The sequence below is a fragment of the Leptodactylus fuscus genome, chromosome 6 (assembly GCF_031893055.1).
Source record: "Leptodactylus fuscus isolate aLepFus1 chromosome 6, aLepFus1.hap2, whole genome shotgun sequence".
NCBI classification, from domain to species: domain Eukaryota; kingdom Metazoa; phylum Chordata; class Amphibia; order Anura; family Leptodactylidae; genus Leptodactylus; species Leptodactylus fuscus.
In genome coordinates this window covers 148,248,411-148,306,334 of record NC_134270.1, presented here as the reverse complement: position 1 = coordinate 148,306,334, position 57,924 = coordinate 148,248,411, and the positions used below count along the sequence as shown (strand labels likewise).

The 57,924-nt window shown below is 43.0% G+C and overlaps 2 protein-coding genes across 4 annotated transcripts; one reads left to right on the top strand and one right to left on the bottom strand.

Moving 5' to 3' along the window:
* Positions 1–778: 778 nt before the first annotated feature.
* On the bottom strand, positions 779–32,433 carry GGT7 (gamma-glutamyltransferase 7). 3 transcript variants are annotated; one of them, XM_075277551.1, is made up of 15 exons: positions 32,187–32,433; positions 20,661–20,887; positions 16,439–16,590; positions 15,595–15,709; positions 14,946–15,013; positions 13,965–14,038; positions 12,395–12,588; positions 11,255–11,342; positions 10,214–10,341; positions 8,703–8,791; positions 7,099–7,251; positions 6,767–6,884; positions 5,241–5,378; positions 4,176–4,275; positions 779–1,378 (listed from the first exon to the last, which is right to left on the bottom strand). In XM_075277551.1, the coding sequence occupies exons 1-15, from the start codon at positions 32,341–32,343 to the stop codon at positions 1,215–1,217; spliced, it is 1,965 nt and encodes a 654-aa protein (XP_075133652.1). In that variant the 5' UTR covers positions 32,344–32,433; the 3' UTR covers positions 779–1,214. The 3 variants fall into 3 exon arrangements, with proteins under 3 accessions (XP_075133652.1, XP_075133653.1, XP_075133654.1); XM_075277552.1 differs by having other exon boundaries at positions 5,241–5,375; XM_075277553.1 differs by lacking the exon at positions 32,187–32,433 and adding an exon at positions 21,040–21,519.
* A 22,972-nt stretch (positions 32,434–55,405) lies between these two features.
* On the top strand, positions 55,406–57,412 carry LOC142209740 (ubiquitin carboxyl-terminal hydrolase CYLD-like). Its single transcript, XM_075278781.1, has 3 exons — positions 55,406–55,441; positions 56,125–56,317; positions 56,975–57,412. The coding sequence occupies exons 2-3, from the start codon at positions 56,143–56,145 to the stop codon at positions 57,160–57,162; spliced, it is 363 nt and encodes a 120-aa protein (XP_075134882.1). The 5' UTR covers positions 55,406–55,441; positions 56,125–56,142; the 3' UTR covers positions 57,163–57,412.
* The last annotated feature ends 512 nt before the right edge of the window (positions 57,413–57,924 follow it).

Sequence of the window (57,924 nt, the reverse complement as noted above, 5' to 3'; positions counted from 1 at the left end):
CACAGCTCCACTGATTCCAGCGCAGTTGGAATTTTTTCTCTAGCCCCCACCGTTCCTGAGCAATCAGTGCTGTTTCAGCACAACTAAACTCTCTCCTGTCAGGTGGGCGGCCCTAGGCTGCAGTTGAAAGACAGAGACTGCCCACACTAGAGAGCATCATTGTCCTGAAACAGCACTGATTGCTCAGGAACGGTGAGGGCTAGAGAAAAAATTCCAACTGTGCTGGAATCAGTGGAGCAGCAACTACTGATAGATGCAAAGAGGAGGTGAAAGGTCCTCTAAGTGCTAGTGCATATGGAGAAAAAATGAGGCCACCGTTGTCTCTGACTGAGAAGCAGCTAGCAGCAGATGAAACCTCCCCCACTCTTCTGTATGCAGGGGGGGCAAGAAAATCTAAACCATGGACTCTTTACAAAAGTTCCGGACCCTCAGCCCTTCCGCAACTTAAATGGGGAGGGAGATTAAAATGAGATTTTTGTAAGAATTCTTCAAAACTGTTGCACAACTTTCCAGAAATTCTTGCAGATTTACATTTTTGAGATTTTTGCAGGTGGATTTTTGAGGCAGAAGCGCCATGGGGGACAGAAAAAAAATGCTAAAAATTTCTCTCTATTTTTTTTTTTTTTTTTTGCCTCTCTTTCATTTCAATGGGGTAGGCTGTAAGATAACTGGCTGCAACAGGAGCCTCCCTGTTTGTTGTGCCAAGTCTGAGAGTCCCACCCCTTGGCTAAGCCCCGCCCCCTCAGTGGACACCAGCGCAAGATGGAGCAGAGAGATTAACCGTTGCAGGGACATGCCAAAAATGCTACACGGTGGTAAACAAAGAGGACATATATACGTCTGTATTACCTTTATGATTCACTTCTAGGTTTAGTGTTCCTTTAAGAGAATACCAACTCCTGCATTCTATTCGATACATTGTTACGTTCTGGTTTTTCGGGGGGGGGGGGGAGGGGGCGTTATATGAACCAAAATAATTTAGAGTCAATATATTCGTCAGAGAAATTGCAGTGACTGGTTCTCAAAGACGACTATAGATCTGATCTAGGAGACATTGTACACATGGATGTCACTAGTATAATTTGGTCCTAGGAGAGAACTACTGTCACGCGTCACTTTTGTTCATTGGTGTGTTAATGGCCGAGGTGAAAATATCCCTTAAAAACCCATTAGGAAAGTTCAGAGGGTTGTGTCATGGACGTCCAGGTGTTCTCTCATAAAATGGTGGCAGCTTCTGCGTCAGTACTTCGAGGGTCCTTAATACCTATAATAAGATCGTTACTCCTGCGCGACCCATGGACCAAGGATAGGATGTGCGTTCTGTCCAGCTGGTGTCCTCGGGATTCTAGGTCCTGAGTGTCGTTTTCAGGGAAGTCACCTGGTTAGGAAGCATTTATGTGTATTTATTACCACAGGGAAAGAGGAACTTGGGTTATAGAAACATCACATTTACCATGTTGTTCACCCATCAGATTAAGAGCAGAATAAGGTTAAAGAGGACCTTTCATCAGATTGGGCACAGGCAGTTCTATATACTGCTGGAAAGCTGACAGTGTGCTGAATTCAGCGCACTATTGGCTTTCCCGATCTGTGCCCTGGGTAAAGCGCTATCGGTCCCGGTACTGTAGCTCTTTACAGTCAGAAGGGCGTTTCTGACAGTCTGTCCTTCTCCACAGCAGCGCCTATAGCGCTGTACAGTGTGAGCGGGCAGGAACGCCCCCTCCCTCTGCTCACAGTGCTCGCCCATAGACGAGTATTATCAGGAGGGGAGGGGGCGTTCCTCCCTGGTCACACTGTACAGCGCTATAGGCGCTACTGTGAGGAAGGGTCTTCCTGACAGACTGTCAGGAACGCCCTTCTGACTATAAAGCGCTACGGTACCGGTACCGATAGCTCTTTACCCAGGGCACAGATCGGGAAATCCGATAGTGCGCTGAATTCAGCGCACTGTCTGCTTTCCAGCAGTATATAGAACTGCCTGTGCCCAAATCAGTGAAAGGTCCTCTTTAAGTAAGCAAACCAGAGCAGTGCCAGGATGGAAACTTCACCCTTAAAGTGTAGGTAACCTATAGTGCAGGTCAATGTCATATACTTCCCTGTACTCTGTACACAAGCAGTGGCAGTTTACAATAAGGTCTATGGAGAGGGGAGAAAAAGAGAGACATGAGACCATCTACAGCAGGGGTGCCCAATACGTTGATCGCGATCTACCGGTCGATCGCAATGGACATATGGGTTGATCGCGGGATGCAGCCAGGGATCCCCGGTGTCTGCTTGCTCACAGTGCAGGCTGAGAGTCGACTCTCAGCCTGCGCTGTGAACAAGCACTCCGGACACTTGCAGGCCGCTCTTAGGGATGGAGGGGTCGGGGTGCTGCTTGTTCACAGCGCAGGCTGAGTCATCTACGGACACTGGCAGGCGGGGCTGCCGCAGCCTGCCAGTATCCAGAGATAACTCTCAGCCTGCGCTGTGATCAAACAGACAGCGGGGATCCCTGGGGGGCCACAGAACGCTGCTGTCTCCTGCACAAGAAGTGGGTAGTAGATCTTTCGACTTGGTCATGTTATAAAGTAGCTCACATGCTGAAAAAGTGTGAGCACCCCTGGTCTACAGCAATAAATGAGTCATTTCTATCAGAAGGCTGGATAGATATTCCTGATAACCCAGGTGTTGTGGAAAAGAACTGTCTCTCTATAGTGTTTGATGAGCTCTAATATTCCATCCCCTCCCCTCTCCATAGACTTCTCTGGTACAGACTTGATCAGTGGCAGAAGAAGGCACTTTTCTCTACTAAACTATATTACACAGTGTGGTAACTGCACCTGCACCAAGGATTTATGGAAAAAAAAGGTTAATTATACACTCTTGACAGAGGATGATGTCCCAGATACACAATCCCTCTCGTAAAACAAACTTACCCAGCTATCTACTTATCACCACAGATATTTTATGACTGTAGATTTTTTTTATACTATCTTCTGTACATGATTATGGAGGCAGCCTTAACAAAGATTATTCTTCTTCTACCTTTAGATGTCTTCTCCGTGCCGCCGTTCCATAGATGTGCCAGTTTTCTTTGGTATGCTAATGAGTTCTCTCGCAGCACTGGGGGCGGGCCCCAGCTCTCAAACAACACTGGGGGCGTCCCCAATGCTGCGAGAGAACTCTCCAGCGACGCCTCCATCTTCGTCTGGCACGCCCTCTCTGCGAAGTCTTCTTCTGATGGCTTCTTCTGGCTTTAAATGGAAAGCATGCCTGCAGCCATTTTCTTGTGGCTGCTTGCATCGGAATAAGATGTCGCTGAGAGGGCATGCCAGAAGAAGACAGACGCCGTCGCTGGAGAGTTTTCTAAAGGTAGAAGAGTAGCCTTTCTTAAGGCTATTCCTATATGTTAGGGAGAAAAAAATTCCATTTTAATGATTGAATCCCTTTAACAGCATTTAGTGATATGCTTTACAGCATTGCCATAGGCAGCATCTGACTGGAGATAACTCACTGAGGTGTATGGGAAAGTTTTCTAGACATACCCTGTGCAGAGAGGGAGAGTAGATCAGCTGTGGAATAATCTACTATCAGTAGTATATACAGTGATGTGTCTGTGGTATTATCTATAGAGTTGTTATCTTCTATTGAATCACTCAAGCATGGCTTAAGCTGCAATAGCAGGCCATGACCAGGGGTGATGCTGTTTCTAAAAAGCAACATGCAGCAGCATTCACCTTAGACAGCTGCCAGCATGATCAACCAGCAGCTATTGCATGTGTGTACAGGGTGGTGAGAAAGTCATTGCCAGACTCCTTGGGCAGGAGGGTCTCTCTAGTGAGAGCATGTATATGCCTATTTCTATTTCCCCCAAAATCTGCGAGCATCCTAATGCACATTACAGGGTCGGGCAGTTTTGCCAGGTTTAGCTGAAGTTCATGTAATGAAGACAATTCTTCAGTGGTCACATATGGAGTCCGAGAGACCCCATTAACTATATTGAGATCCAATGGGTGTCCGTTTTTTAATAACTAAAACCACTGGACGAAAAATTCTAACTTTTTGCAAACTGTGACGGGGTCTCCAAACAGAGACTCCAGCACAAAACATAGCCTTACACATCAGGAACCCCATGTGAAAACACATATAATCTTGCCACTATTAAAAAATGAAGAGGAACAGAAAATACTCACTGTCAATCTGCAGAAAATTGGTCTCAAGATCAGGATGTAGTCGTCCTTGGGATATGCTGTCACTTAAATTTTTATTAAATGACAAGACATTCAAGAGAACCTGGATATAAAGAAATAGGGGAACAAGTAAGTGCCAGGATATGGAAGTGAAGAAGACAACAGAGAAAAGATCAATTATAATCACAATAGGGTCCTGCAGTTGCTGGTATGTGCCATCACAACCCAACACCCAAGGACAAGAGAGTCACAAGCTTCATATACGGAATAATACTGGATGAACAGCAAAAATACTAAATGCTTGTCTTGAAGGGGAGTCTGTCAGCAGGCGCCAACATATCACCCCAGCCCCGCCAGTAGATAGGCTAGGGTCCCTTAATCAAACAGTGTTTCCCCCTTGTGAATAGCTGCCTCTGTTGCTGAGATATAATGTTTTCATCAATTTGCAAATAAGTTCATTTGCATATTAACACAATCAACAATACTTTGGCAAAAGAAGCAGGGATCCACAAGGGGAAAACACTGATTGATTGAGGAACCCTAGCCTATCTACTGGCGGGGCTGGGGTGATATGCTGGGTTCTAGTGACCCTAACTTATACATCTACAGGGTTAGTTTGATATGCTGGGTTCTGGTGACCCTGACCTATCTATCTGCAGGGCTGGGGTGATATACTGGGTTCTGGTGACCCTGACCTATCTATCTGCAGGGCTGGGTTGATATATTGGGGTCTGGTGAATGTAACCTATCTATCTGTGGGGCTGGGGTGATATGCTGGGGTCTGGTGACCCTAACCTATTTATCTGCAGGGCTGGGTGATATGCTGGGCTCTGGTGACACTAACCTATCTATCTGCAGGGCTGGGGTGTTATGTTGGGACCTGGTGACTGTAACCTATCTATCTGAAGGGCTGGGGTGATATGCTGGGGTCTGGTGACCCTAACCTATCTATCTGCAGGGCTGGGCTGATATGCTGGGGTCTGGTGACACACTCCCTTTAAACCCCATAGTTTGTTGGCTTTCAAGTGGCTACCAAAAACATTAAATTATAGCTAAGAAAAATCATACCTGAGTAATGCCAGACAATGCCCGTTCTCCATTAGATCCACCGAGAGATAAGTATGTTCCACAGAGACCCTGAGCTGGCCTCACCACAGTGGGCAGCAGGAAAGAGAGCGGCCTTTTCCCCGGTTCAACAGTATTCTGCTGCAGACAAAATAAGAGCATTTAAAGGAACATCAGAGGAAACCAAAAGGTAATGCTGAAATATAATATTTATGAAAAATACTTAAAGGGGTATTCTAGGATTAAAATATTTATGACCTATCCTTAGGGCAGATTAGCAATATGCTATAGGTAGGGGTTCGATGCCCAAGACCTCCACAGATCAGCTATTCAAAGTGTCAGAGCACCTCCCATTCACAGGTATCCTGACCTCAATTTTGCACTCTGGAGCCCCCCCAAAACATCCGCTAGCTTCTGCATATCCTTATGGTGGCCAAAGGCCTGTTCTTTGTCCAGCATCTGGAGCCCCCCCTTCAGTCTCTCCACCAGAGAATTAAAGCGGCCCATAGAATGGAGTCACTGACACCCTCAATGAATAACCAAGTTGATCAACTTATGGCCATTTGGTCTTGTTGGGATTCCTAGACATGTCTTCCTTTTACTTTCAGAAATTTAAAGGGGTTGTTCAACTTATATATTTGTTATATAATACTGCTGGTAGTGGGGCCATAAACAAAACAAGTACTCACCTCTCCCAGAGCCTTAGTTTCCAGCGGTGGCAGCCCCATCTATATAAAGGTCCCCAACTGACGCCACCATGGATGTCCTGTTTGCGCGAAGAGACTGCTGCAACCAATCACAGGCCTCATTGGTAGCCCCTGAATGGCCATAGCAGTCACCTTGAACAAACAGCCCAGGAACCTGTATACAGACAAACAGAGCTGCTGCCATTGGAGAGAGGTGAGTACTGGTTTGATATGTTTATGGCCCCACTACCAACAGTATTAAATAATAATAATATGAGTTAGACAACCCCTTTAACATATAATGAAGATTTACTAAGCAAAATGTGTTAGACATAGGGTTGTGGCTTAAGATGCAGCTACCCGCACCCAAATTGTGCCACAATTGCCAACCAACAGGTGGTACTGTATAAACATAGACTAGACCGTGTAAAGATGCATCAGATTCATCACCCAGCATCAAGCACTGTGATAAATCTGCCACATTAAGGGTGCATGCACACTACGTAACGCCGGGCGTGTATGAGAGCCGTACACGCCGGCGTTACAGCAGGGCTGCCGAACACTTCCCATTCACTTCAATGGGAGCGCTCGTAAACGCCGCTGTTACGAGCGCTCCCATTGAAGTGAATGGGAAGTGTTCGGCAGTCTGCCGTAATGCCGGCGTGTACGGCTCTCATACACGCCCGGCGTTACGTAGTGTGCATGCACCCTAAGACTGTCAGGTCTACATTTGTACTAAAATTAGGATTAGTAGATTTGCTCCCCAGTCTGTTACCATCTCTATTTAGCATTGGCTTTGTAACCCCTGTATAATGTTTATGCTGGTTTTCCATGAGCACTTACTGGATTTTGAGAGGACAGGTTGGTGCTTTTATTGCTCCAGGAGAAATCCAGGATCTGGCTGTTGAGAAGGATCCCTGAAGAAGTCATAATCATACTGCCAAAGGGGCGGTTCAGAGAGCTAAGGAATATAGAAAAGTCACATAGAAATATGTCCAGCACCCCCCTATCAGTGTCATCCAGTGATGCCAGTTATACAAAAACTGGCTTTGTATATATAAGGACAGACCTAAAATAGTCCTGGCCACCAGTGTAAAAAATAAATAAATATATATATAGATATAGATAGAGGCCAGGACTATCGTAGGCCTATCCTTATATGTAACATTGCTCACCTGACAACAGCCACAATGAAGTCATCCGGACCAACCACTAAGGCTTGGCTAGCGGCCGGGCCCACATGGAGGGAATGGAAGGGCACATAGTCTCTAGGATATGCAGCATGGAATTCATTAATCTTCTTCCGGAAAAAACTTGCTTCCGCCTTACTGACAGAAGAGAAACCAAGTTATGTCTTGAACAGAAAAAAGAAGATTTCTTACACTTGATCTAACAACATGAAAGTTGTATAATGTTCCAATATACTTTCTGTATCAATTCCTTGCAGTTTTCTAGATCTCTGCTTGCTGTCATTCATTGTTTTCTTCCAGTGGGTAAAAATCTATCAATGGTCATGTGATATACGGTCCATGGTCATGTGATGTACGGTCCATGGCCATGTGATGTACGGTCCATGGTCATGTGATGTACGGTCCATGGTCATGTGATATACGGTCCATGGTCCTGTGATGTACGGTCCATGCTCATGTGATGTACGGTCCATGGCCATGTGATGTACGGTCCATGGCCATGTGATGTACGGTCCATGCTCATGTGATGTACGGTCCATGGTCATGTGATGTACGGTCCATGGCCATGTGATGTACGGTCCATGCTCATGTGATGTACGGTCCATGGCCATGTGATGTACGGTCCATGCTCATGTGATGTACGGTCTATGGCCATGTGATATACAGTGCATGGTCATGTGATGTACGGTTCATGGTCATGTGATGTACGGTCCATGGTCATGTGATGTACGGTCCATGCTCATGTGATGTACGGTCCATGGTCATGTGATGTACGGTCCATGGTCATGTGATGTACGGTCCATGGTCATGTGATGTACGGGCCATGGTCATGTGATGTACGGGCCATGGTCATGTGATGGACACACAGGTGCATTTTACATAGCATTTTGTGCCAAAAAACGCTGTGTCCAAATGTTACGTGTATGCCATTAGGGTATTATGAATCACACTACAATACTGTTTTCTACCACTTGTGTTGCCTCTTTTAGTCCTAGGCATTTATATCATATTGCGGCATGTCTTAAGGACAGTGTCTTGGATTTTCCTTATTGAGTAATTTCTTACTGACTATTCTATAGTAAAAAAAAGAATGCCTGAAAAAACATATCCATTTGTAGCTATGTAGTTCCATACATTCACCACTAGTTGTAGCTACTGTATAGCGGTTTTTGTGATCTGCACTATTGGTATAACATTGTTCATTGAGAAATAGGTCTCACTGAGTCTTAAAGGGGTTGGCCCAAGTTTTAAAGTTAACTTTATAAAACTTGCTGATGTGTTCTTATCCGATGGTTAGGACCTTTATGAGAATGTAGGTTCTGTTTCCTGGTCTTAACAGGGGCGTGGAAGGCCACGTATATAGAGTGCCACTCCGTTAACCCTTTATGGGGCTACTAAGCAATCTCATAAACCGTGAGTGTGGCGGAAATGCACATGCCCCCTCTACCACTCTGTTTAGATGGGGCAAAGGGGACGCCATTCTCTATATCTATAATGCGTCCCTCTCCAGGTATAGTGTTCAGGCACTAAACACAGCACAAACCCGGACCGGTCATGTGAACACAGTCTTAGTCTATGGCTATAGTCACCTCAGAATCTCTGTCACATATCCAGCCACCGTGTGGTCAAAGGAGGGGTCTCCTAACTTGCTGGCACATCCAAGGGCTATCTTCAGTGTCTGTAACAAAACAAAAGTGAAGACATAAGTAAATTTATGCGGGAAAATGGACTCACCGCATCTGTGAAAGACGTTGTGGTTTTCCAGAGCCTCAAGCTTTGGGACACATGCCCGGTTATTATCATAGCCGTGGGGTATTATAAAGTCATTTATTTGACTAGGAGCTACGTGGCTTGGAAACAATGAGAACACTGTCCGCACGTCCCAGAAGAAGAAGGGTTAAAATATTTATGTGCGTTCAGTATAACGCAAGTCGGACAATGATAATGATGATAATGGTGTCAGTACACTGTCTTACAGGCTGCCTTTACTGCTTAGTATGGCGTGGAAGAGATTTATAAAAGTGTATATAAAATAGCAAAAAATATACTTTTATGCTGAGCCTGAAACCTGAGGCTGCACTACTGAAATATTCTTTATAAATGATGTCATATGCAGCGCTGTTCTGGAGAATGAGCGTGCAGGGTAAAGTAAGCCAGTCTCCTCTATCACTGAATTATCACATGAGAAAACCAAGGATCAAACATATTGAGTGTATACATGTCTGACCGTTCTTTCCCCAGACAGTGGCAGTGGAGAGCCGTCACACTCCCCTACATACGAAACGCCAGTCCCATCAGAAGCGATGGATTTAAAGGGATTCAATCATTAAAGCGACATTTTTTCTCAATAACACGTAGGATAGCCTTAAGAAAGTCTATTCTTCTCCTACCTTTAGATGTCTTCTCCGTGCCGCCGTTCGGTAGAAATCCGGGTTTTCTTCAGTATGCAAATGAGTTCTCTCACAGCACTGGGGGCTGGCCCAACACTCAAACAGCACTAGGGGCGTCCCCAATGCTGCGAGAGAACTCTCCAGAGACGCCTCCATCTTCTTCTGGAACGGCCTCTCCACGCGCTTTCTTCAAACTTCTAGGCATGCGCAGTCGGCTGTGCGTCGAGCCTCGGGCAGAGCCAACTTCGCATGCCCGCCTGGTGTAATTGGCCACAAGAAACTGGCCGCGCGCATGTGCAGTCGGCTCTGCCCGAGGTCCAATGGCAGAGCTGACTGCGCATGCGTAAAAGTTTGACCCCCAGTGCCGGAAGAAGACACAGGGAGAGGGCGCTCCTGAAGAAGATAGAGGCGTTGCTGGAGAGTTCTCTCGCAGCATTGGGGACGCCCCCAGTGCTACTAGAGAACTCATTTGAATATCAAAGAAAAGGATTTATACTGAACTGCGGCGCAGAGAAGACATCTAAAGGAAGGAGAAGAATAGCTTTTCTTAAGGCTATTCTTACGTGTTAGTCAGACAAAAAAAAACATTTTAATGATAGGATCCCTTTAACAGTTTAAGCTGGAATATAGATGCGCACCTATAGGTATCTGACACCATAGAGTAAAATGTTATAATTTTTTACCTTTCACAAAAAAACACTCAAACTCACCTCTGCTATCCAATGCAGGGCACTAGCGCGAGAAGTGTGCTTGGTCAAATTTGCCCCTTCCAGAATATTGAGGGCACTTATAAGCGCGGGACCTGCATGAGGAGCAGGAGGAGCAAACACAAGATGACCTATAAAAGAGACAGATTTGGTTCCTTTGTGCAATTACCATACTTTTGGGGCGATAAGACAAGTCTGACTATGGTAAAAAAAAAAAAAAAATTATACTGTGTGGTGGGCACAAATGGAACATTACACTGTGTGGTGGGCAATGATGTGGAATTATACTCTATGGTGGGAAATAATGGAGCGTTATACTGTGTGGAGCACTAATAGAGCATTATACTATATGGTAGCACTAATGGGGCATTATACTATATGGAGGTACCAATGGGGCATTATACTATATGGAGGCACTAATGGGGCATTATACTGTATGGTGAGCACTAATGGGCCATTATACTGTATGGTAGCACTAATGGGGCATTATACTGTATGGGGGCACTAATAAGGCATAATGCTACAGACATCACAATCCTCATGAGCCCCTAGTTTACTTAAATTGCCCTTTTAGCATTAACACAAAACAACTGCATCAGCTGTAATTGGCAATTGCCCCTTCTGCCTAGCCAGGAGTAATGTGCCGGCAGCAGGGACAATTATCGATCCCTGCCACTACTGTAATGTATGGGGGCATGACTGCAGCCATTATGACAGGCCAGGAGGCCGCAGTGCAGCTTCCTCACTCCTGTCTGGCATTGATCTGATAGTACAGCTCTCTCTGTGATCAGGGAAAAGCGCTTCATCAGGTCTTCCTGCCATCATGGATTCTGGCACTGATGGTGCCCCCCCCATCCCCGGACAAACTCCAGACTAAAAGACACAGGGACTTTGCAGCAAAGGGTTTTCCTTCCTAAAATGAACACCTTATGGTCCAAAAATATGATGTATATGGTGTATTGGCTGAGCAGGAGCTATTAACACCATGATCGCATGTTAACAATGGTAGGTAGGTGTGCATCAGATGTACAGAGATGTATATACCTTGATATACAGTTTGTACAGGCTTTTCCACAGTTGCATTATAGTTAATAAAGTCTTCTTCTGTCAGTACTCCACCTTGTGCATTTACCTGAATGATAAAAAATAGACAATAATTCTAGAAAATTGTCAGAAAAATCTTTGATAGGAGGGCGTACCAATGTAATAAAGCTCAAGTGACAATGACAGAAGCAAAATAAAATATATCAATATAGATCCATACAACTGATTCATAAATGTGTCTAAAACTACAAATGGGATTCATAGGGTAAGACAGGGCAAAGTTTGACAGTACTGATAAATGTCCCCCTTTAAGCTGCGTTTCTTATGCGTTTCTTTCGCAGTATGTGGAAGGCATTTGTTTAAAGGGGTTGTCCAGGATAAACTGAAAATTAACCCCTAAACTAAACCCCCCCCCCACCTAACTTCTAATTTACTTCAATTTAAAAAAAAATAATCTATAATTACCCATATCCCTAGAGCAGTCATGTGACCACCCCAGGCACACTTTCTGATAATCCGCTGACGTTCTGTTTCACCACTTCCGAAACGAAATGTCATCATTACTCTTCCCCCTCCCCTATCCTCATCAATACTTACCAAGCTTTACTGTGTCCGGGTAACAGCTCTTCCTGTCTTCTAGCAGTGGGAGGAATAGGTTAGCTAGGGAGATGGGGGAGGGTGGGAGGGGCTAGTAATGGGCAGGATCACTAGCCTTAGTGACACAGGGAGGGTGGGAGGGGCTAGGCTTATTGAGACAGGCAGGGTGGGAGGGGCTAGGCTAGTGAGACAGGGAGGGTTTTGAGAGAGGAGGAGTGAGAGGGAACTAGTGTAGCAGCTACACAGGAAGCTGCACAGCAGAAAAGCTAGCACCTAGTAAAGGCAGAAGATACTAGTAGCTGCCAGAGACACCCAAAAATTACTCCAAACACTGCTAACGGTATACGGGTGTACTTACCCATCACTAGCACTAACAGACCTTTCAAAAAAAAAGATTTTCTGCCTGGAAAACCCCTTTAAATTCCATCCATTGCACCAGCCACTGGTGGTTCCAATGGCAGCTAACCCTCTGTGACTATACCAAAAAAGCCAGCATCAATAAGTATCTCCCCATGTAACCGCAACCTTATTGCTTTGCCTCACCTCCGTCACTATTTCTCGTGTTAAGTTGCTGGAATAGAAGGCATCCACCCCTCTTGTTGCTACATCATGCAAAATGGCTGCCAGGTCAAGTCTTCTGACAAACGTCCCCGGAGTTAAAGGTAGTCCATGCGGGAAGAAAACTTCTTGAAAAGTGTTTGATAGTTCATCTTCTTTCAAGTCACTGATGGCCTTCGCTGTAAACAATGAGACAACAAAACGTCGGGAGATGTCATTTACTAATATGGGAAGCAATACTCCAAAGGGCACCCAAAACCTGTGAGCATTTAGGGTAAATTCACACAGAGGAATTTGGAGCTGATTATTAGGTAGATTCGCCACTTTGCTGGGACTGTAAAACATTGTGGTTTTTGCTGCGGCGTTTACGCCACATGGGGCCCCGACCTGGAGGCTCCCACTAAAAGAGGTGACCTACCAGAGTCCCAGAAAAGCGGACAAATCTCCCATAGAGATTGGCAAGTTGGTTCGTAACCAACTGGATTTGACCAGAATATTATAAATTGTTGATTTTTAACTAAACCGAAAAATTTAGGATTCAAACTAAAATGGCCACCATTGGTTAGTTATTATACTCTGGGGTCTCCTGTCTCAGCAGCTTTGCCTGCTATCTCTTCTCATTTCCTGTATTCTTCAGCAAGCTGGGGGGAGGCGGCTTTGATTGATTAACAGTAAACTATGAAGTATAACAATATAGACTTTGCCTTTGCCATGCGACATTATTTATTATGATTACAAGAAATGTAATATATACGCAGCTCAAATAATATGCACAGTAAATGTATATTACATTACACAGGGTTGGAGGGAACACTTACCATGCTTCTACAGAGAAGGGACTCTTAGAGATTACTTAGAGAAATTATACACTGTCTGAGCATTTATCAGCAAACTGCACTTATCTGACTTGATTGTCCTGTTATTATCCCCCCCCCCCCCGCCCTCCAGAGAGCAATGACTTACAACATCCATCCGTAATTGGAGGAATAATCTAACATAGCAGGCAAACGAAGCAGGATAACTCTAGAATTTACATAAGCCAGCAGTATAAATGGGATCCTTGAGATGGGAATACATCTTTAATATGTCTGCACTTCACCAACTTACTGGCAGATCAACTTTTCTCAGCCATCTACATCACCCACAATAACCTTATTTATGAGAGAAAATGTGCAGAAGTCATAAAAAGTTGGGAGTCTAAGCCGAGCTTGTTCAACCAGTTCTGCCTGGCGCGGTGTGTTGACAAAATCTCAGGATCTCATTTAATTACTATGTATTTAGTTGGGTAAAATAATATCAGTCTTCAGCGGTATCAGGCTCAGGACATCCTTAAAGGAACAGGGCACCATAAGAACAACACACATCTGCTCTGATCTCCTCCATATTGTACTGGGGATCTGGTGAGGGGGGTATGTCTAAGTAAAGCGGAGGAGTTTACCTTGTCTTGCCATTGGTCACAATAGGAGGCAGATTACAGCCACAATTTGGGACCAATTCATGTCAAAATCACGTTGTGTGAACATAGCCTAGGACGGCTGCTAACACAGCTGCTTACCTAAGTCATGCGTTGTGTTGAAACCTCCACTGGCGACTTTCTCCACCATAGATATAACATCCAACCATGGCAGCCTGAGAAGAATAAGTGAGGACTGGTATTAAAGGAGGTTGTGCAGTTGGAAGTTATTTTCCCAAAAGCTTATAACAACATCAAATCAGAAATAATAAGGAATATCAGCCTTCCCAATCTACCACCGCTCCCATGCTGCTGCTTCCCAGGTCCCCTGCCAGTCTCTGTACCCCAGCCTCAAGCAACAGGGACAATTGACAATGCAGAAAGACATCATCGATGGAGGCCAGGAGACAGAGACCAGCAGGTGACCAGGAAAGTGGTAGCACAGGAGCGGCAGGAGATTGGTCAGGTATTACTCTTTTATTATGTCTAGATAGATAGATAGATAATATGTAGGTAGGTAGATAGATAATAGATAGATATAGATAGATAGGAGATAGATAGATAGATAGATAGATAGATATGAGATTGGTAGATAGATAGATAGATAGATAGATAGATAGATAGATAGATAGATAGATAGATAGGAGATAGATAGATAATAGGTAGATAGATAGATAGATAGATAGATGATAGATAGATAGATAGATAGATAGATAGATAGATAGATAGATAGATAGGAGATAGATAGGAGATAGATAGATAATAGGTAGATAGATAGATAGATAGATAGATAGATAGATAGATAGGAGATAGATAGATAGATAGATAGATAGATAGGAGATAGATAGATAATAGGTAGATAGATAGATAGATAGATAGATAGATAGATAGATAGATAGATAGATAGATAGATAGATAGATAGGAGATGATAGATAGATAGATAGATAGATAGATAGATAGATAGATAGATAGATAGGAGATGATAGATAGATAGATAGATAGATAGATAGATAGATAGATAGATAGATAGACAGACAGACAGACCACATGACTGATTGGATAGACCTTACATCTCCACTTACTTTCCATACAGATTGTGAGCTTTGGCCAACCCTTTCAGCATCCCAGGAACACCAACCAGAACACCCGGCTAATAAATAGAAAGGAACACACAAATAGACATGTACATATAGTAATAGACAGGTGCTGATGTGTATTGGTCTCTCTGCAGACATAGGTCTTGTAGTCACATTAGACTGCTGCAGACAGAGCTGTCTTTTACATCACAAACAATCTTCCATGAACATGTATGTCAGACTATGTTGATTCAGCCGTACTAAATTTTTAGTTGTTTAAAGGGAACATGTCAGACAAGGCAGTTTCTAGGGAGGTAAATGGCAGCAATTGTTTATTCCTCTCCCTTTAGTTATTTGTATAGCTCCATCATATTGTGCAGCACTCTTACAGACACTGTCAATCACTGTCCCATATAGGGCTAACAATCTAAATTCTAGTATCTATCAGTATGCTTTTTCAAGTTTGGGAGGAAATCAGAGTACCCAGAGGAAACCCACATAAACATGGGGAGAACATACAGACTCCTAGCAGATGTTGTCCTTGACAGGATTTGAACCCAGGACTCCAGTGCTGCAAGATTGCAGTGCTAACCACTGAGCCACCATGCTGATGGAAACAGCATAATGGTAGCTTGGTGTAGTCGCCATATCTTACCTTATGTTTCCAAAACTGTAGCAAGTCAGTATATATTCCAGATGGTGCCGTCTCCCGAAAATCAATGACATCTGTCAGGTTGTTTCTGATGTCATGGACCAACATCACACCCCCTCTGATACCAAAAGATAAGGAAAGGTATACATTAGGGCTGCTCCGTCATAGGGCACCTACCCTAAGAAGAATGCCACTCAACTAAGGATAAAGTCATATTTCCTATAAATTAGCTACTACATATTGCAGCACTTCAAGATATTTGGTCACTAGGTGGCACTGTTCTACATGAAAGTCTACAGCTTGCTACATAGCGCCTTAGTGTATATAGTTATTTGGATAATGTACGCTATGGCGGCAGAGAAACAATTGTTAATATGTTATGTGAACCTAACACCATGGCGTGTTAAGGGTGTTTATTCAGCTAAGTGCCTAAATCTTTAATAAATGTCTCCATTGTATTCTGGTAAAATGATCCTGATGTAAGGTAATAACCTATAAAAGTGAGACACGGCTATTGGCAGGGCGACAAGGGGATGAATGTCCTTTAGTCTCTATGATGGGACAATTCTCATAGTGACCCGCTGTGTGAGCCAAGTGAGCAAGCACATTATTAGCCGTCCACTTAAAGGACTTGTCCAGCATTAAAGGAACAACTCCATTCTTCTCCCAGGGTTATGTGAGGTAATATTGCTCCGCACCGTCACCCGGCAATACCAGACATAACCCAGGGACAGGGATGGTACTGTGTCAAAAATCATGGACAATCCCTTTAACTTCAATGGGAAATGAAAAATCTGATCTATAATGAAAGGTCAGAACATAATAGGTTAGTTGTCTCCATACTTACCCTCCAATGCCTGATGTATGTGGATTTACAATCCCAAGACATAAGGAGGTAGCAATGGCGGCGTCCACAGAGCTCCCGCGTTTTTCCAAAACTTCTATCCCCAAAGCTGTACAATGGGAAGCATCACTCACTACTGCCCCCTGGTGGAAGATCTGAAGGAGGCAAATATCAAAACATCTTTATTAGAGATGAGCGAACAGTGAAATATTCGAGATTCGATATTTGTTTCGAGTAGAGCCTCAATATTCGACTACTCGATCGAATATCGAATCCCATTATAGTCTATGGGAAAAAATGCTCGTTCCAAGGGAAACCACTATTCGACTAAAGGAGAGTCACCAAGTCCACGAGTAGCAGGAGGAGAGTGTTTAGGAGGAGCGCAGTGCAGTTAAAGCGCACGGACCCCATTATAGTCTATGGGGTCTGTGCACTTTAACTGCACAGCGCTTGCAGTTGCGCTGATAAAAAGTCAGCTCCCTCGTAACAGCAAGCTGCCAGCTCTCCTGACTAGCAAAGACGAGCCTGCGGCAAATCAACGCTGGTTTTGCAGCAGGCTCGTCTTTGCTAGTCAGGAGAGCTGGCAGCTTGCTGTTACGAGGGAGCTTACTTTTTCCTCATGGGAATGAATTGACCAGCGTTGAGTGGCCAGTGTACAGCATTCGGCCAATCAATGTTGGTTCTGCCGGAGGCTCGTCTGTGAGGAGGCAGAGTCTAAGATCGGACCACCGCAGTCTCCATTGTGGTCCGATCTTAGACTCCGCCTCCTCATAGACGAGCCTCCGGCAGAACCAGCGTTGATTGGCCGAATGCTGTACACTGGCCAATCAACGCTGGTCAATGCATTCCCATGAGGAAAAAGTAAGCTCCCTCGTAACAGCAAGCTGCCAGCTCTCCCGACTAGCAAAGACAAGCCTGCTGCAGAACAAGTGTTGATTGGCAGAATGCTATTCACTGTATAGCATTCGGCCAATCAACGCTGGTTCTGAATCGAATATTTACTGTGAATAGCTAGTAGTATTTGATCGAGTACCTACTCGATCGAATACTACTCGCTCATCTCTAATCTTTATGAAATACATGTATTCATGTATGTTTTTTACCAGTTGGGTGAAATACAGCAAAAGGGACAGAAGTGAATAAGGCAATATCAGGTACAGATCATGGATAAGGCCTCCATGTTTTTTCGGCGTTCACTGTGCAGCCAAATTTGTATAGTTTTACTTACATTTTAACCCCTTAATAAAAAATACAAAAATTTGCAAAATAACAAATTCTTGGAGCTGGCATAGTCTAACACCTGTAACTTTTTAATATATATATATATTTCTGTTTAGGAGCATACATAAGGGGTCTTTTTTTGTGGGGCCAGATGTACTCAGATGTGGGAGTGATTTTAATTTTTAATTTTTTTTTATTTTAACTGCTAAAATTTTTTTAAAGGGATCCCATCATTAAAAGGTTTTTTTTTTCTGAGTAACACGTAGGAATAACCTTAAGAAAGGCTATTCTTCTCCTACCTTTAGATGTCTTCTCCACGCCGCCGTTCAGTAGAAATCTAGCTTTTTTTCGGTGTGCAAATGAGTTCTCTCGCAGCACTAGGGGCGTTCCCAATGCTGCGAGAGAATTCTCTATCTTCGTCTGGAACGGCCTCTTCACGCGTCTTCTTCTGGCGCTGGGGGTCAAACTTTTACGCATGCGCAGTCGGCTCTGCCGTCGGGCCTCGGACAGAGCTGACTGCACATGCGTGCGGCCATTTTCTTGTGGCCGCATACAAGAAAATGGCCATTTACACCAGGCGGGCATGCGCAGTCGGCTCTGCCCGAGGCCCAACGGCAGAGCCCACTGCGCATGCCTAGAAGTTTGAACCCAGCGCCGGAAGAAGACACAGGGAGAGGCCATTCCAGAAGAAGATGGAGGTGGCGCTGGAGAGTTCTCTCGCAGCAGTGCCCCCAGTGCGGCAAGGGAACTCATATGCATACCGAAAAAACGGGACTTCTACTGAACGGTGGTGCGGAGAAGACATCTAAAGCTAGGAGAAGAATAGCCTCTCCTAAGGCAATTCATACGTGTTATTAAAACAACATTTTTTCTCAATGATAGGATCCCTTTAAGTACTGTACTGCAGTCTCTGAGTAAATTGCTACAGTTAGGGCCAGAAATATTTGGACAGTGACACAATTTTCGCGAGTTGGGCTCTGCATGCCACCACATTGGTTTGGAAATGAAACCTCTACAACAGAATTCAAGTGCAGATTGTAACGTTTAATTTGAAGGGTTGAACAAAAATATCTGATAGAAAATGTAGGAATTGTACACATTTCTTTACAAACACTCCACATTTTAGGAGCTCAAAAGTAATTGGACAAATAAACATAACCCAAACAAAATATTTTTTTTTTCAATATTTTGTTGCGAATCCTTTGGAGGCAATCACTGCCTTAAGTCTGGAACCCATGGACATCACCAAACGCTGGGTTTCCTCCTTCTTAATGCTTTGCCAGGCCTTTACAGCCGCAGCCTTCAGGTCTTGCTTGTTTGTGGGTCTTTCCGCCTTAAGTCTGGATTTGAGCAAGTGAAATGCATGCTCAATTGGGTTAAGATCTGGTGATTGACTTGGCCATTGCAGAATGTTCCACTTTTTTGCACTTATGAACTCCTGGGTAGCTTTGGCTGTATGCTTGGGGTCATTGTCCATCTGTACTATGAAGCGCCGTCCGATCAACTTGGCAGCATTTGGCTGAATCTGGGCTGAAAGTATATCCCGGTACACTTCAGAATTCATCCGGCTACTCTTGTCTGCTGTTATGTCATCAATAAACACAAGTGACCCAGTGCCATTGAAAGCCATGCATGCCCATGCTATCACGTTGCCTCCACCATGTTTTACAGAGGATGTGGTGTGCCTTGAATCATGTGCCGTTCCCTTTCTTCTCCAAACTTTTTTCTTCCCATCATTCTGGTACAGGTTGATCTTTGTCGCATCTGTCCATAGAATACTTTTCCAGAACTGAGCTGGCTTCTTGAGGTGTTTTTCAGCAAATTTAACTCTGGCCTGTCTATTTTTGGAATTGATGAATGGTTTGCATCTAGATGTGAACCCTTTGTATTTACTTTCATGGAGTCTTCTCTTTACTGTTGACTTAGAGACAGATACACCTACTTCACTGAGAGTGTTCTGGACTTCAGTTGATGTTGTAAACGGGTTCTTCTTGACCAAAGAAAGTATGCGGCGATCATCCACCACTGTTGTCATCCTTGGACGTCCAGGCCTTTTTGAGTTCCCAAGCTCACCAGTCAATTCCTTTTTTCTTAGAATGTACCTGACTGTTGATTTTGCTACTCCAAGCATGTCTGCTATCTCTCTGATGGATTTTTTCTTTTTTTTCAGCCTCAGGATGTTCTGCTTCACCTCAATTGAGAGTTCCTTTGACCGCATGTTGTCTGGTCACAGCAACAGCTTCCAAATGCAAAACCACACACCTGGAATCAACCCCAGACCTTTTAACTACTTCATTGATTACAGGTTTACGAGGGAGACGCCTTCAGAGTTAATTGCAGCCCTTAGAGTCCATTGTCCAATTACTTTTGGTCCCTTGAAAAAGAGGAGGCTATGCATTACAGAGCTATGATTCCTAAACCCTTTCTCCGATATGGATGTGGAAACTCTCATATTGCAGCTGGGAGTGTGCACTTTCAGCCCATATTATATATATAATTGTATTTCTGAACATGTTTTAGTAAACAGCTAAAATAACAAAACTTGTGTCACTGTCCAAATATTTCTGGCCCTAACTGTATATGTCTCAATAGGGATATCGTTACGACAGGCCTTGGAGTCTTCATAAGGCTCCCCTGTTTGGGGTCATAATAAAGGGGTTAACACCCATGATCGAAGCAGGCTCTGACTGCTAATATTACTGCCGGGTCTCCGCTGTATAATACATATTTAAGAGCCGACTTCCGACGTAATAGTACAGGGGATGTCACGAAAGGGTTATAGAAAAGGCGGAACGTGGGCGGACCCCATTATAGTCTACGGGATCTTCAGGTTTCCACAGGTGACTGAAGATTGGAAACCTAAACGTGGGTGTGGACCTAACGTTATAGATAATAAATAATAAATAACTAAGAAACAAATCCATAAAACATTGTAAAAAGACAAAATCGAGCAAAATAAAAAAAAAATCATATTTCTAAGAACCAATCACATCTGCTTTCTTACCTGAGGATCCCCAAAATATATCTGCATTATGAGTGCGATTGTGACCCCAAAAGCAAACGTAATGCAGGCCGTGATGATGACGGTGAGACCATCCTGCCGACAGCTGCAGTCTGAGCTGAAAGGGTCCTTGACGGTCTCTCTGAGGGGCGAGGCATCCTGGCTCCCCATTTCGGAGGACGAAGATGGGAGTCGCTGCAGGCGGGCCGATTTAAGGAAGGCGTCTGGGTCTGTGGAAATTAAGGAACATCAGCAAGTTTCACAAAGGCTTATCCATCACTACATACCAGATATGAATCTTACATGACTGTATATTTACTAATACTAGTAATTCTGTACCCAAGGCGAGGAAATGGGCGAGGAAATGAGTGTAAATGATAACCTAGGGTTCTCTGTCCTGGGTGGAGGGTAAGGAAGATGTGGTCTTTTGGGTCTCAAGGTGAGGATCTAGAGATTTCAATGTCCCGGTACAAGGTCAATGATGATTCTGTTCTCCAGGAAGTTATGGATGACAATGAGGTTATGGGGGTCCTCTTCTCATAAATATGTTATAGATATAGAGTTGGTGTTCCTCGGTGATGTTCTTGATCCTATAGAGGTTTGTGCAACAAGATGACTGTATGGATGATGTGTTTCTAGTCCAAGGAGAATGGTAGTGACAATACTGAGTCCTGCATCCTCTAACTTTACTTCTGGTGTTGTAAATTTCGGCATAACAGGGTGACGATAATGATGGAGTAGACTTTGTGTCCAAGGACAATGGTAAGTTTGATGTTCGGCTAGCAACTCTTCTTAAAGACTGAGTACATGAGCATGATGTGTTCACCCTACACCTGATGTGACATCCAGATGTCCAGCCTGTATCTAAAGAAGCATTCAGATGTCCAGCCTATATCTAATGAGGGATCTAGATGTCCAACCTATCTCTAAAGAGCAATCCAGATGTTCAACCTATATCTAAAGAAAGACCCAAATGCTCAATCAATATCTAAAGAGGATCCAGACGTCCAACCTATATCTAAAGAGAGACCCAGATGTCCAACCTATCTCTAAAGAGCAATCCAGATGTTCAACCTATATCTAAAGAGAGACCCAGATGCTTAATCAATATCTAAAGAGAGATCCAGACGTCGAACCTATATCTAAAGAGGATCCAGATGTCCAACCTATATCTAAAGAGGATCCAGACGTCCAACCTATATCTAAAGAGGATCCAGATGTCCAACCTATCTCTAAAGAGCAATCCAGATGTCCAACATATATCTAAAGAGACCCAGATGTCCAACCTATCTCTAAAGAGCAATCCAGATGTTCAACCTATATCTAAAGAGAGACCCAGATGCTTAATCAATATCTAAAGAGAGATCCAGACGTCGAACCTATATCTAAAGAGGATCCAGACGTCCAACCTATATCTAAAGAGGATCCAGATGTCCAACCTATATCTAAAGAGAGACCCAGATGTCCAACCTATATCTAAAGAGGATCCAGACGTCCAACCTATATCTAAAGAGGATCCAGATGTCCAACCTATATCTAAAGAGGATCCAGATGTCCAACCTATCTCTAAAGAGCAATCCAGATGTCCAACATATATCTAAAGAGACCCAGATGTCCAACCTATCTCTAAAGAGCAATCCAGATGTTCAACCTATATCTAAAGAGAGACCCAGATGCTCAATCAATATCTAAAGAGGATCCAGACGTCCAACCAATATCTAAAGAGAGATCCAGACGTCGAACCTATATCTAAAGAGGATCCAGACGTCCAGCCTATATCTAAAGAAGGATCTAGATGTCCAACCTATATCTAACGCGAGACCCAGATGTCCACCCTATACATAAAGTATCCTAGACTGACTGTTAACCGCAGTGGATCCTTCCCTTCCGAAACTCCTTCTGATGAAGATTAAGACCGGAGACTAATGTCCAGGGATTAGCAAATGTGCTCTAGAGCTATCAGGTTTCCGCAGTAAATCCCTAAATTTAACTCTTTACACCCGTATTGTTCTACGTACTGCTTACATGCACAGTATGTCCTATATACAGTAGATGAAATATCCAGTGGAATACGTTTTGATCCATAACTAACTCAGTCTATAATAAAAGCCTCGATGTTTCAGCACCCTGGAGTATATAGGTTCATAATAACTGGATACATCAACAGGTTGCAAACCACAGAGATAAAGGACTTGTAAAAGAAAGGGGCCATGGAAATGTGAGCAGAGCAGTATGTAAAGGGTTACACAGATCTAGGATACGGTATAACCATAGCGTGTGTGCGTGTGTGTGTATCCACAGCCTGCACAGCAGTTTTATGTACCTGTAAAGTATATGCAGAGCAATGTATATTCCTGTATGCAGGACATCATGTGGTCCTGCACAGCAGCGAGTATACATATAGTTAGGACTCTCCACCATCTTCCATGCCAATGACCATGTCACGGAGCAAAGGTATACGTCTTCCTCCGGATGGTCTTTTGAATCAACAGGGACGCAAGAGGTCGGGAGACAACAGCAATTTATTGTAATCCACAAAGTTAGTAGCCGGCGGCGGTCACATCAACCGTAATAACAATAAGTCCACAGAAGTCACAATCCAATGATAGCTTTGGTTCCTTGGTCCTGTAACTAAATTCTGGCTCTCTGCAGAGCTGTGCACAGGCCGGCTAACACATACTAACTCCAGCTACAACTATATACTAAGACTGTTACACCTATATCTGTGGGTGGGAAGGGCTGAGTCACAGATCCTTCCCCCCTCACCTATACCAAGGAGAGCAGACTCCCTGTCTACTATGGACAATGCACCATCCAACATCTTCTTGGAGACACTGATCAGATTATCTCCACCCATTGTCCTCACTGGTCCTCACTAGTTAGAGGTATTTGCATACAATGTGCTAACACACTAGACCCGAATCAGCCAACTACACACTGATTTTTACAACAGGTTAGAGAATACATTCCACATGAAATATATATTACACATTGCCTATAGTATAGACTCTAACCATCCCGTGACAACCCCTCCCCCTCTCAAAACATGTGCATGACACAATTGGCCTACACAGGTAAATTGGGGAATGCACATCAGTCTCTATAGCTCATATGTCCTCCTGCCGGGATAACCCATCCGCGTTCTGGTGTTGGTTCCCTCGGCGGTACTGAATGGTAAAGTTGTAGGGTTGAAGGGCTGGCATCTGTCAGAAAATCCGGTGGATCCATGTTGGCTTCTCCCTGAGCTTGGCTTCGGGTCACTGCTCCCACAAAGTGGCACTGTAGATTTCCAACATCGTTGCCTAACAGAACATCGGCCGGCAGCCCGCTCATCACACCAATTGTGCATCGTTTTGGTCCATAACCATAGTCGAGTTCCACGGTAGCTTTAGGAATACGTCTTTGAGTACCCCCTGCCAACTTGATAGAAATGCCAGGACCCTCCTCTAGGGCCTCGGGTCGCACAACTCGGGGGTCCGCTACCGTTAGGAAAGCTCCCGAGTCCCGGAATCCAACAACTGTTCGGCCATCCAGTAGGACCTCCTGCAAGTGCTTCCTCTGAAGGTTTGCGGGATGTGTGGCGGAAGGCTGAATCCCATAGACCCCTGGAGGTGGAACAGATGTGTCATTCATGGAGTCATCTGGAAATGGGGCCAAACTTTCTGTCCTAGGAGTGGTTCCCAGGTAGTGAATAGGCCGGGATGCCACGGTGGCCCGTGCCCCCATGTTAACAGGGCAACTAGCTTGCAAATGTCCAGGCCGCCCGCACCCAAAACATCTGCGCTCTAGCATTCTTCCAGTAGGTCGTTGTCTAGGGACAGGGTTGTTCATAGCTGGAGGCCGATGGGCTGGGGCAGGGGTAGAGGGGGAATTGTAATCCTGAGGCCGGGCCCGAAAGGTGGTTGGCTGGCTGAAGGGTGTCTGGGGGACTGTGGTAGTTTTCCGCTCCTCTGCAAACAACCTCTTCCACTGCGGCTTGATGGTCAGGCCCTCATCTGCAAGAGAAGCAGCTTGCTCAACTGTGGCTGGGTTCCGTTCCAGCACCCACTCACGGATCTCAGCGGGGCACTGGGAAAAGAACTGTTCCTTAAGTATGACTTGGAGGATCTTATCGACTGTGACAGCCTCCTCTCCTTCTAGCCAGCGCTTGCATGCTTGCTTCAACTTGTGGGCGAACATGTGGAAGGAGCTTCCCCCATTGTAAGACAAAGAGCGGAACTGAACTCGGTAGGTCTCTGGAGTGACTGCATAATACTTCTGCACCGCTCTTTTAATGGCCTCATAGTCCCGCTGATCACTAGGGTCCATGGCTCTGAGAGCTTCCGCAGCCCCATCTCGTAGGTGCCCCACCAGATACCGGACCCAATCCTTCTCTGGGACTTCCATCAGGTGGCACTGGTGTTCGAAGTCCTGAAAATATCCATCAACATCCCCAGCCGCTTCCTCAAAGGTCTTGAAGTGTTTATGGGAGACATATGGTGGTTCTCTCACTGTTGGGCTGGGGGCCGACGTTTGATTATAATTCCGCGTAGTTATCTCAGCCATTCGCATTTCATGCGCCATTCTTTCCTTTTCATGCGCCATTCTCTGTTCCTCCTTCTCCGTTTCCTGAGCCCTCTGTAATGCTCTACTCCTTTGCTCCGCAGTTGCTCCTAGCCCCAGCACTGCCAATTCCTCCTCATACAAAACAACCCATCTGCTCTTTTGGGTCTGTACCTGCCACTCCTGTATCTCTACTGTCTCCTGGGGGCAGCCCTCCTCATGGTCGCTTTGCAGGGTCATCTCCTCCAGTGCCTCGATCAGTTGCTCTTTCGTTCTTCCCTGGTAACTCAGGTTTAGTTCCCGGGCCCTTACTTGTAGACTTGCCATAGTCCAGTTCCTGTATTCTGAGGTTGTGGCTCCATTAATCGCTGGGCTGCTGTAGTCCATCTCGCTATCCGCTGTTGATCCCACCGCTGCCAACCAGTTGTCACGGAGCAAAGGTATACGTCTTCCTCCGGATGGTCTTTTGAATCAACAGGGACGCAAGAGGTCGGGAGACAACAGCAATTTATTGTAATCCACAAAGTTAGTAGCCGGCGGCGGTCACATCAACCGTAATAACAATAAGTCCACAGAAGTCACAATCCAATGATAGCTTTGGTTCCTTGGTCCTGTAACTAAATTCTGGCTCTCTGCAGAGCTGTGCACAGGCCGGCTAACACATACTAACTCCAGCTACAACTATATACTAAGACTGTTACACCTATATCTGTGGGTGGGAAGGGCTGAGTCACAGATCCTTCCCCCCTCACCTATACCAAGGAGAGCAGACTCCCTGTCTACTATGGACAATGCACCATCCAACATCTTCTTGGAGACACTGATCAGATTATCTCCACCCATTGTCCTCACTGGTCCTCACTAGTTAGAGGTATTTGCATACAATGTGCTAACACACTAGACCCGAATCAGCCAACTACACACTGATTTTTACAACAGGTTAGAGAATACATTCCACATGAAATATATATTACACATTGCCTATAGTATAGACTCTAACCATCCCGTGACAGACCAGTGTACCAGGCGGCAGGTTACAGTCATGAGGGGGCACATTCTGAACATTCCAGTCCCACATACTTTTTGCACCCATAAAATGATGGCACATTGCTTTCTCTTAAGATATGAGGATATTGGCAGGAAAGGTATGCTGAACCTCAGACTTTACATCACAGTGACGCAGGCGCCGGGGAGATGTACAGATAGAGCACAGGGGGGTGGTCAGGTGGACAAAAAAACACAGGTGCTGCTGCCACGCACTCTCAGGACTGCACCTCTGCATGACTCAGGTAGGTCCCACATCCACAAACATAACAAAGTCTTTTGGCGGTAATGTAACATACATGTAGTGGCGTGACTGCAATATTATGCTGTGTAACCGCACGTCACTGTATAGCATAGCATGTTTGTTCTCAATAGGGTTATACAAAGGACAAGATTGTTCATATGTAGTATACAGTATATGTAATGGGGAGATGGTATACACTAGTACATGTGGTGAGGGGTTGGTATACCCTGGTACGTATATTGAGGAGATAATGTACACTAGAACATGTACTGAAGTGGTATATGTACTGACGAGATGGTACCCTGGTACATGTGGTGCGGAGAAGGTATACACTGGTACATGTTGTGAGAGGATGCTATATACTGGTAAAGGTAGTGAGGAGATAATATAAACAGGTACATGTAGTGAGGAGATGATATACACTGGTACATGTAGTGAGGAGATGGTATATACAGGAACATGTGGTGATAGGATGGTATGTACTGGTAACGGTAGTGAGGAGATAATATAAACAGGTACATGTAGTAAGGAGATGGTATATACTGGAACATGTGGTGATAGGATGGTATGTACTGGTAAACGTGGTGAGGAGATGGTATACACTGGTACATATAGTAAGATGACATACCCTGGCACATGTATGTGCACTGAGTGGATGGTACACATTAGTACATGTAATAAAGAGATGATGGTATATGTACTTGAGATGATATGCAGTGAGGGGAAATATATATATACTAGTACATGCAGTAAGGAGATGGTATATACTGGTACATGTACTGAGGAGAAGGTATAAACTGATACATATATTGAGTAGATTATATACACTGGTACATATATTGAGGAGATGGTTTACACTGGTAATGTAGTGAGGAGATTATATACATTTATACATGTGGTGAGAGGATGTTATACACTGATACATGTGGGGAGGAGATGGTATATACTGGTAAATGTAGTGAGCAGATGAGGTGATATACATAGATGGTATATACATGTGGCACATGTAGTTAGGGGGTGGTATATAAATCAAATCAAATCATATGGATGTAATACACTAAAACATGCAGTGAGGGGGTTGTATTGATAGATGGTATATACTGGTCCATGTAGTGAGGGGTGGTATACATAGATGGTATATACTGGTACATGTAGTGAGGGGTGGTATACATAGATGGTATATACAGGTACATGTAGTGAGGGGTGGTATACATAGATGGTATATACAGGTACATGTAGTGAGGGGTGGTATACATAGATGGTATATAGTGGTACATGTAGTGAGGGGTGGTATACATAGATGGTATATACTGGTACATGTAGTGAGGGGTGGTATACATAGATGGTATATACAGGTACATGTAGTGAGGGGTGGTATACATAGATGGTATATACAGGTACATGTAGTGAGGGGTGGTATACATAGATGGTATATAGTGGTACATGTAGTGAGGGGTGGTATACATAGATGGTATATACTGGTACATGTAGTGAGGGGTGGTATACATAGATGGTATATAGTGGTACATGTAGTGAGGGGTGGTATACATAGATGGTATATACTCATACATGTAGTGAGGGGTGGTATACATAGATGGTATATACTCATACATGTAGTGAGGGGTGGTATACATAGATGGTATACACTGGTACATGTAGTGAGGGGTGGTATACATAGATGGTATACACTGGTACATGTAGTGAGGGGTGGTATACATAGATGGTATATACAGGTACATGTAGTGAGGGGTGGTATACATAGATGGTATATACTGGTCCATGTAGTGAGGGGTGGTATACATAGATGGTATATACTGGTACATGTAGTGAGGGGTGGTATACATAGATGGTATATACTGGTCCATGTAGTGTGAGGTGGTATACATAGATGGTATATACAGGTCCATGTAGTGAGGGGTGGTATACATAGATGGTATATAGTGGCACATGTAGTGAGGGGTGGTATACATAGATGGTATATACTCATACATGTAGTGAGGGGTGGTATACATAGATGGTATATACTCATACATGTAGTGAGGGGTGGTATACATAGACGGTATATAGTGGCACATGTAGTGAGGGGTGGTATACATAGATGGTATATACTGGTCCATGTAGTGAGGGGTGGTATACATAGATGGTATATACTGGTACATGTAGTGTGAGGTGGTATACATAGATGGTATATACAGGTCCATGTAGTGAGGGGTGGTATACATAGATGGTATATACTCATACATGTAGTGAGGGGTGGTATACATAGATGGTATATACTGGTCCATGTAGTGAGGGGTGGTATACATAGATGGTATATACTGGTACATGTAGTGAGGGGTGGTATACATAGATGGTATATACTGGTACATGTAGTGAGGGGTGGTATACATAGATGGTATACACTGGTACATGTAGTGAGGGGTGGTATACATAGATGGTATATACTGGTCCATGTAGTGAGGGGTGGTATACATAGATGGTATATACTGGTCCATGTAGTGAGGGGTGGTATACATAGATGGTATATACTGGTCCATGTAGTGAGGGGTGGTATACATAGATGGTATATACTGGTCCATGTAGTGATGGGTGGTATACATAGATGGTATATACTGGTACATGTAGTGTGAGGTGGTATACATAGATGGTATATACAGGTCCATGTAGTGAGGGGTGGTATACATAGATGGTATATACTCATACATGTAGTGAGGGGTGGTATACATAGATGGTATATACTGGTCCATGTAGTGAGGGGTGGTATACATAGATGGTATATACTGGTACATGTAGTGAGGGGTGGTATACATAGATGGTATATACTGGTACATGTAGTGAGGGGTGGTATACATAGATGGTATACACTGGTACATGTAGTGAGGGGTGGTATACATAGATGGTATATACTGGTCCATGTAGTGAGGGGTGGTATACATAGATGGTATATACTGGTCCATGTAGTGAGGGGTGGTATACATAGATGGTATATACTGGTCCATGTAGTGAGGGGTGGTATACATAGATGGTATATACTGGTCCATGTAGTGAGGGGTGGTATACATAGATGGTATACACTGGTACATGTAGTGAGGGGTGGTATACATAGATGGTATATACTCATACATGTAGTGAGGGGTGGTATACATAGATGGTATATACTGGTCCATGTAGTGAGGGGTGGTATACATAGATGGTATATACTGGTACATGTAGTGAGGGGTGGTATACATAGATGGTATATACTGGTCCATGTAGTGAGGGGTGGTATACATAGATGGTATACACTGGTACATGTAGTGAGGGGTGGTATACATAGATGGTATATACTGGTCCATGTAGTGAGGGGTGGTATACATAGATGGTATATACTGGTCCATGTAGTGAGGGGTGGTATACATAGATGGTATATACTGGTCCATGTAGTGAGGGGTGGTATACATAGATGGTATATACTGGTACATGTAGTGAGGGGTGGTATACATAGATGGTATATACTCATACATGTAGTGAGGGGTGGTATACATAGATGTTATATACTGGTCCATGTAGTGAGGGGTGGTATACATAGATGGTATATACTGGTCCATGTAGTGAGGGGTGGTATACATAGATGGTATATACTCATACATGTAGTGAGGGGTGGTATACATAGATGGTATATACAGGTACATGTAGTGAGGGGTGGTATACATAGATGGTATATACTGGTCCATGTAGTGAGGGGTGGTATACATAGATGGTATACACTGGTCCATGTAGTGGGGGTGGTATACATAGATGGTATATACTCATACATGTAGTGAGGGGTGGTATACATAGATGGTATATACTGGTCCATGTAGTGAGGGGTGGTATACATAGATGGTATATACAGGTCCATGTAGTGAGGGGTGGTATACATAGATGGTATATACAGGTACATGTAGTGAGGGGTGGTATACATAGATGGTATATAGTGGTACATGTAGTGAGGGGTGGTATACATAGATGGTATATACAGGTCCATGTAGTGAGGGGTGGTATACATAGATGGTATACACTGGTACATGTAGTGAGGGGTGGTATACATAGATGGTATATACAGGTACATGTAGTGAGGGGTGGTATACATAGATGGTATATACTGGTCCATGTAGTGAGGGGTGGTATACATAGATGGTATATACTGGTCCATGTAGTGAGGGGTGGTATACATAGATGGTATATACTGGTCCATGTAGTGAGGGGTGGTATACATAGATGGTATATACAGGTACATGTAGTGAGGGGTGGTATACATAGATGGTATATACTGGTCCATGTAGTGAGGGGTGGTATACATAGATGGTATATACTGGTCCATGTAGTGAGGGGTGGTATACATAGATGGTATATACAGGTACATGTAGTGAGGGGTGGTATACATAGATGGTATATACTGGTCCATGTAGTGAGGGGTGGTATACATAGATGGTATACACTGGTCCATGTAGTGGGGGTGGTATACATAGATGGTATATACTGGTCCATGTAGTGAGGGGTGGTATACATAGATGGTATATACAGGTACATGTAGTGAGGGGTGGTATACATAGATGGTATATACAGGTCCATGTAGTGAGGGGTGGTATACATAGATGGTATATACAGGTACATGTAGTGAGGGGTGGTATACATAGATGGTATATACAGGTACATGTATTGAGGGGTGGTATACATAGATGGTATATACAGGTACATGTAGTGAGGGGTGGTATACATAGATGGTATATACTGGTCCATGTAGTGAGGGGTGGTATACATAGATGGTATATACTGGTCCATGTAGTGAGGGGTGGTATACATAGATGGTATATACTGGTCCATGTAGTGAGGGGTGGTATACATAGATGGTATATACAGGTACATGTAGTGAGGGGTGGTATACATAGATGGTATATACAGGTACATGTAGTGAGGGGTGGTATACATAGATGGTATATAGTGGTACATGTAGTGAGGGGTGGTATACATAGATGGTATATACAGGTACATGTAGTGAGGGGTGGTATACATAGATGGTATATACTGGTCCATGTAGTGAGGGGTGGTATACATAGATGGTATATACAGGTCCATGTAGTGAGGGGTGGTATACATAGATGGTATATACAGGTACATGTAGTGAGGGGTGGTATACATAGATGGTATATACTGGTCCATGTAGTGAGGGGTGGTATACATAGATGGTATATACAGGTACATGTAGTGAGGGGTGGTATACATAGATGGTATATACAGGTACATGTAGTGAGGGGTGGTATACATAGATGGTATATACTGGTCCATGTAGTGAGGGGTGGTATACATAGATGGTATATACAGGTACATGTAGTGAGGGGTGGTATACATAGATGGTATATACAGGTACATGTAGTGAGGGGTGGTATACATAGATGGTATATACTGGTCCATGTAGTGAGGGGTGGTATACATAGATGGTATATACTGGTCCATGTAGTGAGGGGTGGTATACATAGATGGTATATAGTGGCACATGAGATGTATAGGGTGTGATGAAGCTACAGCTGTGTGCAGCACATGATGCTATAACATGGAGGCCATATTCACACTGCATGCGCTGCTATTACACGGATATCACAGTACACTGCAGATAACGCATGCACACCTGCACCATGTACACATTATTTATTACTCCGAGCAAGACAACAGCGGATTACCGGAGTCATGCTCCCCCAGGAAGGTGTCATCCTCCCCGGCTCTCGGCACAGGCTCTCCCCCGGCTTCCTCTTCTGGCAGACGGGGAAAGCTGGTGATGCTCATGTAGTCTACAGGGGAATACGAGCCCAGAGATCGCCCGGGGCCCGGCTCAGCCATCTCCACTAGCCCGTGACGTCACCACTACTGTGGAGGGAGGGCTGCACCACTGGAGAGACACCACTAGATGGCGCTGGCTGTAAGAACCATCAGTGGTGACAGGTGATGGCAGATGGCAGCCGTCCAATATACAGGGTCTGTGGGCAGCGCAGAGGGCAGTCACTGGGGTCTCATAGACACGGTGTGCATGAGGGCAGGACAACCATGGGATGCTGGGGGTTTGCAGCACTGACAACTGCATCCTCTAATAAACCCAGGGATACTTGTGTTTGTCCTGCATCTTGGTTCTATTCATCCTTTGTAGGGAGTGGGAGGGGGAGGAGGGGGATGGAACTGCCTGTGTAATACACAATTCATATGGCATGTATATCTAATACTGTATCATATATATATATATATATATATATATATATATATATATATATATATACGCTCACAACACAAGTATACAATCTAAATACATTGATGTGAACAAGCTGTATTTTTAATAGAACAATTTTAAGGTATATTCTGGTTAAAGGTATCGCCTCTGTTTGGGGAGTCCGCATGGGGACCCTCTGAATGCAATACCGAACGCATTAGCAAACGGCGAGCTTATGAAAGCACACGGACCCCATAGGCTATAATGGTCCATTCACATGGAAGAAAATGGTGAGGAATTTGGTGTGGAATTTCAGCGCGGAAAAAAAGCCTCCCATTGACTGCAGTGGGTTCCTTTCTCACTTTATTTTAGCAAATGACAAAAAATAAGTTATTACATTTCTGTTGCTACACCTGCATAAAAATGTTACCCAGTACTGTATCTCCTACCCTGTGCATAGGTGGTAGCTGGAAATAACCACAATACTCGTGTAGAGAAACTCTCAACTTTTTAACTCTGCCATTGTTTTTCTGGTGTTAATTTTACATTCTTTCCTGTGCCATAAAAATGACATGTATGAACTGCAGGTCAATTTTGAGTTTTAGGTCTAGGTCTCCACAGGCTGCCCTGGCAGTAAGCAGTTCTGTTCACAGAGTCGTCACTACACGTCCATCTGATGTCATGTCCTGGAGGGTCAACTCATCCAGTCGTCCATACATCAAATGTATGCTATAATGTAATCATGCTCCCTGTTGTGCACTCTAAAGCCACAGCCCATAAGTAATATATCACTAATATATACCCTAACTGTATTGCTATTCCTGATAACCCAACTGTGTGTGAAAAAGAACTGTCCCTCCAGGAGTGTAAGTTGTGGTTGTGCAGAGGGTGCCCAGGAGCCCATAAGCACTGGTATTGGTATGAGATTGCAGCTTCCATCAGGCCCGTAAGCCAAGGAGACCCCCAGATCCCCCTAACCACACTAAGGTGGATTAAACTCCTTAACACCCGTAACCTATGAAGAATTCACTGTAGGGATGAGGTAGTGAGTCCCGGACAAAAGATTGCAGCAGGGCTACAAGACTTTAGTTACGCCACTGTGTCCCACTGTAGTGCAGATGTCTTTTTACTTTGTAGAGCCTTCCCCCATTTGTCTCTCCATAGACTTCTATTGTGCAGATTTGATGAGTGACAGAAAGAGACAAATAAATGAAGAAACAGGCACTTTTATTATATAAAGTATCTTCATCTGCACTATGGATTTATGAAAAAAAATAAAGATTTAGTTACACTTTAAACTTGTGTGAAATTGACCTAAGGATAAAGCGTCCTAGTATTATTCTGCTTGCTATTATATATATAACTTGTAATTTAAGGATTCCTGTGTAAGCTAAAGCTAGATGACGACTGCTGTTGTGCCCTTGCTCGAGATGGATATTGTTACATGATGGCTAGTGCCTGTTGAAATACATTGTAGGGGCAGCATGGTGACGCTGAGTCCTGGGTTTGAATCCTGCCAAGGACATCTGCAAGGAGTTTGTATGTCCTCCCTGTGTTTGCATGGATCTCCTCCCATAGTCCAAAGACATACTGATAGGGAAAAATGGAGATTGAGAGCCCCATATGGGGCTCACAATCTGCATAATAAAAGAAATATATTGTAAAACAATTATTAATATTCCATACCGTGTTTGTGGCATAAAATTATTGTCACAAGTGCTGCCCTCACCACTTTCTCCTATGAGCTGACGTATTGTTTGCTCCAGACCTGCAACATCTTCATCATGCTTACGATTTTGGCCTGGATTATAGTGCATGTGCACAAACCCGCTGAAGGCCGCTCCTGATTTATGACAAAGCATGCGGCCCATCATAAATGGGGCTCTTCCTCTGGTGGAACAGGATTCCGGGCGTAAAAAATGACAGTCTTGATAAATCCTCCCACTTAGCACATTTCATACAGTGTTGGCCAAAAGTATTGGCACCCCTGCAATTCTGTCAGATAATACTTGTTTTCTTCCACAAAATGATTGCAATCACAAATTCTTTGGTATTATTATCTTCATTTAATTTGTCTTCAATGGACAACCACAAAAAGAATTGTCAAAAAGCCAAATTGGATATAATTCAACACCAAACATAAAAAAGGGGGTGGACAAAAGTATTGGCACTGTTTGAAAAATCATGTGATGCTTCTCTAATTTGTGTAATTAATAGCACCTAACAGGTGGTGGCAATAACTAAATCTCACTTGCAGCCAGTTGAAATGGAGTAAAGTTGACTCAACCTCTGTCCTGTGTCCTTGTGTGTACCACATTGAGCATGGAGAAAAGAAAGAAGACCAAAGAACTGTCTGAGGACTTGAGAAGCAAAATTGTGAGGAAGCATGAGCAATCTCAAGGCTACAAGTCCATCTCCAAAGACCTGAATGTTCCTGTGTCTACCGTGCGCAGTGTCATCAAGAAGTTTAAAGCCAGGGGCCACACGGTGGCTCAGTGGTTAGCACTGCAGCCTTGCAGCACTGGAGTCCTGGTGTTCAAATCCCGCCAAGGGCAAAAAACCATCTGCAAGGAGTTTGTATGTTCTCTCCGTGTTTGCATGGATTTCCATCCCATATTCCAAAAAAAAAGACATACTGATAGGGAAAAATGTACATTGTGAGCTCTATATGGGGCTCACTATCTACATTTAAAAAAAGAAAAAAAAAAAAAAAAAAAGAAGTTTAAAGCCCATGGCACTGTGGCTAACCTCCCTAGATGTGGACGGAAAAGAAAAATTGACGAGAGATTTCAACGCAAGATTGTGCGGATGGTGGATAAAGAACCTCGACTAACATCCAAACAAGTTCAAGCTGCCCTGCAGTCCGAGGGTACAACAGTGTCACCCCGTACTATCCGTCGGCGTCTGAATGAGAAGGGACTGTATGGTAGGAGACCCAGGAAGACCCCACTTATTACCCAGAGACATAAAAAAGCCAGACTGGAGTTTGCCAAAACTTACCTGAGAAAGCCAAAAACGTTTTGGAAGAATGTTCTCTGGTCAGATGAGACAAAAGTAGGAAAAGGCATCAACATAGAGTTCACAGGGAAAAAAAAGAGGCCTTCAAAGAAAAGAACACGGTCCCTACAGTCAGACATGGCGGAGGTTCCCTGATGTTTTGGGGTTGCTTTGCTGCCTCTGGCACTGGACTGCTTGGCCGTGTGCATGGCATTATGAAGTCTGAACGCTACCAACACATTGTGCAGCATAATGTAGGGCCCAGTGTGAGAAAGCTGGGTCTCCCTCAGAGGTCAGGGGTCTTCCAGCAGGACAATGACCCAAAACACACTTCAGGTCAGCACTAGAAAATGGTTTGAGAGAAAGCCCTGGAGACTTGTAAAGTGGCAGCAATGAGTCCAGACCTGAATCCCATAGGACACCTGTGGGGGAGGAGAGATCTCTTGATGGCAGTTTGGAGAAGGCCCCCTTCACATCTCAGGGACCTGGAGCAGTTTGCCAAAGAAGAATGGTCTAAAATTCCAGCAGAGCCTTGTAAGAAACTCATTGCTGGTTACCGGAAGCGGTTGTGCGCAGTTATTGTGTCTAAAGGTTGTGCTACCAAGTATTAGGCTGAGGGGGCCAATACTTTTGTCCGGCCCATTTTTGGAATTTTGTGTAAAATGATCAATGATTTCACTTTTTTTTCATTCTCTTTTGTGTTTTTTCATTGCAAGAAAAATAAATGAAGATATTAATACCAAAGAGTTTTTGCTTGTAATCATTTTCTGGAAGAACATGAGTATTATCTGACAGGATTGCATGGGGTGCCAATACTTTTGGCCAAAACTGTATATAATAGTGCGCCATATGGCGAACCATATGTGAATGACATAGGCATATGAAACAAGTGCGACATTTTGCTTGAAACTCTACAAGCACATACAAAAATGGCATCAATGACCTTGAGTGTCAATTTTTTAGTGTCACAATTGCAACCAAAAACAGAGTGTAAACATATGTATGTCCCCAACCAGTCTTGACTTGACACTAGACGTGTATACATATGAAGCGTGTATTTATGGACCTTTATGGACGTCATATCCAAGAGGAATCTACTACCTACAATAATTATTCATAGCTATGCCAACAAATTACATAGTAATTACCAGACCGGTTATTAGAACATCCAATAAAAATCACGAAGGCAATATATAACAAGAACCTCAAGGAGATACCTACGTGTATGTAAGGATATTGCAAGACTGGAAACAAGGCCAATGGAAGAGCAATGACGAATAACGAAGCCTATGGTCCTCAATGTAAAATGTCTGCTAGGGCCCCCATTTACCATATGCTACTTATAGTACTGATGGGGTCTTTGAACCTACTCAGGCACCAGGGCCTTGGTGTAATTGTTACCTCTGAGCCCCTATAGGTTCACTACTAGTACTATGGGGTAGGTGGTGAGAGGAGAACCTCCTGGCTGGTCCCAGTGTCTTTCCCTTTACAGAAGTCCAATTTCTGATCAAGTTTCCTGTTAGAAGCTGGGTAACCAGTAATCATGGAACCCCTACCAAAACTTATAATGGACTTCTACTCTAACATGACCACCTTAACCCCTTCCCGCCACCGGCTTTTTTCAATTTTCGTTTTTGACTCCCCCCTTCCAAACCCCATAAATTTTTTTTTATTTTTTCACTCTCAGAGCCATATGAGGTCTTAATGTTTGGGGGACAAATTGTTCTTCATGATGCTACCATTAATTATTCTGTGCAATGTGCTGGGAAGCTAGAAAAAAATTCAGAATAGGGTGGAATTGAAGAAAAAGTGCATTTGTGCAAATTTATTACAGGCTTAGTTTTTACGGTGTTCACTGTGCAGCCGAAATGACATGTCACCTGTATTCTATGTTTCGGTACGATTCCGAGGATACCAAATTTATACGGTTTTATTTACATTTTAACCCCTTAACAAAAATGTTTTTTTTCTAAAAGTCGCCATATTCTGACACCTGTAACTTTTTATACTTCAGTGTACGGGGATGCATAGGGCGTCTTTTTTTTCTGCAGTGTCAGGTGTACTTTTTAGTTCTACCATTTTGGGGAATGTCTATTGCTTTGATAACTTCTTATTAAAATTTTTATCAGAGGCAAAACAGTGAAAAAATAGCAGTTTGTCATTTAGATTTTTTTTTCCAGCAGTGGCGTTTACCATACAGGAAAAATATTATTATAGATTTGTAGAACGGGCATTTTTGGACACAGGGATACCTAATGTGTAAGTGTGTCACAGTATTTAAGTACTTTTATATGTGTTCTAGGGAAAGGGGGTGAGGTGAACGTTTATTTTATTTTTATAACTTTAAAAAAAAAATGTATACATTTATTAAACCCCCCCCCTAGGGGGTCTGAACACTAATATGATGGATTGCATAAAATCGTCACATAAAACCGTCAGTTCTATTGCAGGCTACATAGAGCAGCCTGCATTAGAAAGTATAGAATGACAGGACGGAAAGCCTTCTAAAGGTTCTCGGCTGTCATGACAACTGGATGCCAGACCCAGAGCTAGCTCCGCACACCGGCGATCCACAGGAAAATGACAGCGCCCACGTGCCTCCGGTAAAATGGCACCTTGGTCGGCTTTCACCGAGGTGCCCGGGGGTTTAATGTCCGTGATCAGTGCGGACTATGGTGCCGCCCGGCTCCTGGGTGACCGCCATCTTTACACACCCGGCATCTTTGAATATGTTTGGGGAGGAGGTAGACTCATTATAAGCAGCAAATACAAATTGACAGTTTGGTTATTTTGGTCTCCTTCACACAGAGAGATAATACACACAGTGATGTCACAGTACAGGGATAATACACACAGTGATGTCACAGTACAGGGATAATACACACAGTGATGTCACAGTACAGGGATAATACACACAGTGATGTCACAGTACAGGGATAATACACACAGTGATGTCACAGTACAGGGATAATACACACAGTGATGTCACAGTACAGGGATAATACACACAGTGATGTCACAGTACAGGGATAATACACACAGTGATGTCACAGTACAGGGATAATACACACAGTGATGTCACAGTACAGGGATAATACACACAGTGATGTCACAGTACAGGGATAATACACACAGTGATGTCACAGTACAGGGATAATACACACAGTGATGTCACAGTACAGGGATAATACACACAGTGATGTCACAGTACAGGGATAATACACACAGTGATGTCACAGTACAGGGATAATACACACAGTGATGTCACAGTACAGGGATAATACACACAGTGATGTCACAGTACAGGGATAATACACACAGTGATGTCACAGTACAGGGATAATACACACAGTGATGTCACAGTACAGGGATAATACACACAGTGATGTCACAGTACAGGGATAATACACACAGTGATGTCACAGTACAGGGATAATACACACAGTGATGTCACAGTACAGGGATAATACACACAGTGATGTCACAGTACAGGGATAATACACACAGTGATGTCACAGTACAGGGATAATACACACAGTGATGTCACAGTACAGGGATAATACACACAGTGATGTCACAGTACAGGGATAATACACACAGTGATGTCACAGTACAGGGATAATGCACACAGTGATGTCACAGTACAGGGATAATGCACACAGTGATGTCACAGTACAGGGATAATACACACAGTGATGTCACAGTACAGGATAATGCACACAGTGATGTCACAGTACAGAGATAATACACACAGTGATGTCACAGTAAAGGATAATACACACAGTGATGTCACAGTACAGGGATAATACACACAGTGATGTCACAGTACAGGGATAATACACACAGTGATGTCACAGTACAGGGATAATATACACAGTGATGTCACAGTACAGGGATAATACACACAGTGATGTCACAGTACAGAGATAATACACACAGTGATGTCACAGTACAGGGATAATACACACAGTGATGTCACAGTACAGGGATAATACACACAGTGATGTCACAGTACAGGGATAATACACACAGTGATGTCACAGTACAGGGATAATACACACAGTGATGTCACAGTACAGAGATAATACACACAGTGATGTCACAGTACAGGGATAATACACACAATGATGTCACAGTACAGGGATATACAGTATATACACAGTGATGTCACAGTACAGGGATAATACACACAGTGATGTCACAGTACAGGGATAATACACACAGTGATGTCACAGTACAGGAATAATACACACAGTGATGTCACAGTACAGGGATAATACACACTGGTGTTACAGTACAGGGATAATACACACAGTGATGTCACAGTACAGGGATAATACACACAGTGATGTCACAGTACAGGGATAATACACACAGTGATGTCACAGTACAGGGATAATACACACAGTGATGTCACAGTACAGGGATAATACACACAGTGATGTCACAGTACAGGGATAATACACACAGTGATGTCACAGTACAGGATAATACACACAGTGATGTCACAGTACAGGGATAATACACACAATGATGTCACAGTACAGGGATAATATACACAGTGATGTCACAGTACAGGGATAATACACACAGTGATGACCCTAACCCATCTATCTGCAGGGATGGGTGGCAATGCCATAACTAAATCCTTGTATAGGTGGTTTATAAGAGATCTTGGTGTTGATAGACTCCCTTTAACCCTACTACCCTGGTAGTTATACTCATACCTCATGGGATCTTTTCACATCGCGCCCCCTTATTTCCCGTACAGGTGCTACATATGTTTAAAAAAAGAGGGGGGAGGGAGAAAGAAAAAATTGGTTAAATTACCCTTTTGTATATAAGATATCAAGTAATCTAATATCACTTCATGCTATACAGTATATCTGCATAAAAGCAGGCCGGAATATATTTTCTGCTACAATATAAATAGTATGTAAATGTATAAGTCAAGCGAAAAAGAGCAGCTTGTTCCAAAATAGGCATCAGCTACATAGACTGAAAATAGAAGCACACAGCTTTAATATCTACTTATCTACGACAAAGCTACATCAAAGGCAAACGCAGAAGTGATGAGACTCCAGCAAAATACAGAATGAGCCCCAATCCCAATAACCACCAATGTGCCATCACTCTATCAATGGCGCCAAGTCTATGGTAATATGGCTGTCGGTGCAGTTGGCACCTCACTCCGCCATGACCAACGCTCTACTACTCATTATGCCCAGAGGTGCAACTTAAATCTCAATATGTAAATGAGATAAGTGGTAAGGCCTTCATTGCTCTAAGGACCTAATTTGCATATTGACAAAAACAGCAATATCTTGGCAGCAGAGGCTTTCAAGGGAAAAACACTGTTTTATTCGGTGACCCTAACCTATGTATCTGCAGGGATGGGTGGCAGTGGCATAACTAAAATCTTGTATAGGTGGTTTATAAGGGATCTTGGTATTGGTAGACTCCCTTTAACCCATCCTATAATATAATAATAGAAATAGCCTGCGCACCACCCTCATCAGTGGTTGCTAAGTATATAGTGTATGATATAATAATAGAGGTAAATAGAAGAAGTAAGAAGCAGATTTAGTAACAGCCTTATAGGAAGAATGGAAATTTACTGCTATGTGAATGATAATATTCATATGCGGAGCCATGTCTATACGATAACATTAACCATGTCTGGAATATCTAAGCTGCTGATAGTCCTCATACCTAATAAACAGGTAAATCCAGTACCAAGATTTTACTGGAGGATTACTAGTCACAGAATACTGAAATAACCTGTGACTCCAGGGGCAGAGGAAGGGGCCTGGGCTGTTAAAGGGGTTGTCTACAATTAAACACAGTAAGAGACTCTGTTGTAGATTCCACCGAAAATCGCCAGAGAGAAAAATCCTTTAAAAAGGGCTTCAGTACAAAACCGGCGGACCCCATTATAGTCTGTGGGATCCGAGGGTGGCCGCGGGTCACTGCTGTATTAGCGGGTGGGCTCTCCATCGTTCACATCCCACAATGGATACAAACAACGGAGAGTACGGCGAAAATGTGAATCTAGCCTTACTTCTAGTGGATAAAAATCAGTCCATGGTCATGTGATATACAGTCCACAGTCATGTGATATACAGTCCATGGTCATGTGATATATAGTCCACAGTCATGTGATATACAGTCCATGGTCATGTGATATATAGTCCACAGTCATGTGATATACAGTCCATGGTCATGTGATGAACACACAGGTGCACTGCTTGTTACCAGGAAGTCTTCAGATTACTGTGCTGTGACTATGACGAGCTGTGCGCTTGTGTGTTCATCACATGACTATGGACTTGTATCACATGACCATGGACTGTGTATCACATGACCATGGACTGTGTATCACATGACCATGGACTGTGTATCACATTACCATGGACTGTGTATCACATGACCATGGACTGTGTATCACAAAAAAAACGTGATTTATCCAAGCAGAATGAATGACAAATAGGGTTGAGCGATCGGGATCGGAAAAGATCGTATCCCGATTGGTGATTGAGCAAATTTCACGATTGGGATCGGGATCGGCTGGAAAATGATCGATAATCGGATCTTGAAATCTCAAGATCAGCTCAACCCTACTGTATATACAGTATATAATATACAATCGGTGTTGAGTGATTGGGATCGGAAAAGATCAGATCCCGATCAGCGATCGAGCAAATTTCACGATCGGGATCGGCTGGAAAATGATCGGAAATCGGATTTTAATAACGATCCTGAAATCTCAAGATCGGCTCAACCCTATAGACAACAAACAGCGAACTTGAAAAATGCAAATAATTGATACAGAACGTACAATATTTGTCTGAAACTGTAAAAGCCCTTTAAGTACCCTTTGACGGAAGAGAAATGTCGAGCTGAACAAGACAAGCAGATACGGGACTCATTGCGTGTATTTGAAGTCTTCCCACTAACTTCATAGCAATATTTTCTAGTATCAGGCCTTACAACTCAAACTAGGTTTTATCCAATGGAAGACAGTGACCAAGACCTACCAAAGTAGCAAATATGTCAAATAATGTGTAACTTTCTTCAAACTGCCTCATCTTTGACTTGGCCTGTAGTGATAATGTGCCCACTAAAGGCAGTCACTGGCCATGGGCTAGGTCAGTATGACACCTGACAAGCCTCTCATTGGCTACATTGGTCATGTGGAAGTACGTGATGTCATCGCTGTAGATCAAATAAACTAATCTGGCGGAGAACTATAGAGTGCTAATGATTATTTTTTTTACTTCTTTACAGTTTTAGGGATTTTTTTAATCTTTTTTAAATCCTGGACCATCCCTTTTAACAAATTGTGGGCCAGCAATTTTAAGTCAGTAAGTCTTTGCCTGCTGTAATAGGGGTTGTTCACACATAGGAATTTGATGCTGAACTTGTCAAGTATAAAATTTCTGTTTTAGGAATTTAAAGTATATTTTTTTTCTGTTGATAAAAACTGACCCAGATTTTGACGCTGAATTTGAAACAGATTTTGACACAGGGATAACCCCTTTATAGAACATCTTCAGGTGCCCACATGTATGTAATATGTGTACTGCCCCCAATTTCATGTTCCCCTTATGTTATCAATATTTCAACATTTACTGGGAAAGAGTACAAGAAACATGATGGCGGCATAATGGCCCTCAATGCAACCTGCAGAGAGGTTATATAACTAAAATGGTATCATCAGCATGAATGTGACCGACAATAATACCATACAAATCCTTTGTCATGGATCTGAGTCACCAGTCGTGATCAGAATAGAAATTGCCTTTAATTAGTCAATTATCCAAAGTGAGTCGTGCCAGGAGAGGCTCACCAAGGTGCCAGCCATGCCTATGCAGAGGAGTAAGTGATTTATGGCTCATGTCAGTGAAGACTGGCACACGCCAATGAGTGCAATATAATACCAGAGCAGTTTGCGGTACTTGACTCATCTTCACAAGGAACCAGTTCTGAACCAAAAACTACACAACATATAAAGGACGGAACGTGATGTGAGTTATTTTAAGGGATTGCATCAGAGTTGCTTGTCCCTATCATTACATAAGAAGACATTCACAAACAGATGCCCAATGTCGTGACTATGGAAAGTGCGCTGTTATTACCTCTTTCTTCACCTTAACCTCAACTTTGTAAGGAACAAGATCCGGAAAGAGTTGATTGTACCTCTAAATGTAGGCTATAAGGTGGAGCTCCATGAATATACGTAAGCACTGAGTATATGAACCTACATAAGCACTCAATATATGAACCTACGTAAGCACTGATGCTGGTTTAAGACAGGATTCAGCATCTCCATATAACTTATAATAGTCTTTGGTGACTCATTGGGCTACAAAAAAGGAGCATCAAAGTTCAACTCTCAATTTCTCTGGGATATATTGATATTACTATTGCTATAGACCCTACAATAGACCAATCACCACTCCCTACATGCACCAATGAGCCTGGGTAGTCCTAATGTCCTTCCTTGGGCCAGTTTTGGTAGTTATTAACCATTGTAACATTCTATAAAACCTACCATTGTAGATATGCTCTCATCCATTCGTCTAGCCATCAGAATTTGACACTTATCGTTAAAGAGGACTTTTCACCAACTTCAGATCTTAGAATTTATTAAAAGCTACTGTTCCACTGATTCCGGCACAGTTGGAATTTTTTCTCTAGCCCCCACCATTCCTGAGCTATCAGTGCTGTTAGTATTGGTGCCTGATATGCTATTTAGTTTCTGTACTGTCAGGAGGGTGGTGTCAGGCAGGAACAGACAGGGGGTGTGATTCTGAGCTCTGACACTGGCTGCCTCTGATTGGAGCTCTGAATCACACCCCCTGCCTGACACCGCCCACCTAACAGTACACAGCCTAAACAGGATGTTAGACATCAAAACTAACTGCACTGATTGCTCGGGGATGGTGGGGACTAGAGAGAAAATTCCAACTGTGCTGGAATCACTGAAGCAGAGACTATTAACAGAAGCTGAGAACTGGTGGAGGAGGTGAACGTTCCTCTTTAAGAATTCACTGTTCTCCTTCCACTTAATATACTACCACTTCATAGGTACCATTGTCACAAGATAATGTGTTCACTGTACCTGTAACACATACTATATATCTAGAAGTTTATGAAGACCCCATCTAATAATCAAGTGTCATGATATAATAATGTAATTTGATTTAGCAGTGTTAATGTTGTGATTGATGGAAACTTCTATACCAGATAAAAAAAAAAACCTATAGAGTGATGGCTGATGTGTCTATCTAACCTGTATACGGTGAAACTTCTTTAAGACCAACCAAATTTGAATAGACAAACAAATGGTCTTTTGCAGGGGTGACTTGTGGACAGTAAAGTGTCACTCCACCCCACACTCACAACCATAATGGGCCACAAATCTTTCTTGGCTACTTGGTGACCTGCATATTTCCTAGTCCAAGATAGCACCATCATTCTTGGTCCTCAGCGAGACTTTCCAGCCATTCCTAGTGGCCTGCATGGCTCCCTATTTCATTCCTAGTTCCCATCTCCCATAGGTCCTGATCCTATGGTCAGCAGTATGAATAATGCATTTGGGGCTGGAAAAATAAGGTACTGGATATTGGATATGTAGTATATAAATAGATCTATATCTATACATCTGTATATATTTATATTAATATATTATCTATCTATCTATCTATCCATCCATCCATCCATCCATCCATCCATCCATCTATCTACAGTCCTATGAAAAAGTTTGGGCACCCCTATTAATCTTAATCATTTTTAGTTCTAAATATTTTGGTATTTGCAGCAGCCATTTCAGTTTGATATATCTAATAACTGATGGACACAGTAATATTTCAGGATTGAAATGAGGTTTATTGTACTAACAGAAAATGCGCAATATGCATTAAACCAAAATTTGACTGGTGCAAAAGTATGGGCACCTCAACAGAAAAGTGACATTAATATTTAGTACATCCTCCTTTTGCAAAGATAACAGCCTCTAGTCGCTTCCTGTAGCTTTTAATCAGTTCCTGGATCCTGGATAAAGGTATTTTGGACAAACAATTCAAGTTCAGTTAAGTTAGATGGTCGCCGAGCATGGACAGCCCGCTTCAAATCATCCCACAGATGTTCAATGATATTCAGGTCTGGGGACTGGGATGGCCATTCCAGAACATTGTAATTGTTCCTCTGCATGAATGCCTGAGGATTTGGAGCGGTGTTTTGGATCATTGTCTTGCTGAAATATCCATCCCCGGCGTAACTTCAACTTCGTCACTGATTCTTGAACATTATTCTCAAGAATCTGCTGATACTGAGTGGAATCCATGCGACCCTCAACTTTAACAAGATTCCCGATGCCGGCATTGGCCACACAGCCCCAAAGCATGATGGAACCTCCACCAAATTTTACAGTGGGTAGCATGTGTTTTTCTTGGAATGCTGTTTCTTTTTGGACGCCATGCATAACGCCTTTTTTTATAACCAAACAACTCAATTTTTGTTTCCAAAATGAAGCTGCCTTGTCCAAATGTGCTTTTTCATACCTCAGGCAACTCTATTTGTGGCGTACGTGCAGAAACGGCTTCTTTCTCATCACTCTCCCATACAGCTTCTATTTGTGCAAAGTGGGCTGTATAGTTGACCGATGCACAGTGACACCATCTGCAGCAAGATGATGCTACAGCTCTTTGGAGGTGGTCTGTGGATTGTCCTTGACTGTTCTCACCATTCTTCTTCTCTGCCTTTCTGATATTTTTCTTGGCCTGCCACTTCTGGGCTTAATAAGAACTGTCCCTGTGGTCTTCCATTTCCTTACTATGTTCCTCACAGTGGAAACTGACAGGTTAAATCTCTGAGACAGCTTTTTGTATCCTTCCGCTGAACAACTATGTTGAACAATCTTTGTTTTCAGATCATTTGAGAGTTGTTTTGAGTAGCCCATGATGCCACTCTTCAGAGGAGATTCAAATAGTAGAACAACTTGCAATTGGCCACCTTAAATACCTTTTCTCATGATTGGATACACCTGGCTATGAAGTTCAAAGCTCACTGAGGTTACAAAACCAATTTTGTGCTTCAGTAAGTCAGTAAAAAGTAGTTAGGAGTATTCAAATCAATAAAATGATAAGGGTGCCCATACTTTTGCACCGGTCAAATTTTGGTTTAATGCATATTGCGCATTTTCTGTTAGTACAATAAACCTCATTTTAATCCTGAAATATTACTGTGTCCATCAGTTATTAGATATATCAAACTGAAATGGCTGTTGCAAACACCAAAATATTTAGAACTAAAAATGATTAAGATTAATAGGGGTGCCCAAACTTTTTCATAGGACTGTATCTAGTATATACATATCTATCCTCATACCTATCCAGCTGGTTATTATACATCTGACCAATCCATCCTGTAGATACCGGCCATGCTGCCAAGTTTAGATGGGTGGATCTCACTTGCTGATCCCTGTCGTCTCTGTCAGTATAAATAGTGCTTTTGCACAACATTGGTAACAGAGAGTGAGCGCCTCGCCAGGTGAGTTACAGTGCCCGGGTATCCATGATAAGAAGGGGGTTATTAATGTTGTACAACATGTAGCATAGATTGTAAGCTTCTGGGTTACAGGAAATTATGTAAATTATTATTTCCAACTTTCATCAAGATTTTTTGCTATTATTTTGTTCGCCCATACACTGAATATATGTGGACATATTACATAGTGTAATGATAATGGGAATATATTGATTTACTATATGAGTACAGTTCCTGGCAGGTACAGCTTTCTGTTGTTTCCAGCTTCTTGCTTCAATGATGGAGAAGAAAACCATAAATGACCTTTCAGATGTGAGCCCATTCACACGGAGTAAACGCGCATGTATTTTAGCAAAATACACGTGTAAAAATAAGACTCCCATTGACTTCAATGACATTTTACACGTGTATTTTGATGTGTATTTTGATGTGTATATAAAAAAATGTCATTGAAGTCAATGGGAGTCTTATTTTTACACATGTATTTTGCCAAAATACACACGCGTTTACTCCATGTGAACGGGTCTGGTGCTCTGCTGGGATGTCATGCTCCCATTGAACCATGTGATTGGGCTCCCGAGAGGTTCACCCATCTCTATCCTGACCCGATGTCCTTTGACATTTGCTTCTGTTTGGCAGGCATAGGCTTCAGTATTTGAAGATGGTGGGTGGTTTGGGTCCCCCAGGAGCCTCAGAACCTGAGCACTCACTATCTACTGGTTCTCAGCCCCAGTGCGTACCCCACTGAACTAAAATACTTATCTTAATTTCAGGTACCACAAAACATTCAATATGAATCCCAATACGAAATCTCGGAAACCATTTATTGTCCTAAGAGAGTTTATGACTGGCCGGCACAAGGTGTCCCCTGGATCCATAGGTGTCTTCCTAGACAATGAACACACACGTGGTCGTATCATGGATCTGCCTTCACGTCCTGAGATATCAGTCAGAAGAAACATGGTTCGCCTTCTGGGCAAGAGAGAGTCAGCCTTTTTGTATGGGATTGGATCACCCCAACGGCGGCTTCATCTTCTGACCAACGAGAAGCTATTTCTTGCCGTGTGTGCTTTGCAGATCAGTGATGTTGTCAGAGTGCGCTACCAGGGCTATGCCGCGGTCGGTGTGGCCTCTGCCATCTGGGAACTTTCGGAAAAGTCAGGACAATGCGAGCTTACCAAGTTACTGGTTGAGATTGAATTATTGGTGAGTAAATTCATATTTTGCATTTTATATATAATATATCTACACCTATATTTCATTGACTCATACACTACTGTCCATCACACTAAGATATAGAGCCCATAAAATAGTTGTGGTGATTCTGAGATGGAGCCCAACTCAGACTAGTCCAAAATTCTCTTCTGGATAACCAAAACTTGGGTAGGCCTCATCATCATAAAGTGATTTTTTTTTAATGTTTTGGCTTCTTGAGGACCAAGTAGAGCACTGTTAATAGGACACGACTTAGACGTAACACTGTATATGGGGGCACTCTCTAGCAGGAACCCATACGGGATGTTTGAATGACACTTTTAGCTGTGAGGCAGTCTGGCTATTTGGTGACAAGGCTCAAGCACCTTTGTCAGCTATGGGTTAGCCCTTCATTAAAGCTAGGACTATATGGTGGCTCCTGTTGTGCAACCAAAGATCTCCAAGTCGAATTTTGACTCTTTTATTAAGGTAAGTAAATGGAGTTACGATATAACCCCAAGTGTCCTGCAACTGCAATATCTAGTTACAAAAAAATACAGCAGCACTTGTTCTTTTTTTTTTGCAACTATAAGTTGTACTCACAGCACCCCCAGGGTTGCAATGTGACTCTATTTACTTACATTTGTAAAGGAGTCGCAACGCCTTTGATTGCACGACGGGATTTATGGTCAAGTTGGTCATGAAGCCCTAATGTAAAAGTTGCATGCTCTTCCACAAGAAATGGGAACAAGTTTGGACTCTGAGTGACATGACCAGCAACATCAAGGTCTCTGGCTGCTTTATTTACAGATCGACCTTGCTGCCACTATATCTATCTATCTATCTATCTATCTATCTATCTATCTATCTATCTATCTATCTATCTAATATCTATCTATCTATCTATCTATATTGCAACTATACATATAGAAGGGAACCAATTAAACCAATCAATAGATGCCTCACAGACGTATCTTTAGTCTTACAGACATCTGACTCCAGCTGTGTGAATAAGAATGATATAGCAAACATAGAACATAAGTTTCAATATGTTTTGCAGCATTCGTTTTCAATCTGTTGTAAATTAGGTTGGTTTGAAAAAATGATAACTCTAGTACCGTATGGCAAAAACATAGTGTGCATTGAACCTTATATAACGTAGAAAATTGATAACAGTAATAGTCTCATAAGTACTGGTATCATAGACACATAATGTGATTCTGCATTCTTAAAGGGAGTGTGTCCACGGACTATCAACCCTGCCCCTAGATAGGTTAGGGTGACCTGAACAAAATGGTGTTTTCCTCTTGAGAATGGCTGCCTCCAATGCAGAGATATCGATGTTTTTGTTAATATACAAGGACATTGCCATTGCTCCATAGAGGTAAGCGATAATACATTCATTGCTCCAAAGAGCTCATTTGCAAATTCATTAAAGGAGCCATATCTTAGAAATGGAGGCACCTATATAATGGGTTCTGGTGAGGGAGCTACCTTTCAAGGGGTCATCCAGGCCCAAATTGAACTTTCATAATGATGACCTATCCAGGGAATGCCCAGACTCTGGACAGGGTTCTAACTGCTAGTGGACAAGTGGCACATACAGTAATGATCCTACACAAGTAATAGGAATGGTGCCGTAACCGCGTGCACTGCAGAGCAGTGGTTTCAGTAAACTGCAGTGCCGCTCCTATTACTTGAACAGGAGGAGTGCTGCATGCACTGCCCATCCACTAGCAGCTGCCAGGACCAAGGGGCTACTAGAACACATGATGTCTGGACAACCCCTTTAAGTACAGTAGGAAACATCTGTGTTCACTTAAAGAGGACCTTTCATGGTTTAGGGCACAGGCAGTTCTATATACCGCTGGAAAAGCTGACAGTGCGCTGAATTCAGTACACTGTCGGCTTTCCTGATCTGTGCCCTGGGTGAAGAGCTAATGGTGCCGTACCGTAGCTCTTCACAGTCAGAAGGTCGTTTCTGACACTCTGTCAGGAACGTCCTTCTGTACAAGCAGCACCAATAGCGCTGTACAGTGTGAGCGGGGAGGAACACCCCCTCCCTCTGCTCACAGTGCTCATCCATAGATGAGTATTATCAGGAGGGGAGGGGGCGTTCCTCCCTGGTCTCAGAGCACAGCGCTATTTGCACTGCTTGTACAGAAAGACGGTCCTGACAGAGTGTCAGAAACGCCCTTCTGACTGTGAAGAGCTACGGTACCGGGACCACTAGCTCTTCACCCGGGGCACAGATCATGATCCCGACAGTGCGCTGAATTCTGCGCACTGTCGGCTTTCCAGCGGTATATAGAACTGCCTGTGCCCCAAACCATGAAAGGTCCTCTTTAAAGAGTAGCCAATAAAAAGCGTTACTACTTCTCAGGTCACTTTTGGTCTTTACTTCCAGTCCCTCTTGACATACAGGAAATAACAACTCTGTGTATCATTGGTCGCAGAGGTGACCTACCTTAGCCATTTCCTGTGCGTCGGTAAGTGAGTAAGAAAATGGCAGAAGACCTGGGATACAGTGGAACAGGAGTCATGGCTGATCCTTGGTGTTTTTGATAGCATTCTGCATAAAGGCAATAAAAATGGAGACTTGACAAATTATTATTATTATAACGATATTCTTTGACTCCTTGGTGGTATTCTTTGACTTCTTGGCGGCATTCTTTGACTCCTTGGTGGTATTCTTTTAAGTCTGAAACATAATTTGAAGATATTATAAGATTTTTGGTATTATTTTGCAGGATGGAGAGTTCTTTGACAACTCCACGCCATTGATAAAGGTGGATGCGGGTGACATTCTGGCTGTAAGCTCCAGTGTACAGCGCTATCCACAGTGCAGGGGAAATGGATCCAAGATGGACGAAGGCAAGTGCCCATCCAACACCATGAAATCAGACTGTAGAGACATAGTTTTAAGACATTTTCATACGTCAGGTGATTCAGATATTTTGGAAAGCGATCCAAGCCCTGACGTAACATTTTATTTTCTAAGTGTACAATGTACGTCAATGAAAGCAATCCCAGAACCTTCCTGTTCTTGTCACGGCATACCATCCAGCCTAGATTTTTTCCTGTGAGCCACGTGTAGGAAAAATAATTAGCATCTAATAAATGTAATTACAACATGTTAACCTTCAAGGCATTTACAAGTCATATTTCATGTCTCTGACCTGGTTTGTTATATGCTTACATATATGGAAAATGCCATATAAAAACTTTTTAATATATTATTTGGGTACCAAATGATGTTTATTGAAAATAACCCCCAAAAATCCCTACAAAATTGGAAAACATTATTGAATGTGGCTTTACCTCTTTGTCCATAGATGCGTACAGCGTCCTGGAAGACCTTTTAAAGGACCACCCACCTGTGCGTGAATCTGAGGTTCTGGAGAAGATTGTTGGACAGAGGAAAGGCATTCAAGGACACTACAATTCCTGTTATCTAGATACCACCCTTTTCAGGTACGGACAATACAAAGCCTAAAACACAAAGCAAAAAGCTTCAAACGCACAGAACCTAAAATTGTTCTTTCTTCTTTGATAGCCTCTTTGCTTTTTCTTCTGTCTTGGATCACATCTTACGTTCTCCTGATGTTTGTGATGCCAAAGTACAGCGAATTCTGCGGCAAGATATTGTGAATCCTCTGAGAAGGTAAGCTTCTGACATGGGTCTAGACCTGGCCATACATACCCAGATAGTCTTATGAATTCTAAGAACGGTATGTCTGGTAACAAAACTGATCTCTTAGAAATTCTTCCACATTATGATTTCCTCTCGATAAAATTATGTCACAAGCAAAGAGCGACTAAGCAAGTTTGATAAAAATGGGCGAACATCGTGCAGGTGTAGACAAGGTGATGTTAGAAGGGGTCATGTCAAGACAGGACACATCTATCTCCAGAACTGGTGGACATAGTTACATAGTTGATGAGGTTGGATAAAGACATTAGTCCATCAAGTCCAACCTATAACCCTACAATCCCTACAGTGTTGATCCAGGGGAAGGCAAAAAACCCCATGAGGCTCCTGCCAATTGCCCTATTTCAGGGGAAAAAATTCCTTCTCAAAGGAAGGAATATGGCTTGAATTCCCTGTGCAGTGGCTCCAGGATGACTAGAAGACCATTGGAAGGTGAACCCTTACCTCGAAATGGTTGAGGGTAGAACAGGTAAAAGAAGGGAAGATACATCCCTCCCTTGTATCATGGAAGTTTGGGTAGTGGGTGAACCACATATTGACCACAAACTACCAAAGCAAGTTTGATAAAATGGGCGAACACCAAGCAAATATAGACAAGGAGATGTTAGAAGGGGTCATGTCAAGACAGAACACATCTATTTGTGGAGCAGATGGCCATGTGGCTTGAATTCCCTGAGCATTGGCTCCAGGAAGACTAGGAGACCAATGGAAGGTGTAACATTGCCCTAGATCGGTTATAGAGGGTAGAGTGGGTACAAGAAGGACAGATACATCACTTCCTTTTTTTCATAGGGAGGGGTCAATATGTGATGGGTGAACCACTTGTGGTATGACAACACCATCTATATTCAGGGAGACAATAGCTTTGACTTTAGACCACCATTGGTTGACCAAGACATGGAGGGATCTATATGGGTAATTCAAGTGTTCCCCATGCTAGGTTAATATAAAATGTGTGGATATTTACTGTACCCTGTATTTTACATCAGATATATGGTGATATTTCAGGAGTGGATTTGTACATGCTGAAAATGTCATGAAGCTCAGAAAACTGCTTCGATGTGACACCTTTGTCAGCGAGGAGAAAGGTGTGTTTGCGGTTTTATATAGTCTTATGTATTTTATACCTACATGCACGCTGACAGCTTCATTCACCCCATCGGATCATTCTTTTCCAGATCCTGAAGAATTCCTCAGTGCCTTATTACATGAAGTTCTGGCAGTGGAACCTCTTCTTAAAATCAGGTATCTGTGACTGTACTATACGTATGTATGACACAGTGAATGTCAGGCTGGCATAAATCCATGCTATATAAGGAACAATGGCATTGACCTTTCTGCTGAATGACATGGAGATATGTTCTCTACTTTTACAGGTGTAATAACAAGACTCAGGAAAGCAACAGCTATCAAATAATTGTGGAAAGAGATGGAACGCTAAAGGTTCCCAGTGTCCAGACCCTAATGGACAGGTCTTTCCATTGCTATGAGGACCTAACATTTGAACAGGTGATAACTCATTTCCCAAAAATATGCATCTATCCAAATCCCTATATGCCTTAATTTAAGGTCTGATGTTTTCCTATGGTGGAAACGTTGTATGACAATACACTGCCTACCAATAAGTATTTGGACACTCATGCAAATGAAGATATCTGCGGTCGTGATGTACGTCACACCTTCCGCCGTTACATAGGAAACAGCATTGGCATTAGTCACATGCAAGATACCACAAAGCGCAGAGTTGTCCGATTTATAGAAAAGGGTAATTGTGGGGTACACAGAAATGGTCGATCCTTAAGGGACAGAGCAAGTGAACTGAATTACCCAAAATCGACAGTGGCCTATGTGATTACCAAGTGGAAGGTGATCGGTGATTGTCAGAATGTGCTCCGAGTCGGCAGACCCCCAAAACTGGGAGATCGAGACCGACGAGTGCTGGCCAGAGAAACCGCACCCAACTGATGGCTCACATACACCAGGAGTGTCACCAGGCGTCCGGGAGTATTGTGTCGCTCAATACCATCTGTATTACTTATTGGTAGACAGTGTAGCAACAAATCTGTCTTGGTTGGTTCTTTGCACTCACAATAGTAAACCATAAGGAAAACCTTCAATGCTTATAACATAACCAAAAATAACCATGGAGGCAAAGCCTAAGGGTGTGTTCAAATGGCCGAAAATGAAGAAAGATCCACTTCAATTCCTCTTCATTTTCTGCCCTTCCAACACCCTGTAACGGGATACTGAAACGTAGCATCAGCATTCAGATGTATGGACCATGGTGTCTCACAACAAGATGGAGCAGGACGGACATTTTTTCTACTCCCTGCTCCAATCTCTGTCTCCCATCGATTATAAAATGTATTATTGGTAAAGTTGTGTGAAACTTTAGATAACTTATAAATGCTGTGTTGTTTTCAAGGTTCCAAGTTGCCTCATCCTTCAGATGCCAAGATTTGGCAAGAAGTTTAAAATGTTTCCGTATATATTTCCTTCCCTTGAACTGGACATCACGCATATGGTGCACAAGAGTAAGTATCATATAAGACACCTACTAGTGTGCGTAGCACATCCTTAGGCCGCCTGTATACTACTGTAGTTGTTCTCAATATGTTGGACTCATTCATTACTATGGCCCCATACATGCGTCTCTAGTTTTTACTGATCATTGTCTGGCCATAATCCTGTCCGCCAATGTGGCACAGGCTCAGCCATACAAGTGTAGGGGATCATACAAGTCTTTCTGCACATTATTATTATTGTGGATGACATACCAGTGCAATGCGGACATTTTTTTTCAGAATGCGGATCCATTTTTATGGACAGTAAAGACCACTATGGTTGTGTACATGTAGCCTCAGTCTCACTTTATAAGGACTGGTAGACAATTCAGAACATAGGGGGTCTCAAAGACATGGCCTGCAGCCTGGGGTAGGGCGCAGTTCGATGAGGTCAGTAGTGTACCTCTGTATGAGGTCAGTGATGGTGATCTACCTACTGTATAGTGAACAACTAGTGGGGGCCATTATATATTTATATTCCATTGTTGGAAACTAACTGGCCTATCAGCTTCAATTCTTTTCTATGTACGGCCCATATACCCAGATGAATTTGAGAGCCCTGGTATAGAATGTAATGTAATGCTGATGTACTTGTCTGCAGGGAGCATGGTGTGCTGTCTATGTCTGAGCCCTGCCGAGTATGAGTGCACTCAGTGCCTTGCCGACCCACTAACCACAGACGGGAATGTTCGCCAGTTCTGCCAGCTTTGTGAGAAACAGGTCAGTACCTGCAGTACATATCGAGGTGTAGATATGGGTCAGATCAGATAAGCGGATTAGAACATATTCCCAGTACTTTAATGAGACTTTTTATCTTCCTGTGACTAAGGCTCTATTCACACTGTGTTGTGGATCTTTACAGAGAGTTCACAACATACACCAGGACCTCATGACGGTCCACTGATTTATAATGGGGGCCCTTGGATTCTGTTCAGGTATCGGTCATTTGATGGAAAGAAACAGTCTTGCAAAGATGTGACCATAGCCTGAGTGTTACTTTATAGCCATTTGGCTTGGCCTCCTCGTACGCTGGGGTTGGGCTCGCACCTATGCATAGAAGCCAATCAGAGGAAGCAGAGCTATAGTGAGCATTGACAAAACAGCAATCTTATCAATGGTACAATGGGAGGTGGGATTCAGACTATAGGGGCCCCCAAATGTCGTCTCTCCATTGGATCTCTGGCCTATTGGAGAGGTAAGTATACAGTGTTGTAGAAACATTTAACATTTCTGCACTCACTAGGATTGGCTAAGGGGCTTTCACACAAATATATTTTTGTATAGTCACGATCACTGTGAAGTTCGCTGTTGTCTCTACATAATAACATAGAATCACCCAATGTATACAATGTCCTATCGACATGGCTACGTCGGGCCTCATTGGCTATCCTCTTGACCCCTAGGTTCATTCCGGCAATCAGATGAAGGATCACAAACCCACAAGAATTGAAACTCAACCCAATATGTCAAACCAAAAACAAAAACTTGAACTGTTGGCCGTTCTCTGCATAAAGACCAGTCACTTTGTCTCATTTGTTAAATACGGACCTGGCAAGAACTCTTGGGTCTTCTTCGATAGTATGGCAGGAAGAATAGGTAAGTAACGGAGTATTTAGGAGGACTATTAAAGTCAGGTAGCTTAGACACTATCTTACAAACAAGACATCCACAGAAAGACAAAAACATCTAATACTCCACATTTACTTATGGCTAAAGCGAAGTTATCTTCATCTCCTAAAATAGTCTTAAGCACTATAATGTAGCTTGGAGTCTTTCATAAGAGCTACTTGTGGATAGATGATGCATCTCTTGTATTGTATGGCAGATGGAGTAATAGAAATAGAATGTTTTGTTCTAATCTAGGGGACATTCATACTATTGTCAGGATGAGAACAACGGACATTCATGGTAGTAGTGACGCATACAGATGGAGCCATCTCTGTGTCCATTCACCGTAGACTCTAATGTAAAAAACACGACGAACACTTTCTTCTTTTACATTTGTTTGCTTTTGTAATAGAAGAAAAAGTTGTGCAAGTGGGAATTTTAATTCCAATAGAAAAGTAAAAAACATGATGGAAGAAATTAATAATACAGATGGACACCAGATGAAGGGGGCTCTGTCTGCGTCAGTCATTTAATGGCTGTTGCTCCCATCCTATGGCCAATGAGAGCAATGAACATTAATAATGGCCGTGTACACCAACCCATAAATCACTTCAATCTCTGCAACCCTTATACGTTTTGACATAGGTAATGAAATTGGCACGAATGTCCCTGTGGTCCGAACCTGTCCACAACTGGGAGACTACCTGTCAATGTCCGAGGAGGAATTCAGTGCTGTGGACTTCACAAAGATGGATGCCCTTCCTAAAAGATTCTTTTCTGACATCTATATGTGCATCTACCAGTGCCAAGATCGCAGCATGCAAAGTGGTTGACGTGCAGATCCGGGTGATCGAGGATGCTCCTTAGACAGTTGTGTTCTACCATACTTCTCCAAAGGCAACATCAAGGAAGATGGTAGACCTGAAATCATTTCTGACAGTTGACATGTGACACAGAAAGAGATGCAACCAGACATCCAGTGCTGGACCTCGCCTGGGAATCCCTTTGATGTTTGCATCTTTAGACTTTCTACAATATGGGCAAATGGAATATGCTTTAGATTTTCAAGATGTGTTGGTTGTGTTCAAGAGGTTCAAGATGTATTGGTTGTATCTTTGGTATTCTTTATGGGCAAGGTGTCTGCCATAATGATGTGCAAAAATTTCAAGTGTGTAAGAGACACACAAAAGACAACCAACTGTATATAGTCTCCAAATATCTCAGGTTTATTGAAAATTTGGAAAGTTTTTTTTTTTTTATATGTATATATTTATTAGTGATAGGCGATGCTATGGAAAGCAACTACACTTTAAATGTGTGACGGTAAGGTATATGGATGGTTGATGAATCTATACAATGCATCTTGTGCAATAAAATTGCTTGCATTTCCTAGGTTTGTATACTTTATATGGGTAACTTATGGGTAAGGATTTTAGGTGCCCTTCCATCAGCCATACTTATGACAATCTCTGGCACCAAAAGAAGGAGCTACCGCCGAGTGGTCATACTGTAGATCTTTCTCAGTGACTGGGACTACTATGGCACCCTAGTAGGGTCCATAATACCCTGGGGATGTTTGCAGTTTCCCATGCAGA

Excerpts from the sequence above, each read along its gene's own strand:
- GGT7 (XM_075277551.1), bottom strand. The coding sequence starts at position 32,343 with ATGGCTGAGCCGGGCCCCGGGCGATCTCTGGGCTCGTATTCCCCTGTA. Across the intron at positions 12,589-13,964 it reads CAACACAACGCATGACTTAG|CGAAGGCCATCAGTGACTTG; the intron begins GTAAGCAGCTGT and ends CATTGTTTACAG. Across the intron at positions 7,252-8,702 it reads TATGTGACAGAGATTCTGAG|TAAGGCGGAAGCAAGTTTTT; the intron begins GTGACTATAGCC and ends CTCTTCTGTCAG.
- LOC142209740 (XM_075278781.1), top strand. The coding sequence starts at position 56,143 with ATGAAGGATCACAAACCCACAAGAATTGAAACTCAACCCAATATGTCA. Across the intron at positions 56,318-56,974 it reads TAGTATGGCAGGAAGAATAG|GTAATGAAATTGGCACGAAT; the intron begins GTAAGTAACGGA and ends GTTTTGACATAG.